This window comes from Lytechinus pictus, unplaced genomic scaffold (genome assembly GCF_037042905.1).
Source record: "Lytechinus pictus isolate F3 Inbred unplaced genomic scaffold, Lp3.0 scaffold_20, whole genome shotgun sequence".
NCBI lineage: Eukaryota > Metazoa > Echinodermata > Echinoidea > Temnopleuroida > Toxopneustidae > Lytechinus > Lytechinus pictus.
The window spans coordinates 15,518,380-15,590,468 of record NW_026974141.1 but is presented as its reverse complement, the minus strand read 5'-3'; the positions used below and the strand labels follow the sequence as shown (position 1 = coordinate 15,590,468).

Below are 72,089 nucleotides of genomic sequence, written 5' to 3'. Positions count from 1 at the left end.
ACACTTAATGACAAGGTTGGATACCCATTTCAGAGATGTCTTAACATTTATGTCCTTCCATACGGTCCCCGGTATATGATATTAGTAAAAATGTTCAGGCTTATATTTTTACTATATTTCCGAACTAGATTTCATTAATAATCCTGACCTAAACTGTTTAATTGATTGTACATAATACTATAACCCGCTTCAATCTCAGTGTCATAAATGATCCAAAACAAATTAGGGACCTGGCACAGTAGAGCTTCCGGGGCAAATTTATGAAACGAGTGAGTCTTTCCTATGCATGTTTAAATAAGTATTGTCAAAATTCCCCAGGTGACAACATGGATTATGAAATTATTGTAGTTGCAATGCCTCATAGGTGTCACCGGAATGGGGAGGGGGGGGGGGGCTTTATTATATAAAGTCACTGTTTAAACATTGTTAAACACTTTATTCGCAATGGAGTGCATTAGCGTTTTAAAACGAAAATTTAATGAATACGTGTGTAAACTGTCTGATCAATCAACATTGCGAATTAAGTGTTTAACAATGTTTAAACAGCGACGGTAATAGTCGCCCCCCGCCTTCCAGTGACACCTAAATATGAAACATTGCTACCACAATAATTTCATTATTGATTTATATTGACAAGACTTACAGTATTTAAACATGTATAGCAAAGAGCAAGATACGATTTTCTGGAAATTGCGGAAATTAGTTGATTGGACGAGGGCAGTGGTTGATCAAAAGGTATCCAACTTGATTGCTTCTTCAATGAAACCGTCTGTTCAAGGAAAAGGGATATTGACACATCGCGGGTGAAGTAATTTGATTGATCCGTTGATAGGTGTATTGATTTAAAACACATCTCGAGATAATTAGCAAGATAATGGTTACCATGGCCACCATGAACTGATTGGGAGCTCAAAATATTACTGAGGAGAGCTTGTAAGAAATAAGTAAAAGAGCATCGATATCAATAACATAAACAAGGATAGGTAACACTTATTATCCTGATGATGGTAGTCATAATGATAATGTTTATAATTTGAATAATAATAAATTGGAACAATGATAAAAAAAATGATTAAAATGATGGTTACAATGATGATACATGCAGCATAATATTAATATTAATATCACCAATAATAATTATAATAGTACTAATACTATGTATAATGATAAAAATAAATACGATGATAATAGTAATGATAATAATAATAATGATGATAATAATCATAATAATAATATAATAATAATAATAATAATAATTATAATAATGGTAAAGAAAATACAACCAAAATTATAAAGATGATAAGGACTGATGCCTTCAACCTCATTTTCTCGTTTTAATTTATCCGTTCACCGGAAACATCAAAACCAAAGTAAAATGATGAACTGATTGTTAGCCACATCATCAACAATGAATTGAAAAAAATATATAACACTAGAATGTAATAATGAAATATACTATTCCAGCGGAAGCAAGACCATAATGCATTAACGAGTATACTCTGAAAATGAAATATATTTCTAAATACTTCCCTGGTGTTGTAAACTAAAGTCGTAAAGGTAAAAGGAGAAAAATGTTTTTATCAATGATTGTAGAAGAGCATGCAAACAATATATTAGTGTATATGCGGGGTACAAATCACGTCAATCTTGCTTCTGTTAAACACACATAGATATTCAGATATTCAAAATTAATTGTCATGCTCAAAATAAAAACAAAGAAATTACATTAGCATAAAAATCATATTCCGGTACATGAATACATGTTCTTAACATTTCATTTCATTTCTTTTAATCATTTCTTGTGTGGGTGCGTCGTGGTCTAGTGGTTCTGACTCTCGCCTTTGAAACAGAGGGTCTTGGGTTCGAATCGTAGCCATGGCGTAGTTTCCTTCAGCAAGAAATTTATCCTCACTGTGCTCACTCGACCCAGGTGAGGTGAATGGGTACCCGGCAGGAGTAATTCCTTGCATGCACTGAGCGCCGGTGATGGTAGCTCGAGCTAAAGCCGGGGTAATAATAGCATCGCTTTGTATCTTATGGCAAAAAGCGCCTTACAAATCCAGCTATTATTATCATATTATTATTACTCTTGTTACGTCGTTTATTTATACACCGTGCTTATACAAACAAACAAATATCCTCCCGTCTGTACAAGGGGCCGTTGCTGCTAGAAAAAAACACTTTGTTTTCAAGGTTGTGAGTTTTGAGATCTATTCCGAGGGACCTAAGGATACCTGTCTTACTTCAGGCTCTTACATAATAACGGCAAGGTGGCTCTCTGCTCAGAGTTCACAGTTAAAGGGATGCTCCAAACTGAAGATAAGATATATTTATGTCAACAGATATAGTAAAATTCACAAAGCAAAATGCTAAAAGTTTTATCAAAATCGGATAACAAAGTTATTGAATTTTAAAGATCTGCATTATTCCGATGAAAGTTCTAGGTATGCCTTCATGAATATGCATTAGGTGGGCTGATGGTGTCATATCCCCACTCGCTCTTTTGTATTTTATTGTATGAAATTGGGTTTATTCAAACAATTTCTACCAAGAACTAAAACAATTGGATCGACAACTGATTAAGTGCGTAATTTCTTGCTGCAACTTATTTTATCATAATGGAGACACATCATTTACACATTTATAAAAAAAAAAAAAACAATTATGAGTTCATGTAATAACATAAGAAAAAGGAGTGTGGTGATATGACATCATCAGCCCATCTAATGAATAGTCCTGAAGATATGCCTTAAACTGTTTCACCAGAGTAATGCAAATATTAAACATTCAATAACTTTGTTATTTGTTATCAGATTTTGATGAAATTTTAAGCAATTGGCTATGAATATCTTCAGCCCGGAGTATCCCTTTAATAGGCCCTTGCATAATTATTCGCGGTCAAGACACTTCTACCCTTGCTCTGTCTTCAAGGTAACAGGGTACCTATTCTAATACTCCCCAGTTTATTTTTTCCGGACCTTCAACATAATTGTTTTCGAATGATAATTATAATAGCTTAAGAAGCGATTATCACTTAATTTATGGAAAGTCTGTTATACCCTTTTTACACAGGATTTTCTTAACCCCGGACTATCGCTAACCCCGTACTATCCTTAACCCCGTACTATCTTTTTTTCCTTTTCACACATGCCAAATCGTTATTGCTATCCCCGGATAAGGAATGCTTGCTTTTCACACACGAAACTCGCTAACCCCGGACTAGTGGTAGCTCACGAATATTCACGAGCGCACTGAGGGTTCATTCCTTTTTACACACGCTAAAATTTCCTTAACCCCGTACTATAGGTGGGGCTAAATTGCCATTTAGCCCCACCTATAGTACGGGGTTAAGCTTAGCCCACTTTCGTTTTACACTAGCGATCTTAACCCCGTACTATCGCTCTTAGCACCGCAATTGCTGGGATAACCCTGCTTTTTTGCAGGGCCAAATAATCCCGTACTATAGGTGGGGTTAGCCCACTTTGCAAAAATGCTGTGTAAAAAGAAAGTGGGCTAAGCTTAACCCCGTACTATAGGTGGGGCTAAATGGCAATTTAACCCCACCTATAGTACGGGGTTAAGGAAATTTTAGCGTGTGTAAAAAGGGTATATGAGTTCTCACCATGGCTTCGGCTCAGGTGTTACGAACATTCTTTTCAGGGAATAACTTCTGAATGAAATAATGTCATAAAGGCCCTGCCAGGTTCCTTTGCTGTAGGTCTAAATGAAATACGGGGCATACCTTTGATGTATATCAAGTCATCAAACGTACTATTTGCTAAAACCTATTACCCATAAACTTGTACATAGAATTTTGGAAGGGGTGGAAATACATGAAAATATTGAAATATGATATTTAAAACTTTAAAAAGTTCTTGACTATTACTAATCTGACCACCGGGGACCAGACTTACGAAAGGTTAACTCCTCCTCAATCTCGTGATCTCCAGGGTTTCAAGTACGTGAGGCAGGAGATCAGAACAGGATGAAGTTTGTTTGTCACCATGACAACATCGGTTCACTCTATTAAAGTCAGATTTAGAAAGTAAACCTTGTAAGGAAAGACCCCCTTTGAAAGATTTTAGGGCATTAATAGCAAACGGAATAACGTCAGTCCTGTCGGGTGATCTAGGAGGGGTAAGGCATCCGTCGGAAACCAAGGGAGTGAGGAAGGGGCAAGTAAATGGGAATGAAAAAAAGGATAGATGAAAATGAAGGGACGTTTCATGAAATTTTCCCCTCTCGCGCTATTAACAATATCAAGTAAGACATGATTTCAATTGCCTACATGACCAGTGGATGGACTAGCTTTTCCCGACGGCTTCGATTGTGAAATTTGAAGAAAAATACCATACATTTTATTTCGCTTTGAATTTCCTTTCCGTATCACAATCAACGTCTTTTGTATGTGAAATATTACAATGTGTGTAGGGCTAAAAAAACATGAACCCCTTTCGTATCAATCTAGGGATTTGTTAGGAAAATCTATTTGAAGTTAAAACACCTGGTTTGTGTTATATGAATTTGCTTGGTCACGCTTCTTTTTCGACAAGAGATTAAGGTGGAATCTTTAATCTGTCAGAATATGCAGTGGAATAAAGGTCCAAACCAGGAACTGATATATTGATAATCCTTTAAAGAAACCAAAATATTGATTAAAACATGCAATACAAACAAAAATGATTTATTTCTGTATTATTTTGCCTTTTAAAAATTAATAGTACATCTTTTGAACGCGAATCCATGAAAAAAAAAGTTCAGATCATTTGAAAACGCAAATATGTGTGAATCCGTGTCAAAGATAACATGATATTGTTTATTTATTTTGATAAATGCGGTGCTTTATTCTATATTCAACCTTCACGAATCACATAAAAGTGGGCTCTATGCGTAAGTTGCATTTTCTATCTTAAAAATAGTTAACATAAACAAACGCAGCTACATATAATGAAAATATGCTACACATAAGCAAAATAATAGTTTTGGTTACAGGATAGTCTGCATCCGTTCTGCATCCATGCAATGATGTAACAGCTACCTTGCTATCAACTGTGTGAGTGGGTTGAAGAACCTCATTTGGGCCTAATATTAAACGAATTTCATGCCTATGTTCGTTAGTGGCAAGCCTAATAATATACAACATTTATTACTATTTCCACATTTTTTAAAATATCTTTTACATACAGGCTGGTAATCCCGTACGAGGACCCAATATGTGCACCGTAGCCTTCCAGAACAGATGGGCAACAAGGAATTGTAACATGAGGAGACAGTTTATCTGTGAGATGGGCGGCGAAGCTCCCCCTCCCGCCTTTTTAGTCAACCAGGAAACACCATAAATTTACCGCGGGACAAATTACGCGTTGACATCATCTTCTTCATCATTACACACCGGGCCCGTTTTCCTCGTATCTGATGGACTCTTTAAACCTTCACAAGACTTGAATGGGAGCCAGTAAAAAAAAAAATGTCTGTACTTTATAAGAACGGTCAAAAATTATATACTGTATTGGGTTGATAAACCGGCCATTCCTTAACGCAAACATGATATAAGTGATTCTGTGCCAATCTCTTCACTGAAAAAAATAGTTTTTTACCTTTACGTACCTTTTCAATCAATATTTTTTTTTTGTTATGTCTTGTTTCCGTCCTTTTTTATTACTCCCGACCTTTCGTTCGAGAACGCGAATGCTTATTTACAACGGTAGCTGATTTTGGAAGAGACTTTTGGGCCCGTCGTCATGGTAGTAAAACTCTGTCCTGCAATGCAAATTGTGTGACATGATATTTTTTTTCGTTTCGCATCTGGAACGGAAACATTCAATCTGCGTTCCGTGTGTAAAATTCTGGTTGCTACTATGGTAACAGCGATATATCCGATTTAGGACGACTTTCCAGAGCCACATTCGATTCTGCCCAGAGCTCGAGAGGCCGCCCAGGGTGCCCACTTCCATTGAAGAGTGGATACCAGGCGCGATCACGCGTAAAAAGGGAAAGAGTGGGCAAGTACGTTACGTATAGGCCTATGTAACGTTATAAGGGTGTCAAAAACGATGTTTAAAATACTGAAAAGGGGGATATATTTCCAATACTTGTAGGGTTTTACAAGCTAAATACTTGTTAAGAGATGCATTTTCATAATCTGGAAAAGACTTGCTTCCCTTGTTTAGGGTGATTTTCGAAACCCCATGGTCGCACCTGGTATCCACTTATCAATGGAAGTGGTCCCCCGGGAATTTGAATCTAATCCCCATTTCTGGGGAAAGTAAAACGTAATGCCCATTACATTGTGTGCTAGAGGCATATCGTTTGTGTAGGAGTAAGCAAAATGAAAAAAAACCGTATGTTTAGGCCTATTGCCTATGCCGTGTTCATATCCATATCAACGCATGCGAAATGGTTTCGGCTGGAGAGGTGATCTGACCCCTAGAATCAATTGCCAGTGATCCACCAATAATCCACATTAAATGCAATACCGATTCGATGGACTGTAATGATCTATATCTAAGCCTTAATTCAGTAACTTTTCCCTCACTCAATATGTACTCGATTTGTTTGAAAAAAACACTTTCTTATCCATGTCATAATCTATTGAAGGTCCTGCATTTCGAATATCTCCAGCCATCAGTCGTAATGTACATGCATGTATGGTGCGGGTGTCGCGGAAAAGAATTTTGCACACGAAAAGCAGATCTGTAGGGCCTGTAACCCCCTGTAACACAAAGCTTAGCATTGATTGTAGAGCAGTTTTCTACGTTTGATTCTATTGACTATAATGTACAATCAAGCTTAAAAATCAAGTGTATGATTAAGCGTTAACTTTTGTGTTAGGGGACCCTAATATTAGCGTCCGTGAGGATTGCGAAAGGTCCCAAATTGAAGGAAACCACGCCTCAAGTAATTGTAGACTTGATTTTGGTAGCATCTCGCCGCTATTGTTAAATACAGTTTTCTTTGACATTTCTGGGAAATATGTAAAGTATTTACGATCAAAGCGATTACAATATGTTCCTTTTAAATCTATATTTGATTGAGACATTGTCTAAGAACGTTCATTAGAAACGAATGATAAAATACTGATACATTTTAAGTAATTCACACTTCATCAAATGAAAAAAAAAAAATTTTCGTTTGAAGCTGGGTTTTCGGAATTATTATTTTGTTGGGTTCCTTATTTCAGAAAATACATATTTCACGATAGACTGTTTATAGAAAGACTGTATATTTGGTCGTTTTGATATATGTTTTGATCTGTTTTATATTAATAAAATGATTTCGATTTTACTTTCATTTGTGGTGAACCGTGTCGTTTAGCATGTTTAGTGTTATTTTATCCTCAATTTTATTTCCATCTCGCCTATTTTTGGGGAAAATGAATAATCGATATGATCGAGCCTCAAAGTGAGTCAAAATCAGTGGTTTATGATGCGTGTTGAGGGATATTTCCCGACAAAGTATATTAGCTTCCTGTGTTATGACGTAGTCACACCAATGAATCTTACTCCAGACCGATCAGAACTATTACGTTATTTTGAATAGCATATCATTGATTTTTGTCTGGACTAATTTCGTTCGTGTGACTGTGTCAATACGGTTTCATGACTTTGGATCTCAAAAGGGCATGACTACGTTTTTTTTAATAGAAAAAATGATTAATCATACTTCATAGTGCGTAATAATTTTGTATATCCACTGACATATGGATGAAGGATGTTTTCATCTGCCATTTTTACTCATGCTATTTTCATCTCTGTCATTTCTATTTGGTACTTTGCAAAATGATAGCAAGGTCGTGCTAGTTCTCTTTCATTACCTTTGTTTTATTTTCCAACGTCTTTCTCTATTAATCATGCATGTATTCTGTGATTTATTTGCTATTATTTTAATTCTCTTATCTTCCCTTTTCTGCCTTTCTCGAATATCTTTTCAAAAACTTTCTCTTATCATTATCGAATATAAGAGACGTTACTTCATAACGTCTTTGGAAATATCACTGTGATAGATGCGCTCGGTAGGTTCGAAAATAATATATTTTACATCGTCTGGTCGACATCGCTGCTTTACATGATATGGATCTGGGGATGTCATATAATTGAATTATAAGCTTTATCAAATAGGCCTAATTTGACTAAGTCTAGGATCTGTAACGTTCGAGATGATGGCGTCTAACATTATCGCCGTTGAATAGAAAAGTCCACAATTATTTAATGTTCGTAAGAAACATTTATATGATTCAAATTCCATTAATTTGATATTGAAAGAATTCGTTGAAACAAGTTTGAATGTATAGCAAAAAAAGACTTGGCTTTAATGTACAGTGATCTTGAAAACCATTGACATTATACTTTTGTCTAATTATAGATGATATGTCTACCATTGGTAATATTAAAAAAATTAACCGGTGTCATTTAGTGCCGTTTTTCATTTTTGGACATCTGAAAAGTTTATGATTCTAGAAGATCCAAAATGGTTACCTTCCAATTTTATCCGAGGAATATCATTTTTGAACACGTCCAAGATGGGAAAAAGGATGGTTTAAGAAGAAAAGGAATTGAAAAAACCATTCTTATTTCTAATTTTAAATGGTGAGGTGATGTTTGAAGGTTCGCATGGTAGTATAGACAATGGCGGAAGTGGTTTACAGTACCCCATGTCATAGAAAGACTGGGTAGAGGTAGATGTGAAATGGAGAGTCGAGAGATTGGAGGTTAGAAAGCTGAGTATCTTTTCATAATGAGTGCAGATATTAAAACTACAAGACACAACATTTAAAAGGTAAAACCAAAACGCAATTTAAGATGGCTCCATTTGACTTTATTTTTAGTACGGAATTTCATAGATCAGTTATATCGAGATAAACAGACAAAATAAGGAGTACTATGAAAGAAACCTTTATTTCCCACAAGTTGATACCGTATTTATGAGATTTGAGATGATGATTCTGGAGCAATAACGATAATTTGGAGTGTTTAAACAAAATTGTAAGCTGTAAAAAGCAATTCGTAATGTATAATGAAAAAATAAGGTGATTTATAAGCACCTTACAATATTTAACGAATATACACTTAAAGGTATTGTTTAATTTTGTGAGCAGCCGATTAAAACAATTATCAAACCAAGATGAAACATGTGTACAAGTGCATGTATTATAACTATTAAACCCTGAAAACAATCATTATTGAGAATGAAAAGCTAAAACTACAAGGCAAACCCCGATTTTGTAAATAGGCGTCTTATAGACGCCTAAATAGTACACATAAGTGTATGGGATGAAATTAAGATGGTGTTTTCTGTCACTTTATATTTCAATTTTTGAAGCACTAAATAATTATTTTTGAACGCAATTTTTTCTGGGCTTCATTTTTGTAACATATCACAGACACAGGTGTCAAGTGTGACCTTCTAGCTCAGATTAAAAAAAAGTCAAACCAATATTAACCAATCACTTTAATATTTTTTAACGTTTCAGCAAAAAAAATCAGAAAGCACTAAAACTTTGTGTTTTCAAAATATAAAGCCCCAAATGTGGTAGTCTGCAGGCACAGACCCTGATTGAAACTTTGATCAACAAGTGTGTCTCCAAGCAAAGACTAGCACATACACAACTTGCTGTTATAATTCAGGCGAGAGCTAGAGGGCCTTCAGTACACAAGGCATGAGTAGGCTGCAATTCAGACCCTTAACTCGACTAAAGGGTTTGCACAGCAGACTTCACATGTGGGACCATGATGTACACAGTATAACATTTCGATCGGAATCTTCTGAACACAAGTGGTGTATAATCAAAACTGGCCTCAGTTTATTTATTCTCTTAGGCCTGTATTTTAAAGTCAGGTTTAACTTTAATAGACCATGGTCTAACTCTGTGCTAAAGTTATGGGGAGCCATAAGTGTCAAAATTTTATTAAGTTGTATGTTTCTGATATTTACTGTGCTCTATCCTGATTCTTCAATGGTGTAGACATTCATCTATGTATACTTCTTAGACCATTATGAATGATTTGAGAGCCAAATGAGCTGAAATATGATATATTTTACTGTTAGTGATTTATGTAACAATTGGCTATCCATACTTAAACCACAACTTTAAACCTTAGTTTAAGTTAAACCCGACTTCAGAATACGGGCCTTAGACTCTGAGGCCCGTATTCTGAAGTCAGGTTTAAGTTAAACTCAGGTTTAAAGTTGTGGTTTAAGTATGGACAGCCAAAAGTATCATTTTTTTTAATTAAGTTGTACGTTTCTTATGTTTGCTGTGCTCTTTCCTGATTCATCGATGGTGAAGACAATAATCTATAAATACTTCCTAGACAATTATGAATGATTTGAGAGCCAAATGAGCTGAAATATTATATCCCTAAATATACTGTTAGTGATTTATGTAACAATTGGCTGTCCATACTTAAACCACAACTTTAAACCTGAGTTTATTAAAGTTAAACCCGACTTCAGAATACGGGCCTGAGGCACCAAAATAGTTAATATGTAAGACTGTGCAGGTTTTCATGGTGGACTAACACACATGTACGACTAGTATCTCAACGTCTTACATTCTCCGTTTTCATTTAATCAGAATGAATTAACGTGTTGTTTTTCCTGAACAGAAGCTGATGAAAGAGTCCGTCTATGCCAACGTCAATATTTGAGGCAACCCTTTGTAACTCTCCCCTTCCTACCATTGACATACAGAGTGGGTCAGAAAAAATGTCCCATCAGTTTGAAATTGTTTTGCCTGAAATATTGCCTGGATATGAAATCACTGGTTATTATTAATATGTCCTGATAGAGTTATCCTCCCTGCATATTTTTCATCCTGACCTTTGCATGCATGACTGACTACGAGATAATCTCCTAAAGGTCGTACAATCTCAATTGCGTCAAGTTGCTATGGGTGAAGAATCAAACAAAGTATGAAAAAGTCATTTCACCCACAAACTCCCACTCACTCACTCATAACTCCTCCCATTTCTCGCACACACACATAATAATGATAAATAAAACATTTGTAGGGCGCTTAATATAGACGTTTCTAAGCGCTCAGTTTTCTGCCTTTCAATTAAATTCCCGGGGGAAATAAAAACTGAAAATACATGAAAACTTCATAAACACATCATAAAGCAGAGTTACATTTACTAGTTTCCCTAATGTCTCATTGGTTATGTCTTTCGTTGATAAATAATGGCCAACTATCTCATTGTTTAACTTCAACATTGCATGCCTGGTTTGGAAACAGTTATGTTGAGCCCTTCACAAGTGTATAGAGATGAGGATAGATGTGTGCATGGTTGGTGATGGGTGTGGGAGAGGTGAGGTGACTTGTATGTGAGAGAGGGTGTGGGTGGGTGTGTGTGAGGGTTTGGAGGAGGTTGTGTGTCTGTGTTTGGAAGAATGGGTAGGTGTCTATCTGCCTACACACGAGTTATAACTTTTTTTCACACTTTGTGTGATTCTTCTCCCAGCAATATGGCGCAATTGAGATTTTACGACCTTCTGGAGACTACCTTGTAGTCAGTCATGCATGCAAAGATCCGTATGAAAATGGTACAAAATGAGCGAGGGACATATCTGCAATAAACCAATGATTTCTTTCGACAAGGTAACTTCAATCTGATGGGCCCTTTTTGTCTGACTCACTCGGTGATTCGCGCACACAAAAGTGTTAAAGTCAAGATAAATTCCAGTTGTGGGAACGATCTCAAAATGACTTTTTACAGAATTTAATATAATGATCACCAAAGTGTATGTTTGTATGAATAAAAAATATGTGCCAAAGGATTCTGGATGAAATTGCGTAATTGCTGAGAAATATGCAAAATAAGCGCGGATTCGGTCACTTCCGTCGGGTCTTTATTCCAGCAATAATAATACACTGTCCCACGTGTGCCTATCTGTGTTGGCGATCTTCAGTGTGATCCTTTTTTAGCTAGATATTATGATTTCACAAAGTTCAGTTTATGTAACTGTACCAGATCTAGATCCACGATGATATATCAATACTCAACCTTGGTTTTACAGACTTTCTCACGAAATCAGTGTTTTACTGCAACTACGTTCATTTAGCTTTAAGGTTTAGGCACCAACACCAGAAAGGACAAGCTGTACACCAGTGTGTGACACTATCGCCATGTTTAAAAAGTGACTCGGCTCGGGGGTTCGCCACGCGAGCCGTGCTCAACACGGCAATGCGATCGCGTTTATACTGAAACAAAAAGGCGAGTTCTACACGGCTCGCGGGTTGAAACCTACGATTTGGACGGATAAAAAAAGCCGTGTATGACACGGCTCGCGGATCCCACTGATCGCGTTTACACATAATAAAATTGCCGTGTTGAGCACGGCTCGCTTGTCGAACCCCCGAGCCGAGTCACTGTGTAAACACGGTGTATGTTTTACACTACGGTCACACTGTGTTGATATATACAGTCATTACAATGTGGTGAATTGGGACACATTTCCACTCTGTGGTACGCATTAAACGACAACTAACACGGAATCACGTAGGCCTATATTCTGTCAGAGCAAATTTATGAGAAAAGATACATCCAATCATAAATGCATAAAAACCTTAAGTAATGGCGTCCTCCCTCCTATCTCTTAAAATAGAAGTACTTGGCAACTGATAAGGGTGAGGTTAAAAAGTTTTAATCAGGAAAGGAAGGATATGACATACAAAGTGACCTTTTTGCTATATGTAGTCCCACCTTGTTAAACTTTATGTATGCCCTTAAAATCTACACCTTAGTGTAGTTATTTAAAATAGGATAGTTATTTAAAATATTACTAGATGTTCTGGAGACTTGGTTTTTAGTTCTATTTGAACCAGGGAAAGTTGAGCAAAAGTTGAGTTGGAAAAGTGTTCAGCATCTATCGTATGTAAAAAGTCAAATCTATTAATTTTACGTTGGGAGAATATTTTGGCATAATGTAGATATATCATACACTGCATAACTTTATCGACTGCACGAATTACGAATTCGTATTCATCTTTCTACGCAAATGTAAAAGTTTAACAATTGATAATTAAATCAGAGAGGTATGGTTACTTTCATTAAGACGGATGCATGTATTATAATGGATGCCGGCGATCACTCCAAATATAGTCTGTTTCTCTCTCGTTTCGGAAAGGCGGAAAATTGCCAAAGTGCCTAAAAATACATAAAACTAACTTTTGCCAAGGAGGCGAGCCAATTTAATCTAAGAATAGACTGTGATGTAAGCTGCCCATTTAAAAAGGGAAATTCATCGTCAAAATTCAGGACATTTTCCTGGCAGTAAAATAATCAAGGAGAGTGCCAAAGTGAAGATAATAAGCCAATTTGTTTAGTTTAAAATTGACAGTGCAATCTTTTGAAGGAAATTAAATTATTTCAAAATGAATGCACACATCAATTTAAACCATCAAATTCAAACAAAATGAAGTATGTCGATTTGCCTTGACTTTTGAGACCTCTTTCTATTACATTTTTTATTTTCTTTTGGATAAATCGTCATTCTAAACCGTGAATGAGTTGGTTAACTTTTCTCATTCTTCCTTTGACGTGCCACTTGCAGCCACGAGCAATCTTCGCTTAAACTTCACCATAACCCCTTAACCACCTTAAACGTTTGACGTATTTCGTATAATTTGACAGGTTGGGCCGAAAATTCACTAAATGTCAACTGCAAATGAGTAACTGGAGTTGTTTGGCTTGGTTTGAGGGACATGGGGTTATCTTCAGTAACGGACGGAGACGGGGCAGGAAGTTCCGGAGACTCGTCGGGGAAGGATGAGGTTTATTTAGGGTATATCACGTGGGGGAAGTAAGAGGTCATAAAAGATGACAATTTTGTGACCCTCTAATCATTCGAATGGCATTACTGTACCCCCTTTGCTTTGACCTAATTGTTACAATAGTTATTAAGAATACCCATTCCATTCAATATGAATAATTTCAAAATATTTTTGAAGACTAGTGCAATACATGAAAATTTCAATAATTCAGGCCTGCAATAATTACACTGAAATTAATAACAACTGAAATAACCTAGATAAACGTCTTTTTTTTTTTAATCTGTGAAAAAAAATCGAGTCAGGTATTATTCATTTGTCACAGTTAAAAGTTCTTAAACGGAAATATTTTTACTTTACTTGATTAACAATTGGCTTCTTTATCTGTTTAAAAGTGTAGGCTATTCACAAAAAATGACATGTTCCAAATGTTTCACTCGATGAAGGATGACTTTCATATGTTTGTAAAGTCAATATCACTCTTTTGAAAGTGAAATTTGTATGAAACTTTTGTGTGTGTAATATACATTCATTATTAAAAATATACGGGGAAAAAATCGTGTCACCCATTTGCCGCAGTTGAAACTTTTTACAACGGAAATTGTTTTACTTACTTTAGTGATAATTTACCTTTCATCTCTTCAAAAGTGTAATTTGATATTTGATTGAAAATATTAATTTAATTTCATTTCAAACTATTTCTCCCTTTCATCATTCTTAGATGCCAATGCATATACATAACGTATTTGTTGAGGTCCAATTCACAAGCTCTGCTTTACTTTACACCCCGGATATGAATTCCTCGTAAACATACTTATACTAATTCATTTCAGAGTGAGCTTAATGTTTTTTGTTTTTTAGTTTAGAATTTTTGGAATTGGCAGTCGAACAAAAATTATAATAATGCAATGTCTACATTCCTCTGCATGCGTTGAATTGGTAAGTCATTAGCACTTTCAACGCCCTTGCGTCACTGTTAAAGATAGATTTCGATGAAAACCGACGAAAGATTCCTAATGATCTCTCGGGTCCCAATGCGAATCTATTGTCTTTCAATATGAACCTACTCACGAGTATTACTCATCGGCGTGATGCACAGTATGGTGTCTCTACTGTGCCAAACCGCGGGTAAATGATTGATCTTGACCATGCTCATAAATAGGGAAAAAAATATCAAACCCAAAGACAGGTATTCCAAAGACTACAAAATACATTTCATACTTCTAGATAAATGAGACTAGATTTATTTTTGTTTCCTAATATAAAAAATGTTTTTTAAAACAAAGATTTGTGTTGAATTATTTTTTAAATTCCTTTTATAAATTGTCCCAGAATTAACATTGCTGAAAAACATGTATGATGAATACACCGAGTCAGATCAAAATAATGAAGTTTACTCGAGACTTGATTTATCCTTCATTCTTGACGTTTCGGCATGGGACATTTACGGCCTTTGCCAGCATCATTAGCTTTAATTTATCGATTCTATTATTGATTGACAATGTGATATATGACATTTAAGGCAATGATCCAACAATATTTTTAAAAAATGCATTTTTCATGCAATGCATTACTTTCTTTTTGTTATTTGTTAAAAAAGAAATAAGGAACATAGAAGAAACACTTGAATCACAATATATTTCATTTCAAATCAATTTAGAATAGTAAAACAGTAAACAACATTAGTAACTTAGCCCCTTAATTTGGCTGTTTCCATCTGACGAATAAAAAATACATACTGGGTTTTTTCTGTGATTAGTTTTAAGTCCCTCTTTTTTTAGCATGACTTATTTCTTTTTATTCTCTTCTCACAATTCCCTTTTCGCCATTTTTACCTTGTCATTTTCCCCTGCTTCGTGAGTCATGTTATAATCTGTTGAACTTGTATTGAAAACATTGCCAAGATCTAGGGTTCGATATGTTACCTTGTTATCGAGGGGGGAACCTAGAGAGTCAAGGCGGGGCAGATATGACCTCCATTCGTCAAGTATTGCTCAGCAGCAAAAAAAGGGAGACCTGTCTTGGGAAAGTTTCGTTCCATTCATTATCAAGACTCCATACACTCTAATACCCCTTTTAAACTGGCCTCTTCTTTTTTCCCCGGCGAACTTCTCCGGCACGAATTCCTCACTTCCCCGGCGAAGAAAAAATGTACCCTTTCGCACTGACATCACTTCCCGCCGAAAGTCGACGGGTGATTTGCTCGGATGGAAGTAAATGCAGACCCGTGTCAATGAAAGCGCGCGCTTTTTTAATTTGAATTTTATTCGTACTCTTTCCTTATCAATTGCAGATAACCAATTGATTTTATCAGTGAAGGTTTAGAGATGACGGCTGGTAAACACTTCTCAGCTGATCAGCTCACTCGGCATGTGCATGCAGAATTAGAACGAACGAAAAGAAAATTGCAAACAATGCTTCTTACCGATTATAAAAAGGTGTAAAAATTTAAATTACTACATCTTTTAGAAATGTTAGAAGCAAAAAAAAAAAAAAGGATTTTGACATTTTAAGCGCATTTTCAGCATGTGAAAGAACGCTTTTATAATACATATCGTTAGTGAGGGAGATTTATTTGATGACAGAATTCATCCTATTTACTGAAGATTAAAACAAGAATAAGACAATGATTTAGTTCAAAAATTATTTTAAAAATAAGGTGCATTATTATTTTATTGTTGCTATATTTTTATTCTTCTATTATTTGAATCTAGTGTTGTCATAATCTTTGAGTTTATCTCTAGTTTGCTAGTAATCCCCGAGTTTATTGTGTCGGTTCGTGGTTTAGTTAGCATGCCTACCAAATTATGCGCGTACTTCAACTTTATGCGCGTATCTGGACCTTCCTAAAAGCAATACTGCAAAGTGTTGCTGCCATCTACATTCGTTGGGCATTTGTATTTATTACGTGTGATGAAAATTTTGCCCATTATAAAGTAATTGCTGCTTATTTTTTAACCTTACTGGACAATACGCTTCCCGCATTTGGTAAAAATACTGCTCCCAATTGGTTGGACACATAATTACCCTCGTGCTGGTTAAAATTTGACCCAATACTTTTTTTTACAACGTACATATATTTTCGGGAAATGATGATAAATATCCTCACCTTGCAAGAAACGAATTCGGAAAATCGTCTTTCGAGAGGGTCATTCCAAAAATTTCATTAAATTTTGCGAATATGCTAAAACAAACCAGAACGTTTCTCTAAAAATCTTTTTCCGAAGCTCAGAAAAGTTGTATCTTTTTGTCTTCTAATCTGACCAAACGACCCGGCCCCATATCACAAACGTATTGGCCTCATTGACGGAAATATTGGCGTCACTTCCCAATCTCCGTTCAAGTAATGAGTCCCTGTACACTGCTTATCAGGTACCAGCATATGGCGACTTTGACCAAACTTCAAGCGCTGAATCTCCTAAAGCAAGCCTATAATTTAATTTCGAAGGTCTGTTGTATGAGGATGGAAGACGCTAATGAGAATTATCAATTTGACAAGTATCGTGAAGTTTTCGAAGAAGACAACAAAGGCATACACGCACCCACGCACACACATACACCCTCACCCAAATAAGATAAAACAAATACACGCACATACCATTCCACTTTACCTGAAGAGGGGTAGGTTGTCCTCCCTCTGACAAAAATTTAATGACCCTTTTTATTGTTGCAATATATTTCTGAGGGATAGTGCTTAGCAATAATTGGGGGGTTTTAATGAAATGTTTGGCCCTCCTGACGAGATTCTCCATGTACACCCATTGCTCCATCGAGTTCCCATACACCCATCTTCACACACATACACAGACACATGCACATATACCCAAGACGTGAAGGTATAGTATATATTTCAAAATGATATGGATTACCCTTTGCTCCTTTTTTGTGTTGTGATTTATATCAAATCTTATCTTAATTGGCATTTATCCATTTTCCAAAAGGCAAATATGCATATTTCAAAGTTTATGCATTGAATTCATTATTTATTTTGGAAATAGAAATTAAATACAGTAATATTGTAGACCTCTTAGGGAATAAAATCCTTTGAAAGAGCTGGCAGAATGGATTTGATTTGTTCTTGCAAAATAGCAGCAGAAAAATCCAACTTTATTCTAAATTCAATGTAGGGGGTGTATTTTGAAATCACATGAACATGAGTTATCATGCAACTTAGTCTCCAAAGAGATCTCATCAACTCCTGATTAACAATTTCCTTGTCTCTCTTTTCGAATTGTTTGTTAATTTTGGACTAGGAATACTAAGAAACATAGAGATCTTGGGAGAGAAGCAATGGAATTTCAATGAAATTATGTGTAAACTAAAAATAAATGAAATACAAAAAATCAAATGGCAAATCGAGTGGGTGTGTGTGTAGGCGTGTGAGTGCGTATGTGAATGAGTGTGGGTGGATAGATGCGAGGGAGGGAGGGAGGGTGTGTGTGTGTGTATGTGAGTGAGAGAGAGATAAAGAGAGAGTGGAAGAGATGGGAGGTAGAGAGATTGGAGGGTGAGATGGGGCAAACAAGTTTGAAAACCGATTCGATGGTTTATTACGATTATGGTGGGGGATAATACGTCGCGTTATAATAATCCTTCTAAAAGAGATATGAAAATATCTACAACAAGTATTCCCAGCATAAATTATAGGAAATTAACCTTAGTTATTTTTCAGATGAACATTTAGATTAGAATGTTCAGCAGTTAGACCCACGCAAATCTAACCGGGCTGTGACGCACAAACACCCGTGCCTTCTCGGTTTTTGGCAGACCAGTCTTGTAAACCCCCTCGGGGCAAATTTCATCTTCACGTGAAATATATTCATGGGTATCACGACGTCCATTTCAGAGTGGCTCAGGCGATAAGTCGGGCAACTTTTTTGGATACCACATTTGGTCATTGGGTACGACTTCCCTTAGAAAAAAATGCAACATCATTTTGTGACAGCATTTACAATAGCCAGGAGCACAATGAGTCTGCAAAACTGCATTAGATGAATGTGCATGTCCTAAAGCGCGGATGACTTGTAAAAGGTGTTTTAAATGATGTTATTTTTTTTCAATTTTACATGATCATTATTTTTTGTTCTCACCTCAAACAAAATTATAATAACTGCGTTTTCCTTTTGGTATAAACCAGTTTTAACTAAGTTTGCTATGTTTGGATGCATGCTTGATTGATTGGTAACAACAAAAATAATTCATGACATATGCATCCAATTTGTGACTGATCCCTTCGGCAAACATTCACTTTTAAATAACTTAGAATCCATACTTCAGCTAAGTTAGCTGCAGCCTCAATTGCTGATCATTAAGCATGCCTAAGGGTAAATAGGGCCTATCCTTCCTAACTTTAGGCCTATCCCATCCTAGTATTCGGTTGATTTGAATAAAAACAAAATCAAATTAACCGTAAAATCGCCGATCAACCCAACCCCCTCGACATTTTCCGCGACCATTCCGCTGTGCGGTACTCGCGGATTTTTTTTTTTACTTCGACATCTTACGTATCTATTGAGACCAAATTATAGATGTCCAAGTATACGAATGAAAAATTACGCAACATTACGTAAATGCATGGCAGACCCCAAAATTGCCACAAAACGTGATTTTTTATATGATTATATATATATATGATTATTCTTACTATAATCATCTGAATTTATTGAATTATGCATAATTTTGCTTCTAAAATTTTCTGCTATAAATTTGGTGAAATATAAAAAAAAAGAAAAGGTCGAAAAACAAAGAATACGTAAGAAGTTTTAAAAAAAAATAAATACTTAACAAATTCATTTTCAAACAAGATGTTTTTTTCATTCGTAATTGTTAGCAATGCTATAAAGAATATCAATACCGAAAATAAGCATTATAGAAGCTTTGTTTTTAGTGAATTAGAGAAAAATGTATGATTTACGCATGAATTATCATCGTTGATTCACTAATACTAAAAAATGTTATTTTGGAAAAATAACCATATAGCCTTGTAAAATACCTCCCACATTTTCATCATGCCAATTTTCACGGCAGCCGAGACCTCTTCTTGTTCTTCTTGCTTCTTTTTCTTCTTATTATTGTTAGTATTATTTTTTTGCTACTGTTATTGTTATCATCACAATCATTATCAAACTACTATTCTTCTTGATTAAAACATAACATTTAACTTTGCAGGATGTATCAAACATCTTGTCAGAGTCCCAAATTACTGATACATAATGCTGATTAGGTGGGAAGGAGTCTGTCATAAATTCTGCCACGTTTCATAGGAGGGACTAAACAGTCAGCTATCGAATATGATAACGATAATTTCGTTCGTAAACCTGAGAATCGATATCCTTCAAGTCTAAACGATCACAGATATGAATGGAACGATCTATCGTAACATAGTTAGTGTGTGGAAGCAAGTATCATGCTGTGTAGTAAGAATATGAGTGTGTAGGTAAAAAATTAAGCAAGGAAGTAAATAAATGAGTAAACAATCAGTTAAATTGGTAGGAATGTTATTAATCAATGAAGTAGATGAAGTAAGTACATTTAAGTAGGCCTAATTACATATAAGCCTAAGGAAAAGAAAGGAAGGAAGGGTGTGAGCCCGAGTTTGGGTTTAACTGACATATCAAACAAATTAGAAGATTGGTTGATATTTTCAAAAGTTATTAGTGATCGTGTATTTGATTTGGAGTTGAAAGTTAAAAATCATCATGATATCATCATGACGTCATGAGTTTTATCATCCTCATCCCGACATGCTGGCTCAGTGGTAGAGTGTCTGTTTCATGAACGGGAGGTCGTGAGTTTGATCCTTGGCCGAGTCGTTTTTAAGACTTTAAAAATAGGATCTTCTGTCTTTCTTTTTGGGTAAATATGTATTATTATTATTATAATGATTATCATTATTATCATCATTATCATTATTATTCTTCTTATCATTATTATTATCATTGTCTGTATTATTATTATTGTTATCATTCACTACTGTAGGGGTTTTATTATTGGAATGCGCATAAGAATAATCGGCATCATTATTTTCACCATCTCCACCACAACGTTCATCATCATCATCCTCACCATCATCATCATCATCCTCATCATCACCATCACCACCATCATCATCATCATGATCACCACCACCACCACCACCATCATCATCATCATCATCATCATCACCACCATCATCATCATCATCAAAATCATCAAAACCAATGGGATGTACTTGTATTTGATAATCCTCTTCATATGAATCATTCTTACTCATTACCATGAACACCATCACCACCATCATCATTATCATTGTTATCATCATAATAAGCATCACAGTCTACCCCAAGACATTTTGATAGGGGGATGGTAAGGCAATATAAAAATTTTCCCCTTCCCCGATCTTCATTGATGATCATAGTTGTTAATCACAGGGCTACGATTACCTTGACCATCAATTGTTGATCATCTTCAACATCATCATCATCATCATTATCATCATCATCATCAACGTCATTACCATTGTGATTTAATAATTTACGTCACTCACTCAATTAATCAATTAGACAAACAATTCATCAATCAACCAGACAATCAATCATTTTATCATTCAACCAATCAACAAAACATATAACCAAACGATCATTCAATTAATCAATCAATCAGTCAATCAATCAATTATTCACTCACTCATTCACTCGCTCACATCATTCACTCGCTCACTTAATCAATCAATCAATTAATCAATCAATCAATCAGCCAAACAAAAAAAACACTGCATCAAGCATTCACTCACTCACGCAATCAGTCACTCACTCTCTTCTTCTCTCATTCACTCAATCATCCACTCACTCACTCACTCACTCAATCAATCAATCAATCAATCAAACAATCAATCAATCATTCAATCAATCAATCAACCAACCAACCAACCAAACAAACATAAAAACAATACTTCAAGCATTCACTCACTCACACAATCAGTCACCCACTCTCTTCCTCTCTCACCCCTCATCCACCCACCCACTCACTCAATCAATCAATCAAGCAATCACTTTATTAATCAATCAATAACTCAAACAGTTGATCAACCAATTGAATGCATATTATCAAAGATATAAACAATACGTTACTACCAACTCAGTCCTCAATAGGCAACAAATTGGAAAACTCATTCAATTATGTACAATGAAATAAATTCGTTTAATGTAATTTTACACTTGCTGCAAAATATTATATTGTACATCTTTTTAGTTCAAATGTAACATAGAAACATCAACATCACAAAACTACACTCTGTCATTGCGTCAATTTAACTGGCTATAGTTGAAATGAAAACTAAAATAAGAAATGAAATCATTGTAAAAGTATTGCTTGTTAAAAAAAGGAACAAATATTTCTTTTCTTACTGAGAATTGCACGAACTATCATCTGCAATTGAATTAAATATCAGTGGATAGCAAATTCTGAGAATAATGATCTGAGAATTGCTGGCAAGGCTAGGTAGGTGAAAATTCCTTTGTTAATAAGTTCTCACAGTTTCATTTCCTCCCTGTTTTTCTGAATGTCCTTGGGTCAAAGTTAACACGTCCGCCATTTTGAATTCTTAGGTGACGAGAATCAGGGCACATTATTAAAAAAAAAGATAAAGAGTTTGTCAGAGTCTTATGCGCCTCCAACGTTGTCCCTCATGAGTAGACCGCTTTCGAGCTGAATGTATCCGTTGCGAACCTGAGCTGGTGTTTCTACAAGCATACCCATTCCAGGATTTGAAGGTACTGCACCGGTAAGTGGTGGACTGACTGGCATAGAACACATGGAATACATAGGCTCGTCGCATCGTCGGACAAACCACGCACCCATTCCGTTCATGGCTGCACAGTATGAGTGCTGTTGATCCAGGAGTTGATTGTTAGGTTCCCCTCGTGCCCAGTTAACGAACGGTAGAGGCTGCTGTGTTGTGCTCCAACCGGAAGGCCACTTCCACCCTTCATACCTCTCAAGAAGCTGGTTCCATTTATTGTGAAGACCTGTCCAGAACGGGATGTCAATGCGCATATTTGTGGTTGAAAGGCTCTTAAGGTGGTTGATGACTGCGTTTGATGTTTGGATATCGGGAATTGTCATTACACCAGCGAGAATAGGGGTTCCACAAGGGGCATTCTGCTCACACATCAACTCGGCATCATTCCATTTCAGCGCTCTCGGCATCATCTTAAAACATTGCTGTCCAATGAGGAACCAGCCTCCTTTACATTGTGAGCCAATAGCTTGTCCTTGCCCTGGGCCCATACCTGGCCCCATTCCTGGGCCCATTCCTGGTCCCATTCCTGGTCCCATTCCTGGACCCTGTCCTGGCTGTCCTGGCCTCATTCCTGGCCCTTGTCCTGGCTGCCCTGGCCTCATTCCTGGCCCTTGTCCTGGCTGTCCCGGCCTCATTCCTGGCCCTTGTCCTGGCTGTCCTGGCCTCATTCCTGGCCCTTGTCCTGGCTGTCCTGGCCTCATTCCTGGCCCTTGTCCTGGCTGTCCTGGTCTCATTCCCGGTCCCTGTCCTGGCTGTCCTGGCCTCATTCCTGGACCTTGACCTGGTTGATTTGGTTGATTTGGTCTCATTCCTGGCCCCTGCCCTGGTTGGTTTGGCTGATTAGGTCTCATTCCTGGTCCCTGTCCTGGTTGATTTGGTCTCATTCCTGGGCCCTGCCCAGGCTGCCTTGCTCCGGGGCCTTGTTGCTGCTGGGCGATACATATCGCCGGCAGGACAAGTAATAATGCCAACAACTTCATGGCTAAAAGGTGCGCTGTCGTCTTCCTCTCAGGCAAATATCAGAATATATTGCCCTGCCCAATGTTCAAACCAAGTGAGAGTGAAATTACAGAATGTCCTACTGTAGTGAGCAACCCAGCGTCGAATGCATATTGGCTTGCGTTGAAGGGGTCGGGGGGATGTTTGCACACGGTCCGCAAGCATAGCAGGCCGCGCCCCTTTTTCAAATGGGGGTGGAGCCCATGTGAATGAAGGAAATGCGCAAAGCATGGGTAATTTGGAACTGAAGTACGCACAAGGAAATCCCGAAAGGGGGGCAAGTTAGCTTCAAGAGTTAATACGGCGTCAAGTATGTACATCCACATGATAACTATTTTCATCAAGACCTGTTTTATGTTAATCCCTCATTTGCTATTCACCCCCCCCCCTTCATCTTAAAAACAATATCCAAGGTATATTTGTAACATTTCATAAAAAACTAAGATTCTCATATAGTACAAGATGGTATGACAATGTATTTTCAGCCCCTTCACAATCAAGGGTCATATTTAGGACATCACTGTTTAACCTCTTCTCAACAATAATCATTTCGACACCATTCCTTGATATAGTGAAACTTATCCCATTGTTCATGTCGTAAAAAAAAAATACTCGTGAATGAAACTCAATGTTTAATCATTTGTTGCTCGATATTATTGGTATGTACAACGAATTCGTCAAATTATATTAAAGGGAGATAGGGAGGGGGTGATTTTCAAAGGTTTTGATGTTACTCCCTGATTGGAAATATTTGCCAAACCTGTTAATGTAAAAAACAAATACTGTTACATTCTCGTCTTTACGAAAATTGTTAACGGCCAAAACTAAGCAAAAGTTTTTTTTTTTTCTCAGTGTCTAAAACCCCACCTCTAATGATCTATTCTCAAATGTTGCGACAAAAACTAAAACGTGTGGAAAGTGCAATGTGATGGTGTATTAATGAATATCATCATATTTGAAATCTAGTTTTAGGCAACTTTCTCGACATGCCAAACTTTCAGTTATTAGATCTTAAAGTCATCAGTAACTACACGAGAATTGTTCTGAATCGGTCGTTGACAGAGTATCTGTTTAATATAGATATTATCATTGAAAAGTTAACCTGTAACTCATTTTAAGCTCATCTATCCTTCCATAAAATGTACTGTTATGGTGTTTAATATTCAAAGGTAACTCCCTCGAAATCCTTTATTGTGATATACTGTTTGGATGATCATTGTTACCATGGTAGTAAATATTGAGTAGCAACAAGATGATCTGTATAGTAATTTGTGTTTTTTGCAGAGAAGCCCGATTCGATAGGCCTAGATTACACCATACAATAGCATTAGTACTGTTGGGATGAAAATTGAAATGATTATTAATTGTTTTCGTACGTATGATTATGAAGAAAAGCTCAGACATTCATTCCCGAACTGTCCAATACTTCTGATATGTAAAAGTAAGAACATATGGATGGAATTTCAGACTAAATGACTCACACCCCTGAACAAGAATGTACAGTATTTGAATACTGGAAATTAAACGTGTGAGATGTCAATTTGATCTTTTTATTTATAAATTTGACATAGACATGCATACATTGGATGATACTGTAAAACACATCTGCAGTTTCTTTAAAGACAAAAAACACGATAATATCCTCTTTTTTGTATCATACTTAAATTTTTTGGTAAGTATATTATACTTACAAATGAACAAATACATTAATAGAATGCAGATGATTATTGCAGGAGTGGATATTGCGGATCAGCTATAGTCCATTTGCCTATATGCTTATTCCTTTATTTGAAACAATCAAGGACTGAGCAATGGATCACTAAAAAGAAAAAGGAACTCTAAACTTCACATAAGACAAAAATATCTAGGCGGGCGAATTGATTATGTTTAAGTGTTACTGTAAAAAACAGTTTACCATTTGCATTTCAATTTTAAACAGGAGAAGGCCGGCAATTCTATAAATTCCTGTAGCCAAGAATGCATATTGATATTTCTTAAAAACTAATTATTGATAAGAGGAATATTCCAATTACAGGATTTACGAAAAACACTTAGCCTACCTCACATTTATTAATTCTGTTTGCCGCGGGATTCTAACAAAAGAGACGAGCACTCGTTATCAATTTCTACATTTCTTGTTCTCTAGAATTCTAGATTAAGCAGATTTCCCAAGGAAAAGTGTACCCGATATTTAGATAGCGGGAAAGAAAAACATGTATGATAACGCAAAAAAATGAGAACGCAAAAAATGTCTACATTTGACACCAGCCTGTGAGCCAAATTACCTATGGAACAATCCTTTTACCCAATATTTTACTGAATAACCATGCATGTCCTTTATTTATTTACATTTATTTCATTTATTTGATAGACTTAACCGATTTTTTGACAGTCATACAGCCATACAGGTAAGGAACTCTCTTCTTGGTAATGCAATGAAGATGAACATGTTTCATGGATAACTAATGAGTAATACGTTGTTGTTCTAAACAAGTAATTGACTTAATTTAGGGGAAGGAAGTTTTAAATCAGACAGGTAGCTATAGAATACTGCGTGACCCCATTAAAGGGAGGGAACGATCGGATCCCTTAGTTTGATGAACACTTTCCATTTTTATATTTGATATTTAACAAGAAACCTGCAAAGACCATTAATTGTTCGGGTTTGTGGTACTTGCCTAATGTTGGCCTAGTTTTCACATGTTTATATTTTGTTACTACAAACTATTATAAAACTGAAGTCCAACATTAATACGGGATTCGGTGTAATATCTAAAAACGACGAATCTTAGAAGAACCATTAACGTGGTCAGTAATGTGTATGGCATTTGTAGTATCGTTCAAGCTTTTGTATTAAGGGTAAAACAGGCCTCAGTTATTGCATTTTCGGTTCAATTTTCGATTATTCTTATTCTCCTTTTCCGAATCGATCTAAACTAGAACGCCTTTTGAATAACTGCATTGGATATTTTTATTACAGACATGGACTCCCATATACAGGGGCCGCAGAACGGTTTTGAAAGTGGAAGGGGATGGGATTGGATTGACCATTCAAAAATTACAATCAGATAGTATTGTCTACATTTTCGTCCTACATGGGTCAAGCGATCTTAATAGTTTACATTTATTTAAAGAAACAGACGTGAAATGAGAAGGAATGCGAATTACGACATGAAATAAAGGGGAAGTGCAATGCCTTAACTATAGCAGAGTCACAGACGTTTCTTCGGGGGCAATAAGGGAGGCTCCCTCTAATGACTAAATTGATATCCCGCGAATGTCTAATGTATTACGATCCGTATTGCATTCTCCTTACGAAAAGGTATTAACAGTTCCAGGAAAAATATCATTAACACCATTGCTCTATGATGGGGGGGGGGGGGGTGGGCATGACAGGTGTATTGTTGGTGTCGTTATCGGATATATGTCACTTTGACAACGAGAAGGCATTTCATATGTGTAATAACTTTCATAAAGATACAAGCGCCGAAACTTATGATTCATTATTATCACCATGATCATAACCACCACATTCATCATTCACCAAAATAAATTGTGGGGTTTATACGATAGCTGTAGTCGATCAGCTGGCCCTTTGTATTGTTTTATGATTTCTTCTCATTTGTTTGGAAATGTCTGTATTAACTTACAATGTAATTCATTTGTTTTAAGTTGGTAAAATATGCATTTATGTTGGAGGGACTCGAAGGACATGATTATACCAGTTACCTATGTGGTTACCATATGAAAAAAAGACTTATATATTAATAAATGAATAAACATAAATAAATGAATGAATAAATTAATAGATAAATGATTGACAGAATAATTTAATAAATATATAAATAAGTAAAATGAATAAATAGAAATAAGAGTTTAAATCAGACCCTGTATTATATCATATCAACCTGTCAGAACGTTCTGAAGTGTATGGTAACAAAGATGATATATGCGTATAGATGGGAAAGGTGTGTGTGTGTGTGTGCGTGTGTGTGTGCGTAAGAAATTGAAAAAAAAAAAAAAGAAGGGGTAGGGTGGGTGAGTGTGTGTGTACCGTGATATTTGAATGTGAACAGAAAGGATGTTGGTGTGACTGTTGATTGATTTTGTACTCTTTCTTTTCTAGTTCCCTTTCTCTTGGGTCAATCTAATTTGCAGATTTCTTTTTTTTTTCTGTACCCAATGCCAAAATCAAATGTTCATGAACATATTTGTATATATGTTTGTTTATGTATGTGTTGTGTGTGTGTGTGTTGGCTGTGTCAGTGTACGCGCTTTTTTGTGGAAGCTAAATTTAAAATGGATTAGGACAATGATTACATAATTTTTTTTCTTCAAATAATTCAATATTAATTACATGAATTATTAGGTTACATAGAGGGTCGGGCTGAGCTCATTTTTTTAAGTATAAACATATATTGTTCTTAAGTTTTAATTCCATCATAATTTTTTTCTTTTTGGGGGGTAAATTTTTTTTGTATTTTCTTATTAATGTAAAAATGAAGATTTGTCAATTGTTTTTGTTGTATTTATCTTGAATTTATTTGAATGAAATCCTTAATAAAAACAGGCTTTAAAAAGGGGTTATGGAATTAAAGATGTATTGCGCCACCTGCTGACAGGTATATGTCAGTCATAACAGTTTAACAGCTGCTTGATCTATATATAATAAGAAGAAAATTCCCTTGGGCTGGGTTATTGATAAGAACATATGCATCATGGGTAAGCATTTTCTTCATTCTAGACATGCTAGAGGGGGTAAATCTTACAGTTGACTCAACTGGAATTAAAGGGGAATGACACCTTTGTAACAAGTGGATTGTGTGGAAACAGAAAAATCAAAGAATAAGATCAAAGAAAGTTTCAGAAAAATCGGAAGAACAACGAGAAAGTTATGAGCATTCGAGTATTGCGATCACTAATAACTTTCCCTTTGATGGACTATGAAATACCCTCAAATGTATCTTTTTACTATTTCGTATGGTGATACGAAAATTACTCTTCATCCATTATGCATTCTTTGAAAAACTGTATTACATGTACATGCCCTCCTATAGAACGAATACATGAGCTACTGATAGATGTGATAAAAGGGGCAGCATTAAAAGTGAAATATATAGCAAAATATTGGGACAGCTGTTCACATGTGACATCACACATCTTTGTTGCATTGTCAATTGGAAGATCTATAACAATAATGATCTAATCTTCAAATGCTTATAATGTTCTTATCATTAATACAATTATTCTCAAACTTTCGTTGATCTGTTTCTTTCATTTTTCTGTTTTTGCACAATCTATCTTGTTCAAAAGGTTTCATTTTCCTTTAACGAGCCAACGATTAGACACACAAAATCATTTCTTTTTTGACAGAAAATGGTATGTAAATTCAGAAAGGTACCCTCCATGGTAGAAGCGAATTTAATATATAAAACGCTTATTTTTTTAAAACTTATTCGTGAGTAAGGACTCCAAATCTATTTTTTTTATTTCTGGAAGAATTTCTTGCAAAGCTATGGAGAGTTGCAGGACAAAGCAAGTTTGAAAAGTCAACCCCAATAAGAAGTTGATTTGAACAAAAGGAGACAATTTCAACTACAATGTAAAATTTAATCGAAATCGGATGTAAAATAAGAAAGTTATGCCATTTTAACGTTTAGCTTAATTTTAGAAATCAATTACATTTATGCACATCCTCGTCGGTATGCAAATGGAGACTGATGACATCACCTACTTACTATTTCTTATGTATTCCATTATATGAAATATTTTAATTTTTTCCTCATTGTCATTTGAAAAACAGAATAACTCCTACCTAAACATGTGGAATCACCATTGTTTCAACATTTTGTAAATCAGTCAAGTTGCTTATTATTGTCATATTTTTGTTAAAAGCGCAAAGCGATTCCGCTCTTCAGGCTTAAAAGTGAGTGAAGGACATCATCGACCTCTCATCTGCATATCACTAAATTATGTATATAACTGTTTTGTGAAAAATGAGCGAAAGTTTAAAATGTCTCATTTTACATTCGATTTTGATAATATTTTCAGCGTTATGCTTGTTTGATTTTTCTCGATCAATTTTATCAACATTCTTCTGGAGTAGACTTGACCTTTAAGAAATCTTGAAACGTCTACCCTCAGGCCTTTAATGTTTGGACATTGTGAGCTGATTAAAAGATCAATTATTTTCGTCGTTTTTGTGGTTTCATTTATTTGCTACTTAAATCTAGAAACTGTGCGGCACCTGATATTTAACTCTCCAAACGGTTCTGAGGGCATGACCTATGAGTAAGAAACAAGTTGACTGTCCCAATATTTTTGTTTCAAGTATTGAGGAGTAGAGGGGATAAAAAAAAAAAAGACAAAGAAGGTAAAAAAAAGTAGTAAAGAAGAGTATGAAACTAAATGTCATAGTCACGTAACTTTCTCTGTCCTTTTCATCATATTGAGAAAGAACGACATAACTTTAAGGTTATCTTTCACCCTTCAAAAATATTTTGACATCGCTCTGATACCATGGATACAGACATGAAGTCCACAAAAGATCCCTCACGAGTTCTAGAAAATATTGAATTTTGAAATCACAATAAATTATCCTACTCTAAATGCAAAGGAGCTAATCTGGTTCCTAATCACACTCCTCTGAGAGCTAGATGAGAAACCAGTCCTAACGGAGTGATATTTCGGTCTTTCAAGAGTGAATCTGCACCTCTTTTGGAGTGAAAGTGTGAAAAAATGCACACTTTCACTTTAAAAAAGAAAAAAAATCACTCTTGGAAGACCAAAATCTCACTCAATTCGGACTGGTCCCTGATCTTACTCCGAGTGGAATGTGATTAGCAATGATTAGGAACCAGATTAGCTCTCTTGCATTTTTTTAAAAAAGGAACTTTTTGTTAAAACGTATGTTGTTTAAATGATGCGGTTATTTATGCATTTTAGGGAATGGATGATCTCCGAAACATAATAAATATACAGGTTATGGGCAAAAAATGATGTTGCGATAATAAAAATCAGAATATATTCTCCCCCCCCCCCTAAATTATTTTTATGTATATATTATTGTTTTGTTGTTTAGATTTCTGTTGATACAGGGTCCCTTGGTCGAGCAGTTTTTATAACTGAAAAGGGCTACCCTGTAAAAACAAAACGACAAATAAATAAGCAAATCATGCCATACATGTACACCACCAGATATATCTTCGGTGGATTTACTAAGAACTGTAATGATGTGATGTGCCTATGACCCCGTCTGACAGTTTGTTTCTTTGTATTTTGCTACTCAGATTTTTGGGAAGGAAAATGTCGACCTATTTATCATTTTTATTCATTCTTAGAATAAAAAAAAATCCTTTCCCATACTACCTACAGTAAACAATTATTCCCCCTATGAACTCCACCCCCCCCCCTATTATGAAAACCTGAATCAGCCCCACATTTTTATTTACGACGGCATTGTAAGTATTACTGATTATTCCATATCCCTTTTTTTCATTCGGAATAGTTTAATGATGATTTCTTATACACATTATTGAAAATGTAATTTATTCATTATCTACAGTATATAGATTCATGAAAGTCGAGACCACAATTGAGAAAAAAAATAGGTCGTTGTGTAAGTCCTGAATAATTTGCTATTTTTGGACAACTATTTTCCTGCATAATTCCCTCACCGCTGCCCCCTTCCCTCCTCTTTTCATAACTTTCATCAAATTTGGATTTAATTTAAACCAGTGTGTATGCGTCATTTCCTCTTGCACGTGTTCATTTCAGCATGGTTTCATTTTAATTCCATGCCCTAATATGTGTCCTAATAGCTTTAGGAGTTTCTGATTGAGGTTCCTGTTTAATTCGGTACTCACAACTGATAATAAAAACTAAATGAATAAAATTCATTTTCACGTGATTGGATAAAAGCCTACTTCTTTACGAAAATATCTAGTAAGCGTTTATCGTGGAGAAAAATATGTCCATATTCTAAGCATTCATGTGTGACGAATTCTGGTTGTAATATTTATCAATAAAAAACAAATCATCAGACGAATAGAGTATAGATTAAAAATAATCGTCATAACTTACTACTACTACTACTTCTCACTACTGTTACTGCTACTACTACAACTACTACTACTTATATTACTACTACTAGTACTACTACTACTACTACTACCACTACTACAACTACTACTACCACTACTACTACTTCTACTACCACTACCATTACTATTACTTCTTCTCCCCCTCCAACTACTAATAATTCTACTAGTTTCACTGCTTTTACCCCCTACTTCCATTACAACTCGCTCTTCCATTACCAGAATAGTTTCACTAAACCAAACGACTTCAAGTCGACGCCGTTTTCATGAAACGTCTCAAAAAGATTTCAGCGAACAAAACAGACATTTAGATAAACGCTTATAAACGCAATTTTGGAGGATAGTAAGTATATGACTGAATTTGATATTATTTTGAGACTATACACGATACACATAATCAAGTAAGACAGTTAGTGTTTCATTTTCCTGTTAATTTGTTAAAATTATTTAGGCTAGTTGAAATATCAGAAAAAACGGTGACGAAGCTATATGTCCTAACGGAAGGAACGGTCGCATAGAGTGTTCTCAGTGTGTTAACAGTGATTTCACAGTGTGTTTACCCTGTGTGTGAAGTGATTCACATTGTTCAAATGCTGGTAGCCAGCACAGTGAGTGAAATACCACACTGTGAATACCTCTTACCTCTGAGTGTCCACATAGCCGACAATGTGTTCATATATATGGGAAGATTTAATTCACACTGTTAAATGGTCAAATCCAATATAATATCGCAATGTGAACGGGATTTCAGATTGTGTTCACACAGTGAGACAGTATGAGATCATCCTCAATTTTCAACAACATCTTAGGTGTTAAAATAACAATGGCTCAAATAAGATCTGGGACCCTTTACGCGATGATACCTTGACATGGGCATGACCAAATGACACTAATATCAGCAGGTCAACTCAGACAGTGGGAACGTTCCATAGACAACTTCACTGGCGACATGGACTTCCAAGGATGCAGGCCATCGTTGCCACGCTACAAGTTGACATTCAATCCTATAGTTTTAGATATACCCCGGGAACTATTTTTGTGGGGGTACAAGCCCGGGTGACTTCCTGCTTCTTTTAATTCAATTTCCCTCTGTCTCAGGAAAGTCAAACCCTGACTCATGCCATCTTGGAGGACTTATAAAGGATATCATGAGAGTCTTCGACGGTGAGGTTTTAAAAATAGAGTTCATAGAGGCGATGTAGGGCTTGATGTCGCAATGATTAGCTTCAGTCCCACGTAGTGAAAATAGGGTGTGTCATGAGCACGAGCTCAATGTATCCCTCATCGCGCCAAAGCAGCACTGATGAACCTTCAAGATTTATTCTACTCTGCCCTTTAAGATTTTTTCACAGGTTTTTTTTTTTTTTTTTACCTTATTGCGTTAACAACTTTCATAATTACATAGTTTTTAGGTAACTTACTTCACTTTAAAAGATTTGAATTGTGTATGGTACCAAGCACTTGATTATGATGAGTGTTATTAGTGATTATAGATACAAATTGATAATAATAGCAACACTAATAATGATGACGAAGATAATAAATTATAATAATAATCAATAATAATAGCAATATACAATAATGATAGAGACGTTATAATCTGAACATGCAATTCTAACGAAATGATATCGACAAAACTTTTAAAGATAGCTTTATAATACGTATTTCCCCAGCTACTTTGCCACCAACTAAATATTTTCGACCTAGTTAAAGGAGAATGAAACCCTTGAAACCAGCTGAATCCATATCAAAGAGAAAAATCAAAGAAACATATTGTTGAAAGTTTGAGGAAGATTGAATGAATAATAAGAAAGTTATGAGCATTTGAATATTGAGATCACTAATGCCATGTAGATCCTCCCTTTGGCAATGCGACCAAGATCTGTGATGTCACACACGTACAACTCCCTCATTACTTTAGTACTTATTTCACTTATATTCTCACTTTTATAGAGTCTATCACAAGGTGAGGTGTTCTCTTTATGAGAGGACAAGTACAGAGGTTTTACAACATTATATCATTGATGAATCGTTTGTCATATGATTATAGAATGAGCAAAAAGAGATGTTTTGGGGTATATTTTCAGTGTCCAAAAGGGGAGAGTTGTTCATCTGTGACATCATAGATCTTGGTCGCATTGCCAATGGGAGGATCTCCATAGCATTAGTGATCTCGACATTCAAATGCTCATAACTCTTCTATTGCTATTCCTATTTTACTCAAACTTTTGTTGATCTTATTCTTTGATTTTTCTGCTTTCACAGAAGCTAACTTGCTCCAAGAGTTTCATTTTCCTTTAAGGATTCCATCTGCATTTTTCAAATTAGTTTAATTGTTTAAGTTTTGTCGGGTATTGGTTAGATAATTATGATCTGATCTCTAGAGGCCCGGAGAGTGTCTATGAAAAACATGAATAATTATGGAAGAGGAGTGTCGAGGCATACATCCCTACTAATCTTTAGATTATGACACTGCTATCATCTCCCACACCCTAAACAGTCCTCTAAACCTCTTATCACCTAGAAGGTCGGACAATTATTCCGAGAAAGAAAGAGAGAGAGAGAGCGAGATTCGTTGAACCCCAAAATATCACCCAGCCCCCCACCCCCTCCCCCCATCCATGTGCTGCATCTAAAGGGAGAACAAATTGTACATTCCTTTTGACATGTTTGAATGTTTAGAGTTTTACAAATTTTACCAAAAACGTTATTGCTTGCAATCGAAATAATATTCAATATAAATGTACACGAATACACCCGCGCACTCACTAGCAAACACCGAACTACACCAACACCCACCCCTGTACATAGCCAAACACAAAAGAAGTATGTCGAAAACAATATGAGAAATATAATACAAAGGATATATGTTACATATCACATCGTGCAAATAACAATGAATCGACTAGACACGACACATTACTCAGGGGTAAAAACGTAATCGATTCGACTCTTCAGGCTTAAGAGATCATTGATAAAATCTGCGTCTTCCCCAAACAAATAATTGGATGTTCAAATTCAGTAGTCATGGTATGAAATAGTGGACTGTTGTTATCTTCCATGATGTTTTTTTTTTTATTGAAATGCTATCTTTGCGGCAAGTCACGGATGTGCCATGGGTTCGGACTGGCTCAAAATAAAAACCTAAATATTAAATCTTCTCGGATGATATATTATCTGGCTATTTCCCATTTTCATGATTTTTGAGCCGTAGGATAATTTTACGATAAAAATCTGATTCCCAACGCGTGACACACACGTAGGCTTATCTCTATAAACTTTAAAAAGAAGAGTAAAAGAATTTACCCAATATTGGGGAGGAAGGGAACAGCATGTTTGCTGTGTAATTTATGAGTATAAAGGGTAAATTTCAGCGCCACATTGCGTAAAGTTTGCCAAGTATTTAGTATCATTTTACCCAGCAAACATACATGTTCCCATTTTACCCAATATTAGATAAACTATTTTGTATAGTCCTAACATTGTGCTTACTTTACTTTTAAAAGTTGAATTAAAGATATCATTCCAAGGGTACTCTACTCAGTCCTAAAAGAATAATGTTCTATAATTATATAATATCTCCAATAAATGCAGGTATATACTCGAAACGGAATAAAAAGAATGCGTAAACTCTTTTAATAACATAAAGGGATTTGCTTGAATACTTATTATATTAACATTCATCTGTAATTCTTAAACGTGCAGTGATATATACATGATCTTAATAAATCCATAATTTCTGAAAACCATTTTGCAATGGGAGAATACATTGCACGTTTTAGTATTCCAGATGATCATTTATAATGAGTATTGAAACATTCCTTAATGATCTGTTTGTTGTGGCCATGCAGCAGATTTATATACCTTCTGTTGAGCAAGTTATAAGATATAGTCTACTGAAACTGATACCATGGAATTTATTGATAACAAATGAAATAAAGTTAAATGAACGCAGTGTTTTATTCCATGTATCGAGTCTTTGAAATTTTATACGTGACGAGGAAATTACTTGAAACATAACTTAATAAAGATGATCGATACAGACAATTTTGAATTTGATTAATGCAGCATTGAAGCAAAGCAATGAGAAAAAGCAAATCTTATGGATGCATATAGGCAACCGATATGCGTTTTAATGGAAAAGTACAACGTACCCATAACTCAAGTATTTACATGTATAATGTATTAGCCTTCCAGTAAAAAGTAGACATATTTTAATGAGAATTGAAAATAAAGGGAGAAATGTTAAATACTAAGCCCCGATAAATAGACCCAAAAATTAGTTGTTGATGCAATGCCAGGAATAAAATATGAAAAAATAATGTATACATAGTTATTTATAGTAGACAAATAAGAACATAAAGTACCATTGCCAGACGTGATCACATGACGTGTAAATATATAAAAAGAAACGGAATTTCTGTTTACCCTTCTGCCTATACCCCAAGTAGTTCAACCAGCCCTTTCCACATCCTTTTGTTTATTTCGAAATAACAACGGGACACTAGTTGTCATAACGAATGAAGAGCTGACATATCTAACGGGAGTGTATCCTTCTTATTAAGTAAATGACCTCGGTAATTTCAATTAAGTTATATCACGCAAAAGGGTACAAAAGTACGGAACAAAACACAATTAGATCGGGTGGTCCTTTTCAGGACCAACACTTGCCCAAGAAAGATACATGGTGTACAGTGAAACCTACTACACTACAATGACATTTTTCATATAATAGTTTACATCGTTAATAAACATGATGAATATATAGATTAAAAACAATTACCGATCTGAAGAGTGCTTTAATATTCGCAGACTAACGTTGATGGCAGCATACCCGTATTGTCAGCGGAGGCTAGCTTTCGAAATATTTTACAGTTACCTGACGCAAGTTAAGGGATTTTACTCTCATGTGTGTTGACGTCAAGGAAACATTTTTTGGAGTGAACCTATAGGGAGAACAATACTTTAAAGAAAGTGAAATTTTCCTCGAATTCAAGTTGTTAAACTTAAAGGGTGAAATTCACTCCCTCAACAACGAGTACACTGTAAAAAATATTTGGTAAATTTTTTATCACCACGAGCATGACGAGGGTATTATATGTCCAACCAATTTGGGGCAGTATTTTATTCAATGCGGGAAACATATTATCCAGTAAGGTTTAAAAAATAAGCAACTATTACTTTAGAATGGGCACAATTTTCATCACACTGGATAAATAAAAATGCCCAATGTTGGTTGGATACATAATTACCCTCATCACTGCTCATGGAACACTTTTACCCAATATTTTTAGAGTGTAAAATTCACTCTTAATTCAGTGAATAATATTCACTCTCTCCGGTGAGTGAATTATTCCCTTGAATTTGTTTAAGAGTGTATTTCAATGGAAACCCAACGTTCATGATTTCTGTCAAGCAAAGTGAAGTTAGTCAGAATAAAAATGATAGAAATTTATGTCCACAATTTATTTGCACTTGAATAAAACATTGAGGTTTTATTATGACCAGAGATCACGGAACGTCATTATCCTGTAAATTATAAATATGAAGCGAATTTCAGTTTTTTGATTGATCAAATTATGGATTTCACTTGCCGAATTTTCAAAAGTACGAAATAGTTAGTTTATGTCGTTAAGAATGACAACTGTGTATATATCTTTTCACTCCATTAACGAAAGTCAAGAATTCCCCTCAAAAATTGACGTGAATTTAGTATAGTATTGCATTATGGTTTTGTCATTAATGTTGTTATCTTTACTATTTTCAATGTTATCATCATCTCATACGTTTTTTATATCATCAATTAAACTGTGGCAATTTCGTAATATGTCTCTCCTACCCCCCCCCCCCCGATCCATTAAAAATTCATTGCTTTGCTGACCTGATGAGATATAAATAAAGAGCAAACTTTATCTGAAGTGGATATGGATGTAGTATAGCGCCCTCCTGTGCTAAAGGGTACGTTCATGAAAGAACAACAATTTCCCCTACGGCGAGTCGAAAAAAGCTTTTTTATTCAAACCACCTATAGGTAGATGGTACAAAAAAATTAAACGGTTGTTTCCGACTCGCCGTACGCCGCCGCTGAGCAAATGTGACTGAGGTATCAAGATAAATGTAAATAATAGTACATTAATGCAGTTGCTCTAAACACTGATCTCATGAGAAAGCATGTGAAATCAAGGCCCAGGGGGGCACTTCCATTGACGTAAGAGTTCCTTTTACGCGTTGTTTTTTTTTTTTTTTTTTTTTTTTTGGGGGGGGGGGTGTCCCGCATGGTAATGCGTGACATAAATAGACTAAAATATTTTATAAAGGATATACTTTCTGTCGATTTGAGCGAGGTGTGTAGGGTGGTACTACACCCAATGAAAGTAAAGGTAAATCTGACTTCCGTGACATGACAATTAAGATATAATTGTACTTGTTTAGGGGGTCAATTCAGGGAATACTTGTTAAGGGTATAGAGTTTCACACGCCAATACTTGTTAAGGGGTGCATTTTCAGAACATGGAATACTTGTTTAGGGTGCTTTTCCAAACCCCATGGTCACGCATGGTACCCACTCGTCAATGGAAGTAGCCCCCCCCCCCCCCCCCCCGGAATCAAGGCTGATATTGGCAATATATCATCGTACATCTAAATCTGGTACAGTAACATAAACTGAACTTTGTGAAATCCTGAAATCTAAGCTGATAAATGATCACATTGAAGATTGCCAACACAGATAAGCACATGTGGGACAATGTGTAGTGATTATTGCTTGAAAAAAAAAAGAATTGGTGGAATGTCATGTTGATTTCCCACCAATCACACAATTTCTTGTAGCATCTTTAGCATTTAGGCACATATTTCGTTATTCATAGTAGTAACTTTGGTGGATATTCTATTGGGTTCTGTACAAACCCATTTTGAAATCGTTACAACTGGCATTTATCGAATAAAAAAAAATTACCAACAATAGACATGATAGATATTGCTGAAGGTTTGGAAGGAAAATTCACCAAACCATATAAGAGATTGATGCATTTCTAATCTGTTTGTCGTCAATGGTAATCATACAGATGCTTGGTTTGTCGTGTAATCAACATTCCGTAAATTCACAATTATAGTTGGTTTACGATGACTGATTTATATATCATAGAAACGTGTATGGCAAAGTAATATCCAGTAGGCCTAACAAACAACAATTCTTAGGTGCAATCAATATACTCAATAATTCGCAGTCACTTTGAAAAAGCTTCCTCAACAAGTATATGTCATGAGCAGAATTAGTTACTTGTTATTTGTGTTTAAACTTTCTTTTGATAAATTGTTCAACACTGCAGTCAATCAAAATGATAGAATAAGATAAGATTTTTTTTTTATTGTTTCTGTATTTATTTAGACAAGTAAAACATACAGAGTAAAACATGGCAAAGGATTAAAAAAAAATGGTTTAAAAACCTGTACAAGTTGGTATCCCAATAAAATATAATAATAAAGCAGCACCAAGATAAAAAACGAAAGTTTAACAATAAAAAATAAACAATGTAAATTACTGTATACTATGATATAGATTATGCTTTTAGATTTATGTAACAACTAAAAATAATAAAAAACGTGATTTGAGAGCAAAATGATAGAACAGACATAATGTGTTTTTTTTATGAGTTTTATTTGCAATTCACATTTTAACAAAAATATCTCAGAAACAGATACATGATTCTTTTACATTCATATAGATAATATACAACAGATCTAATTCAAAACAACAAATATAGATCTATACCCTTTACTCTTTCATAGTAATTATATTCCACTTTTTTCTGTGAAACTCCGAACGATTATGTTTAAAAGAAATGTAGCGTTTTGTTTTTTCTAACTGTGTTGGAGTGCATACAAACGATTTAAAAAGAGGAATTGTTTTACTATATTTACATGAAAAAATGAAATATTTGCTGTATAGTATATTATGGTATTTACCAAATAAAAATGTTCTCTTTCCAATGTTCCAAAACAAATTTCTAAATTAGATAACTTATAAGAACGGATATTTTTTAAAGTCAACCAAGTACACAAATCGTTCCAAAAGTTCGAAACAAATTGGCATTCAAAAAATAGATGCATCAATGTTTGATTTTGTTCATTACAAAAATCACATATGTCTTGAAAAAAAAATCCGATTTTATATAAATAATGATGTGTCGATACTCTTCTGTGTATAAATTTATATTGGAAATTCCTTTGTTTGTTATCTATTGACGATTTGTATGTCAGGGTAAAACGAGAATTCCAAATTTCATTATTGTAACGTTGATCTGTCTCTGACACGTCCAAAGTATAATTATTTATAAAATGAGAATAACATAGTTTAGAAACTTTTTTGTGTTTAAGGAAATTACGTAATCGATCGTCGTGTGGTTCAAAAGGTGTATTATGTTTTATGTATTTGTTTCTAATAAATCTTTTCCATTAATTTGGTATGGCATATAATAATGAATTATACATCGTGATGGATGTGTAACCGTAGTTTTCAACTATAACTTCAAAAGATTTAAAAAGTCCATCTTCTGTTAGAAAATCGTAAATAGTGTTAAAAGAAGATTCGGACCATCTTTGAATATAAAGAGGTTTTCCATTGACTAAAATATGTGAATTGAACCACAGAGGTTGCGACAGTATTTCCTTAAACTTAACAGGATTATAGTATCTGTAATATGACCATGAACTCAATACATCATTCCAAAAAGTTTTGGTACATGAATTGAATAATATATGACTTTTGCTAATATTCCAAATCGTAAATTTGCTCTCACCAATAAAACGAACAGATTCTTTAAAAAAAAACACTTCCATTTCCCATTGTTATCATCATCTAATAAACCCAATTATGCGGCTAATAGCAGCATAATTTGGTCGTAAAATCGGAGGAGGACCAGAGTTATCCGCATTATTTTGATGCTGCAATTATCCGCATAATAGCGGCATCGGGATCAGATTTTTACTTTATGAACGCATTTCCAAATATTGCGGATAATTGCCTGGTGCGGTCACAAGGTCACCCTTTTCCTACACAACCGCATCTGAGGGGGCGTGTGCAGTTGTCATGACGATTATCCGCCTTTTTCAGGACGGGCGCTCGTAAAAATAGTGCGGATTATTTTTGGAGTTTGTGAACGCAATTTTTATTGATTTATCCGCATTACTCTTAGGCGGCTAATTGGAGGATGGGTTTATGAAAGGGGTATAAAAAATCTTCTGACCCATGATACTTTAAGTGCTTGATTAAAACATGACAAATGTAACATTTTTAGACCAACATCTTTGTAGTCATTGTATAAAAGAGAACGCTTAATTTTATCACGTTTTTACACTAAATTATTAAATTAAATTAAATAATAGCCGTTGCATTTCGATTAAGAAGGTCGGTGGTGGGTCTGAAATAATGCTTTAAAGATATATTACTTTTGGAATGACCAATGTTTTTATTACTACTATCTTTCCATACAATGTAAGATATCAACCATTCCAAATGTTTAACAGAGATTTGATCTCATCCAGTTTTGGTATAAAGTTTAAATCAAGAAAAGTATGTTTATCGCTCAATGGGATTTTTATGCCTAAATAAGAAAAATAATCTACGGGCCATTGAAAAGGAATGTCTTGACATAAATACATCGTACAATTCCCAAGTTGAATAACATTTCACTTTTCAACATTGACTTTCAATCCAGACATAATGTTTCATGTATGTTAAAGGGAAGAACCTTTTACCAGCAATTATTTTGTGAGGATGCTGAATTCACATAATAAACAAACAAAAAGCTCACCATCCGCTTATGGAATGTATTTTGAAATAATTTTACAAATCTTTGATTCTCACTGTAATTGGTTTACACTTTACCTCGTTAAACTATCGAGTTAAAGCAATTCTCTATAATGGGTAGAATTGTATTATAATGGGTAGAATTGTATGTGGGATGTTTGTCTGTTTGTACAGTCGTGTGTATGTGCGCGAGAGTGAGGATGAGAGTAGTGATGTGGGGGTGTCTACGCGTGTGCGGTTGTATGTATACGTGCGTTTATAAAGATGTCATTATTTTCCTATAAATAATTTTCTGCTCTTAACAATCTTGTTTTTTTCTAAATTTTGATGGCAAGGTCTATGAATGACTAAAATTCATCTTTGAGCTGTATAATTTATATATATCTTAGATATATAATTTTCCACAACTCATCGACACTCTGTTCACCCATGCACCTACATGTACATGTATATCACCCAATTATAAATATGTATGATACTTTTTTTATTTTGATGGAGTAATACTTTATATAAATGGTTTAGACTGCCAATCCTTTCTTTTGCATTATTTAGGTTCACCGAGGTTAACTAATTAATCTCTTTAATAACTGTTTTCACTCTGTTCCAATGTATAACATAATGGTAATGACTCTCATACATGGTCGCTGGTACGCATGCATGCATAAGCCAGAGGGTCCTATTTTTAAACAAGTCTTTGGTATGAACAGACCGGGAATCGAACCCACGACCTCTCTTCATAAATTAGCATGAGTGACCCGGTCACCTCACCATTATCACTTATCATTTTGGCAGAATAGCCCTACACTGTAAAAAAATGAAGTGCTAATTTAGCACTTACAGTGATTGAATAGTGACTGCATTACGAGTGATGATTTTCTAGTACAAATTTAAACTAGAAAATCAGCACTCGTAGTGCAGTCACTATACAAGCTGTAATTGCTGTAATACTGTAATTGCTAAATGAGCACTTCATTTTTTACAGTGTATCCATAAGAGGGTAGAATAGTTTTGTATATAACTGTACGTAAAATAATCACGTGATTTCTGAAATATTGCGAGGAAACAAATTGAACGACACAACATAAAGAGTACTGTTAGGTATCTTATAATTCTCATGAATTTCATACCCAAGCTTTATATTACTGTGTGATCTTCTTTAGTAAATACGTGTAGATATCAGGCCTATACTAGCCAAATTACTTAGTAAAACAAGCTCCTTTCAAAGAGCCGGATACTCAGTAGTAGAGAAAACCCAATATAGACTTCAATATAAAAGATGAATGAGATTATGAAACAAAAAAGAGACTTTTTTTTAGGTGACAGTAAAGTTATTTGAAAAATATGTGAAATTGTTTGAAAACTACATGATATGGCATTGGCCTTTTACTTTAAGAGAAGTTGGAGCTTATATCCCATCCTCTGGTTAAAAAACAACAACAACATAATACTTAATCAAATTGACTAACATTTAGGAAAGATTACAAAGAAAATGAAATTCATTAATCTTTGGGACTTCACTGGCCGACTTTACGACAAGACCTTTCCCCAATAAGAATTCCTCAATGCGATCTTTTCCCCAGACTGTCCCTAGTCCGTAGGTGTCTTGAGGCAAATAAGCCTGTGGCAGGCAGTAGAATGTGCTGATTGTGGAAACCATCGCTGCTGCAGCGTTCCCAACATTTTCAGCGACTTTCGATTTGAAGTTTAACTCAATAACAGAGAGAAGCCCGTCTCGCTTCATCACCCGTTTGGCATCATCGATCACCAAATCGGGTCTCGGAATGTCGTGAAGCACGTTGAAGAAAAAGATGTAATCAAAGGTCGCCTCCCAATCGCTTGGCATTGCGGAAGCGTCGACGCAATGGTACGACACGTTCTTCAGTCCTAGGTGAGACGCTTCTTCGTTGGCCGTATCTACGTTGGTCTGTCCGATGTCAATACCTACGAATTGGCTCTTGGGGAACTTCTGAGCTAGCAGTCGGGTTGCTATTCCAGCACCGCATCCTACATCCATCATTCGAATTCCACTTTCTGCAATCACGAACGAGGGGAGATCATTTGTAAGATATCCAGGTTTGTCTAAATGATGTATTCTATCATATGCATTGAAAAAATCCTTAGTCTATCAAATATTATAAGTGTTTTCGTTAATGAATCCAAAGAAGATTTACATTGTCATTAACTTTACGAAGACATTCTTGGCTGGAAGCAGTAGCGTAATTAACAAAACTTTGGGGTTGCCAGACATGTGGTATGGAACAACATTTTAGAAATGTTGTTCCATACGCCAAGCGAAGCCTTTTTAATTAAAAAATATAACTTTGTTATAGATTTTGACATACGATTCAGACAGTGATATAATATTCCACCCATCCTTTTGCTTTTCTCTCCTTTTTCATCACCCTTTTTTTCTTTGTGGGAAGGGGGTGGGGACCATGTGCTCTAAGCCCCCATCTGTACACCAGTGCCTGGATACTGGATGAAAGTGATATTATAAATTGAAAAACAAATCAATTTTTGGCAAGATTTATTTTCAAAGTGGCTACACAGCATAAACTTCGGTGTTAATTTGACACCGGTCCAATACTTAAGAGATTTTGAAACTTCACCATCTTGGTTTCTGGCTGAAATAAAATAGGTGACAATGAAGAAAACGCGAAGGGAGAAATCGTACAGCGAGGCTACCGCTTCAGATGCCCCGAGTAGCCCGCGCCAAGGCAATGAGGCCAAGCCTAGCCCTGCTAATACAGCTGACTTAATAGTCGGGTAGATATGATCGAAATTATTGCATGACCGTCAAGTTGGGTATATACGCAATTTTTTTTACTGATAGTTGTAGGGTAGGGTGTCTACTTTAAGAATCCGACGAGTGCCACTTGGGCACCCTTGGGCATATTTTAAATTGACGTCATAGGCCACGCCCACTTTTTTACATACCTCTTTTATATATTACTTTCATATTTTACGAAAAAAACATATCATGTTTGGTATCAAATTAAAGCTAATGAAAAATCAAATGCGTTTAATTCACATTCTTGTCAGTTAATGGTCATTTAAGGTCATTAAAGGTCAAATTGCATTACAAATGTAAGTAATACATATAAGGCGAAAGATATCATGTTTCAAATACAAATAAGTTAGGAATTATGGGCATTTTGTGCTGAAAGTTAGGTTGAGGGTGCACATATTAAGAATCCGATGGGTGCGACCTTGGCATCTTGAGGAATTTTATTTATGTGACGTCATAAACCACACAAACTTTCTTACATTCCTCTGAATTACTGCTTTTCTTTTGAGCGAAATAAACATATATGTGATATCAAATTAGTACAAATGCAAAATCAAATCCACATATCTGAATCACAAGGCATTTAGAACGCATTCAGGGCAATTAAAGGTCATTTAAGGTCATGAAAGGTCAAATTAGGTAACACATTTAAGCATTGCAACATATAATGCGGACTCATGAATGAAATACAAACAAATTGGGTATCATATCTATCTTGGGCTTTAGGTTATGTTGAGGATGTGTATATTTAGAATCTGACAGGGGCTACTTTGGTTCCCTTGGGGCAACGTCATTTTCTGACGTCATAAACCACACCATCCTTTTCACATAGGACAACCTCTTAATTATGACTTATCTGTGATCTAGTGTATGGAATAAACGTATCATGTTTGGTATCAAATTTATGGAAAATGGATTGTACTTTTATACAAAAATAAAACTCACTGTGTCATTAACAAGTACGGCTAGGCCTAATGTCCTGTTCCACGTTCTATCAGTTAACTTCTGAAGATGTCATGGGAGTAGAAGCATATATAATTTTTATCTGACGATACTGATATTTCTGTTTTACCAGACTGTTCTCCTGTTTGGGTTTACAAGTCTTCTGCATACTAATGAAAAGGTAATCGATATGTATGGTATTGAAACTAGGAGAAAAAGGCTGGCTGTGCACAGACAATTCCTTTCATTAGGTTTGGATACCATGTTGTGTTAATTTGGCAAGGGAAATACTTTCACTCTGAACTTATTGCTTACTCTACAGAGTCTGATGTAGAAAAAGTGGACAGGAATCAGAATCAATTCAAGCTGTACAGTAGTATTCAAACTTTATCTCTTTCTTAACTAATAATAAATGTAAAGATTAAGAGCCTACCCCAGCTGATAAGTCAGAAAAATGTGCTCTTCTCCATGATCTTAATCAGGAGAAAATCTTATCCGAAAGACTCCCCTGCAACTAACCTTTCATGTATGGATGGGAAATATAAGTTAGGAGGGCATTCCTGTACCGGTTCTTAGCACAGTGGATACTCCCATCATGGAATTGTAAGAACTTGTTCCATGTGGATTGATATATCGGGGCCACCATACATATTCTACGGCTAGCGTATGTCACTTTGGTGTATCGTATTGTGCCATTCTAAACACAAGAATAACTTAACATGCAATCGAGATTGAAGAGGGGCAAATCAGTCTGGAAGAGGATTAAGCAAGTTCAGAGTGGAAGTCTTTCCCTTGCCAGATTGACACAATATGGTATCCCAACCTAATATATTGTCTGTGCACAGCCAGCTTTTTTCTCCTAGTTTCAATACCATAACCATAATATCGTTCACTTTTTCATCAGTATGCAAGAGACTTGTAAACCCTAAAAGGAGAACAGTCTGGTAGTCTTAGAACACAAATGTCAATGTTGTCAGAGAAAATGATGTATGCTCTACTCCCATGATATATTCAGAAGATAACTGATACGTGGAACAGGACATAAGTCCTACCCATACTTGTTCATGACACAGAGGATGCTCCTCTTGCAGATGCAAGCCAGTGTCACCCTGTTCTATGAGGCTTAATGCAGTTGCTGTCCAGCCGTCGAATCATGTATTTCATAATTCATACTGCAAGTGTGAAACGAACATGACGAAGAATACAGCTATGGCAGAGACATGCAGTCGAGATTGTTGAGGAATTTACACTTTTTTTAAGTACTTATATACTCCCGCCTTCATTCGACCTTTCATGAGCTAAAATTACCTAAAGGTGACCTTGGCATGTGATTTATTTTTGTATAAATGTACACTCCATTTGCTTTGATTTGATACCAAACATGATATGTTTATACCGTACACTAGAAAAGAGATAATAATTGCAAATCATAATTAAGAGGTTGACCTACATGAAAAGGATGGTGTGGTCTATGACGTCAGAAAATGACGTTGCCCCAAGGGTACCAGGGTAGCCCCTGTCAGATTCTAAATATACACATCCTCAACATAATTATCAGCCAAAAATATATTTAATGCTCAATTTGTTTGTATTCCAAACATGAGATAGTCCGCATTATATGTTGCATTGCTTACATTTGTGACCTACATGTATCTTGACCTTTCATGACCTTAAATGACCTTTAATCGGTCTGAACGCAATATAAATGCCTTGTGGTTCATATTTGTGGATTTGATTTTGCATTTGCTATAATTTGATATCAAACATGATACGTTTATTCCGCTCAATAGAAAATTAACAATTAAGAGGAATGTATGAAAGTTTGTGTGGTTTATGACGTCACATAAATAAAATTCCTCAAGATGCCATGGTCGCACCCATCGGATTCTAAATATGCGCACCCTCAACTTAAAAACATGATATTTCTCGCCATATATGTATTACTTACATTTGTAATGCAATTTGTATACCGTGATTTTCGAATTACAGATGTCCAAGTATTCCTTTTGCCTCTTGATGATTTAGTCTCCTTCAATTGTTTGATATTTATGTACAAATCACAATCCTCGAAAAAAATGTTCATTTTTAAAAGATGCATTTGTTGTTAACTCGAATGTCCATTTGTACAATACACGGCAGAAAAATCTTATCCACCAATCACTTACAAGAACAAATACTGCTTTGAATTCTCTTGTGATAGTTTGTATCAAAGAATGGAATAAGTTACCACAAAGTTTTAAATCCAGTCCAACACTGCCCATATTTAAAAATTCATGTCGAAAATATTTATTTGAAAGATTAAAATATCTTAAATTGAATCTTGATAAACCATACGTGTGCGTGTGTGTGTGTATTTTTGTATGTATTTTATTTACTCTCTAGATTATCATTTTATATATTTTTCATCTCATTTTTGCTGTAATGTTCTGTATAAGGGGCTTGCTTCTATGTGGTCCCAAACCTATCATATATTCTCATTTTTTTTGTTAAACTGAGTAATATGTCTCTTGTTTTTTATTGGTTTAAATAAACTTGAACTTGAAGAACACGAGTGAAATTACATATTAATCATTTTCATTCTAAAGTAGTCAGTAGTGGAGTGAAGATCGGTTTGGTTTTTTTTTCTTTTGCAGGGTACATATATGAGCATTAATTGGAGCGTAGTCCACATTTGAAAATAGTTTATTCCTTTTCAATCAAATAATGAGTGTAGTACTTGCTTCATATTTACACATTTTAAAGCTAAATGAACGTAGTTGCAGTAAAACACTGATTTCGTGAGAAAGTCTGTAAAACCAAGGTAAAGTATTGATATATCATCGTGGATCTAGATCTGGTACAGTTACATAAACTGAACTTTGTGAAATCATAATATCTAGCTAAAAAACGATCACACTGAAGATCGCCAACACAGATAGGCACACGTGGGACAGTGTATTATTATTGCTGGAATAAAGACCCGACGGAAGTGACCGAATCCGCGCTTATTTTGCTTATTTCTCAGCAATTACACAATTTCTTCCAGAATCCTTTGGCACATATTTTTTATTCATACAAACAGACACTTTGGTGATCATTATATTAAATTCTGTAAAAAGTAATTTTGAGATCGTTCCCACAACTGGAACTTATCTTTAAGTATTCAAATGTTGAATAATGTTATCTTACCGAGTTTTGCCTCGATCTCCGGGTGTGACGGAATGAATTCTTGGATGAAACAATGATTGTACCAAGCTGAGCCATATTGTTTGTCAAATTCATGGAACGGTTCGATAGTTGACAGCTCATGTCCTGCATAGTATGAAAAATGTGGCAGGGCATGAATTGTATATTAAAACACTGCTTAGCCCACAGTGTGTTCACACTATGAAAATCAGTGTGAAATAACTGTGTTTAATTTAATATTTTAACAGTGTGAACTATATTTTCACTCGAGTCCACTTTGAGAAGACTGTGAACACCCACACTCTACAGTGTAAAAACACTGGTGTTAATTTAACACCAGCCCGGGATCCCGAAAACACCAGGAAAATGTTTAACGAACACTAAATAAGAATCAAACCGATATTTTTTTTTGTTTTACACTGATTGGTGTTGCTTAAATGCCTATCTGGTGTTAGCCTAACGCCAGTCTGGTGTTGTTTCAACATTTCGTTGATATAAAATTAACACCGGATTTTTTGCAATGTAGATATGACCAGAGTGTGGAATTATGTCCATATGGTTAAATTAGGGTATTATAATTGTGTGAATACACTTCACATAGACCACAATATGTGAATACTCTGTGAAGAGTGAGGCATTACCATTACATTGGTAAATTCGAGCCTTTCAGCAGACCAATTTAGAATGCGCAGTGTGACAATGCGTTCTTTCGGTCGCTTTGAGAGATGCTCTTTAATATTCCATAGATATTCAACGGAGATAATATTTTTTGAAGTAAGGCCTACAATTGCATATTTCAATTTTAGAGACAGAAATAGACTCTAATTGTCTTTGTTTATACTTTCAACTTCGTTGGGTATTTTACCTCTTAATTAACAGATTTAGAACCAAATAACCTGACATTTTCCTGGTATTCTTCCTTTTTTTCCATTCATAATCTAAAGCGACCACTGTCTGTCCCAATAGAAGCCTTGTTCTCCCCAAAACACGTCGACTCAGCCATGCGCTTACGAAACGACTCATTACGCCCCCTGCACCCTATAGCAAGTCTTACCTCTGGGTCCATCTTTCTTTAGAATCTCCAACATATCACTGAATACACTACTGAACATTGGGATTCCAATAGAGAGACTTGCTGATTGGCCGAGGAGGGTCCCAGGCTGAAGGCTCTCCAGGCGAGAACTTGGAACATGGTATTTCTCTGAGGATTCGTCGACGTCAACGATATGGGCGGTAACCATCGTAGCCAACCATTCACGGACATATCTGCAATGAATAGACACAGATACTACACTCTAAAAATGTAAAAGAACTAATTCAGACCATAATCACTATCATCTTGTAGTGAATCTTTGAACCAATTCCTTAGTGAAGTGAGCTGTACATCCATAAAGAGTGCATTATTGTGTGGCGCAACAGGCGGGGCAGTTTGCTACCCCCCCCCCACAGGGCCCTGTGAATGAATTTTCTGAGTGGGGGTGCTGATTAAAATTTGAAAAGCAAAAAAAAAAGTTTTTCGCAAAAAAATGGATATCAAAGTGGTCCTGAGAAATTTGAAGAAAAAAAACCGACAAAGTTTTCACTACAAAATGAAGGTCATTTTGTTTACATTTGTCCTTCTTTACATATCATCCCGTAATACTGATAAATGGGTGAGAAAGGGGAAATGAATTAAAAGAGGCACTGGTATATAAATGGAAGGGTTTGCGGCACGGCCCCAAATGTTTTATGATCAAGTACAAAAAGAAAAGGGGAAATGAAAGAAATGGACCGGAAAATTTATGACGTTATATTTTTCAGAATATGTCCACAAAAAAAACTATCACCAACTAATGAAAAGATGAAAAGTTTTTCTCGCTCGCTTCGCTCTCCGAGACTTTAAAAGATTGCCACACACGCCATGCTGTGCCATCACGCTACTCCGATCCCGCATATAGCTTCGTGCAAACGCCCACTTGCAATCATGAAAAATCGTTTTCACATCATATGACCGGGAAATTTTTTTCTCTTGCCCGCACCCCTCCCCCTCCCTGGCCACCGACCCCTGTTAGGCCCCCGGTGCACAATTTCTTCTCCTGAAATGAACTGTGCATCGTGTTTTCACTCCAAAAATTCAACTCTCAAAAGAAGCAAATCTCACTCAAAAAGGAACATATTAGTGGAGCGGTTATGTGACAAAAAATGGCCAAGATGCTCGGATCTGGCAGAAAGTGTAAAATTTGGCATACAGGGGTATTTTTGAGCGCTGATTTCAAAAATTGCCGGCCCCAAGCGATTTGACCATCGGGTCGGCCGCCATTTTGAAATCCAAGATGGCCGCCATGAACTATCATTAAATGTCAATTTTTTTAGTTTTACATGGCATGTGACACTGAAATTTGGCATATAGGGGTATTTTAAGGCACTTATTTCAAATATTGCCGGCCCCCAGCAATTTGACAATTTGGTCGGCGGCTAAATGGCCGCCATCTTGAAATCCAAGATGGCCGCCATGATATATTATTGCAATCATTTTCTCGAGTTTTATATGAACTGCGGTATTGAAATTTGGCATATAGGCATAATTTGGGGTGCTGATTTCAAATATTGCCGGCCCCAAGTGATTTGACCATCGGGTCGGCCGCCATTTTGAAATCCAAGATGGCCGCCATGAGAAATCAGTAATGTCACTTTCTTGAGTTTTACATGACGTGTGACACTGAAATTTGGTATGTTGTGGTATTTTTAGGCACAGATTCCAAATATTGCAGGCCCCCAGCAATTTGACCATTTGGTCGGCGGCTAAATGGCCGCCATTTTGAAATCCAAGATGGCCGCCATGAAAAATCATTAAGTGTCATTTTCTTGAATTTTACATGATATGTGAGACTGAAATTTGGCATATAGGCTTAATTTGGGGTGCTGATTTCGAATACTGCCGGCCTAAAGCGATTTAGCCATCGGGTCAGCCGCCATTTGAAATCTAAGATGGCCGCCATGAAAAATCATTGAACTCATTTTCTTGAATTTTACATAATATGTGCCACTGAAATTTGTAGTATATCGGTATCTGGGTGAGTTCATTTAAAAAATTGCTGGTTTCAAGCAATCTGACAATAAGCCAGTTCACGGTTAGCTCATGATCAACTTTTCTCAAATTACCTTCGTGATTTTTCATTAGGATAAGCACTATCATTTTCAAATGTAGATGTTGCGTAAGCTTTACCGGTAGAGTATTCAAATTCTAAGAACAAAAGGCATTGTATAGACCAGGTGACTAGAATAGTACATCAGGGATAAAGTTTGGAAATCTGTTTTATTGTCTGCCTTTGGCACATTTGGCTATTGTTTAGGCTACTGTCAAATACCAGTGATTATGAAAGCTTATTTATTACTCTTCAGCTTGGATGTGATAAATATTTTGAAAGGAATACATGAATAATCATCAAATCACAAATGCCTATGTCAGTGAATTTGAAGCCACCTTCATGGTTGTCTCCAATGACCTTTTTCTGCTCGTGCGCAGTTTACAACCGTGAACAGGCTTATTGGTCGGCGGAAAAATGGCCATCATCTTGAATTCGAAGCTGGCTGCCATAGAAATATTGCAATTATTTCGTTGAGTTTTATATGATCTGCGGTATTGCACTTTGACATATAGAAGTAGTGTGGGGAGCTTATTTCAAATATTGCTGGCCCTCAGCGGTCTGATCCCCTGATTCGGGGTTATACGGGCCAAAGATATTCATTCGAGCCAACCCATTTAATTCTCAATTTTTAATTTTGATATTGCTGATTGACAAAAATGAATGAATGTGATTGATATTCTAACACTGATTCTAGGGAGGGTAACTTTACTGAACTTCCTTTTTTTCAAATTGGGAAGAAATATCACCACTTTGGAATTATTTTTATACTGGCGGGAGAAGTATTGCCATTTTACATTCTCAAGTGATGAATTTGATCCTGTCAGGTGTAGTCTTCATAAATGCCGATTTATTTTTAAAATGAGCTGGTCGAGGTACCCTTTTCTGGTCAGATATGGAATGTCAGACATATATCCTATCCACTCGACAGGTAGTAAACATTCAATTCTCGAATTTCATCCTTATTTTTTTTAGAGCGCCTCTTTAACACACGAGTCTATGGGAAATGTTTTAGGCCCGAGATACCTCAGCTGCAAAATCGCAGCCATCTTGAAATCCAAGATGGCTGCCATAAAAAAATCATTAAAAAAATCAAGTATCATAATTATATCGTAGGTATTATTTTGAAATTTAGCATCTTGGGGTATTGAAATTTCCCCCCAGTAATCTGTCCAATAGATATGCTGCAAAATGGCCACCAGCTTGAAATCTAGAGAGGATCGACTGTCATGAAAATTAATTAAAATCATTTTCTTGAGTTCTAGATAATTTGAGGCACTGCATTTTAGACATACAGGCAGGTTTTGGCCTGCTGGTGTTAGAATATTGCTGCCCCAGTGATTGATCCACCGGGTCAGCTGAAAATGACCGCCACTTTGAAATATAAGATGGCTACTACAAAATATCTTTCAAAAATGTTTTCCTGAATTCTGCATTACCTGTGACACTGTAAATAGGTATTATGAAGCAAAAACATGTATTGTATGTTAATTTCAAATATGGATAGATAATGAACATACAACACATAACACACTTTATCTGCAATTTTAAATTCCCATATGACCCATCATGAGACAAAGGACATGATTACCTAGCTTAGTTCTAAATATTGATTATTGCGGGGGAAAATAATTACAATATGATAGCACGAATCAAAATTCATGTATGGTATAACTGATGGCAATCCATTTATTATTGCTATCAATCATTTATATGCTAGACGGTTGACAGTGAATCTTACAGATCTCCAGGAATTACTTTGGAACGATTCAATTGATAACCATCGTGTGTTCGACAATCTGACAATGGGAGCATGTTCGCCTCACAATCGGGAGATCAAGCTTCGACAGCATCAGACCAAAAGATGTTAAAAGAGGCGGAGCTGCTTCTACCCTGTTTGGCGGTCAACGAATTAAAGGGGAAGTTCACCCTGACAAAACGTTTATTGAAACAATAACAGAATAAACAATGAAAAAAATATTGAAGGTTTGAGGAAATTCCATCAAATATTTATAAAGCTATTGGAATTTCATTTGGTGTATTTGTGACGTCAGATGCAAGCAGTTCCCCCATGTTTCTTATAGTACAAAAATCAATGAAATGTAGCCTCCTAAAAAAAATGAAAATGTTTTTTATTGAACCCTCAGTATATCAACAAACAAATGATTTCACACCCGCTCCAGAAAGAAAAAAAATTACCCATGATGAACCATTTATGCATTTTATATCACACAACGTAATGGGGCAGCTGCTTGTACAGTATATGACGTCACAAATCAAAAACTTAAAATTCTAATATCTTTGATGGATTTACCAATATCTTTTTTATATCATATTTTCTTGTGTTTTTACAACAAACTTTTCTCCGGGGTGAACTTCCCTTTTTAAGGGATAGAGCAAAGTCCAATGTGGCGCTGCTAAGTTGCTGCCGGGCTCACGATCCACAGGGTATGGGCAAAATAAATTTTCGGAGCATTTATGTTACTGAATTCTATTTTGAACAATAAAATATTTATTATTATCATCCATCATTTAATATGAATTTCATCATCATCATCATCATCATACCACTATATAACCATCAGTACTTCAAGTCTGGATCAGTTTTCTTCATGTCGATTTGTAATAAAATATCACAATTATTGGAGCAATATTCTGAAACCAGCAGGCCAGAAACCTGCCTGTATGTCTAAAATGCAATGCCTCAAATTATTTAAAACCAAGAAAATCATTTTAATGAATTTTCATGACAGTCGATCCTCTCTAGAGTTCAAGATGGTGGCCATTTTGCAGCATATCTATTGGACAGGTTACTGGGGGTAATTTCAATATCCCTAGATGCCAAATTTTAAAATAATACATTACGTGATACTAGATAAAGTGATTTTTTTTCAATGATCTTTTTTAATGGCAGCCATCTTGGATTTCAAGATGGCTGACATTTTGCTTCTGACTCAGGGGATCAGATCGCTGAGGGCCAGCAATATTTGAAATAAGCACCCCGCACTACGTCAATATGTCAAAGTGCAATACTGCAGATCATATAAAACTCAAAGAAATAATTTACAGCCTCTCAACAGAAAATGATTGTTCCAGATGGTTATTATTCAACCAAAGCCACTTCAAATGTGTAACTGCAGAAGAAGCTAGCTGGTTTGTGTATTCATGGTGCTTCATACTTACGTAACATCTATATCAGCAATTATGCAACGGACAAAGATGTGGTTGTGTTGGATTTGTTTTCAGTGCCAATACAATGGGTTTTACTCAAACTTGGTAACCATATTGGAATTCAAAATAGCATCTATTTATTATGTTTTTTTCATTGATCAAGGATGCAAAGATCAAGTTTTTCCTCCAAATTCAAAGTGTTAAAGGCCATACGTAAGACTTGAGCAAATTATTTTTCATGGCGGCCATCTTGTATTTCAAAATGGCAACCAAACAGGGGTCTGACAATAATCAGTGCCTAAATATATGCCTATATGACAACTTTCAGGGCCAGAGTTCATATAAAACTCAAGACATTCATCATTGCTTTTATTTCATGGCGGTCATTTTGCCGAAACCGGTGGTTACATTGCTGGTGGCCGGCAAAAATCAGTGCCACGTACTTCTGTATGCCAAAGTTTGGTGTCGTATATAATGTAAAATCCAAGAAAATTATTTTCAAATGGTTTTTTATGGCAGCCATCTTGCCGCTGAACTGATGGTCAGATCACTTGTGGCTGGCAATATTTGAAATCAGCACCCAAAAATAGGTACTCTATTTGCCAAAGTTCAGAGCACATTTAAAATAAAATAAAATGATTTTTAGTGATTTTCATGGCGGCTATCTTAGATTTCAAGATGGCGGCTGACCTGGTGGTAAGAGTAAGACTATTTGAAAAAGGGGCCCTAAACTACACCTACACTGTATATGCTAAATGTCAATACCATAGCTCATACAAAACTAGAGAAATTATTGCAACGATATTTCATGGCGGCCATCTTGGATTTCAAAATGGCGGCCATTTAGCCGCCGACCAAATGGTCAAATTGCTGGGGGCCTGCAATATTTGAAATCTGTGCCTAAAAATACCCCAACATACCAAATTTCAGTGTCACACGTCATGTAAAACTCAAGAAAGTGACATTACTGATTTCTCATGGCGGCCATCTTGGATTTCAAAATGGCGGCCGACCCGATGGTCAAATCACTTGGGGCCGGCAATATTTGAAATCAGCACCCCAAATTATGCCTATATGCCAAATTTCAATACCGCAGTTCCTATAAAACTCGAGAAAATGATTGCAATAATATATCATGGCGGCCATCTTGGATTTCAAGATGGCGGCCATTTAGCCGCCGACTAAATGGTCAAATTGCTGGGGGCCGGCAATATTTGAAATAAGTGCCTCAAAATACCCCTATATGCCAAATTTCAGTGTCACATGTCATGTAAAACTCAAGAAATTGACATTTAATGATTTTTCATGGCGGCCATCTTGGATTTCAAAATGGCGGCCGACCCGATGGTCAAATCGCTTGGGGCCGGCAATTTTTGAAATCAGCGCCCAAAAATACCCCTGTATGCCAAATTTCACACTTTCTGCCAGATTCGAGCATCTTTTTCACATATCTACTGGACTATATGTAATAACTAAGCCCGTACGTGTTTCTTAAATATTTCAATTGGAAGACCTTCTTCGAAAAGTGTTTTTACTTACCGATACACACTGTAGTGGTAAAAGATTGGTCCATGCATGCGCATGGATGAAGTAATAAGTTCAGGGAGATCAAAAGGGCAGGTCAATGTCATATAGTATATGTTTGTTATGGTCATACATTTCAAGTAGCTATAAGCAACCCGCTCGCTCTCCGTGCACTGTTCCAACCCTCTTCATGCTCTTGCGGTGTTGTAAATAATTGTATATGCCCCTACATGTATGATTTATCTACACGTAGATGTATTATGTCTACCAAAATCTACATGTTCTAATTTAAATCATGGTAATGGAAGATAACAACAATAGATTTATACCACCTTTCATGCCAACAATATCAAAATACAAAAACAAAAATATATTTTATTTCAATGCAAATGTATGATGTAGTAAAAAGGAGCTTAACCACAATTTTCAATTTCCAAATACTAATTTTATATATTTTGTTGGAGTTGAGGGTAATGTTATACAATCAAGGTATTCCCAGGCTCCCAGCTGTCTCATTTGACTGATAAAAGGTTATGTCCCTTATTTGTGTCGCGTTGTAAACAAGTGAAATGATATTTGTTCAATTACTGAGGCACGATGATCCACTTTTTTATCAATGTATTTAATCTTTCAACTATGCTTCATTTTTGAAGGGCACGTTTTAGTAAAAACGGATTTGACAACATTGCACCATGATCTATTTGAAAAATAAGTTGATGTGGGAGAACGGAAAATTGTAAGCTTACCAGTGTTCGTATAGACAAAAACGTCTTAAGTAATGTATAATTATTCGTAAAATTGCCGAATTCTGATAAGCCGTTATTGGACAGAATAAGCACAGCATTTTTGGTTAATTGTCACAAAACCAAATTATTTGTAGCTTTGAGGTTTACAGCTTTTATACAATATACATTTTAATACTCAATTTTAAATGATTGCTTGTAATTAATATAAATGCGTGGGTCGGATCAAAATTGGAAAAAAAATGATTTTTTTTTTTGCCCTAAAATGACAGATAAGTTAACGGTGTAATTCAGATTTTTGTTTCTCTTGCGGTTCGCTCTAACAGTGCCCGACAGCTTGTCATCGTGGATTGTAAATTAAAGCACACATATTTCTTTTCAAGATGCACAAAACCCCTTTACCCCCCCCCCCTCCCATTGCAAAACAACCATTGACGTAAGTTAATTATTCCAAATACAAATGTTATTCAATACACTTTGATATTGGAAATGTGGACATAGTCCTTCTGCTTAAAACACGAGCGTTATTTTAGCATTTTTAGAGTAGGTCTAGAAGTATAAGCATACCTTTCCTTCATTCCTGCTAGATCGGCTAGTTCTTGAGATGTCAGAGGGCTACCATGATGAGATACAAGAACATCGAAGAGACCACTCTTGACTCCTAATGCGATGGAGAGACCGGTGAATCCCCCACTCACTATACTAAAAATTCGTGAGGAAAACTCCTCGGGAGTCTCGTTACCGTATTGCTCCGCCATGTTTGATATCTCAACCTGTTCTGAATGGCTTCTACTGTCCGTTGCGTTTAAAGTATTAGTACTATAGGGTATTTCAAAAGTAAACTAGCAAACCATTTGCACTTGGCCACAGTGGCTTTGTTAGAAAATTCGCATGTGAGGGCAACAACCGCGTAGCCAGGATTTCATTTTGGAGGGGGCGGTAAATGCACGCGAAGCGTGCCAACGCTTACAGAGCGCGCGAAGCGCGCTCCCTAGGGGGTGGGTGCAGGAAGGGGGAGTTTCCCCCTCCCGCGCGAAGCGCGAAGCTTTTGGTGATTCATAAATTAAAATGAAAAGGAGTCGTCTCTCTTGTCTCTAGTATCTATATCAGCTCCAATTCAGTTGACTATATTGTGATTTTGAACCTGGTTTTCATGAACCTTGTTTTCAAAAAAGATTGTGAACGCACAAAAAAGGAATACAATGGAGGAAATTAAAATGATAATAACCCCGCGCGAAGTGCGGAAGCTAAAGCGTTTTATCAATTTTTTTGCCATGAAAAGGGTCCCGAGAAAAGGATATTCTCAAACATATATTGAATACTTCCCTTGGAAAGATCAGATTTGATTACAAACAATTTAGCGACAGTGCATATCTTTAACTCGCAAAACAGAGGAGAAGAAGTGTATATGCCAGGAGGAAGATATTCCTCCCCGCGCAGAGCAACGAAACTCTGAAATTTCAAAGGGCGGATGTTTCATCAAAATAATGCAGATATCTCCAATACCCCATCGGCTCTAATTCAATTAATTTTCTAAAATTATTGAACTTCATTAAAAGGAAAATAGTGCGCAAAAAGTTGAAACTTCTGTGATTTATTGAAATTATATAAAAAGGATGCCTAATTTCTTTGACTTATCCTAAAGCGCTTCATTTTGAATTATAAAGAAACTTAAGAGTCATTCAAAATTTCAAACTGAGGGCGAAAAACAGGACAGGAGATGAATGTACAGGGAAATGACATGAAGTTGAATAGAATTTGATAAAAAATATTGTACTTTTTTATTTAATACCCTTATACGATACGAATTTTATACCTTCCTCTTTTTGGATTAGGAACCTGTTTGCCCCAAAAATTATGGTTGTTTAGTAATGAGCTGAAAAGCGGGAGAAGTTGACTTTATGGAGGTGACGGCAGAAATTGATATAAAGATTTTACCCGCCCGGAGCCGACCCGACCAGAAGTTGCGTGATCAATTAAAAAAAAAGATAACTTCATATACTTCGGCCTAACCTTACTCTAATTCCATGCCCTAATGTATACATTTGAACTTTAACTGGAAATAAACACATATAGCTGAGGTAGAAAAACAGGGTTAGAGAAAGGGTGGGGGAAACAATGGAGATCTTCAATATTTTCATTTAACCGCACGCAGCGCGGAAGCAAAATTCCTAATCATAAATTTAGAGCAAGAGTGAAGGAGTTTCTCTTTTGAGAAAAAAAAAAGAATAAAAAAAAAAAAAAAACAAAGCTACCTTTCTTCCCTTTCCTCCCTTCCCTTTTCCTTTTCTCCTCTCTTTTTTCCCTTCTTTTTTTTTCTTTTTGGGGACGTTTTTTTTTTTGGGGGGTGACCGCCCCCACCGCCCCCCCCCCCTGGCTACGCACCTGGAGGGCAAACTGTGGCGACATGAGTAAAACATTTTGAGGGGACCAGATGTAGCGTACCGGGCAAACTTTGCGATATAGCGAGGTGACCGAGCAAAACATATTACAAAAATCAAATTTTGATACAATATTCAGAAAAAAATATATATTTCACCATTCTCTCTTTCCTTTCATCTTTCTCCTTTTCTAGGTGGTGAAAAAATATTATGATAAAGCGCCCCCAAGCCCCCCCCCCCCCCCCCATCTGTCCGCCACTGAGGTCAAACATGAAAATAGATTTGTATTCTAGCAAATTATTTCATTTTTATTTTCTTTATAACAATTTTCATTTAAATTATCTCGTATATTTTGTCATGCTCCCAGGCTACCCCGTCGTTATCAGATTTTGCCCAAGCATCTTCTCCAACATGAACCATAATGTCTTCAGTCACTCCCGAAAAGATCCACTCCCACTGGAAATAGAATGGATGATGAAGTAGTACATATGAGGAGTTGTCCCAGGAGAAAATATCATGTTAAAAATAATAAAGGTGACACTACTGATAGAACATATACTTGATCGCGGTTCATGTTTCTTCGTGGTCTTCTACAATGGGGCTTTTAGTATACATATCATGCTTATTGGCATGGGCGGAAATCCCAGGGGGACAGGGGGACGTGTCCCCCCTACTCAAAATAGTAGGGGGGACACAATATCAAATGTCCCCCCTACTATTTTTTGTCTTTTATGATGGTAAGAAATACATCATTCTAAATCGAAATAAAACATGTATTTTGGGACGAGTTGGGACGAGATGACCGTACTTTTGGGATGATAACCTTTTTTTTTGCTTGTCAAATTTCCCGCCCCTTGTCCCCCATAGGCGGATCCAGGGGGCCGAGGCTCCCCCCCCCCCGCCCCTATTGGCGGAGCAAAAAAAGAAAAAAAGGGAAAGAAAGAAGGATTAAAAGAGGAGGGAAAGGAGAGAACAAGAAGAGCACGACGAGTGCATAAAATAAGATGAGGGAAAACTTGGAAAATAAAAAGAATCTTTCGTGCCACTATATAAAATTTTCGCTCGCGCTTCGCGCTCGCATTGCCTGTTAGGTGATTTTCATATCTTGTTCAATATGGAGCTCAAATATCAAGTTTGGAAGTCAATATACAAAACATATTTCGCCTCGGAAATCGAACTTTTATTATTTTGTGTGATTTACAAATTGATTTTTAAAAAGTGCTCTGTAAAAATGTCAGTTTTATGGTCTGAATAATTTTATCAACATTTGCTGCTTGCGCTGCGCGCTCGCAAATTTTAATTTATCAGGTACCTATTATTTTCGTGTATTACATAAAGTTTTCAAAATATCCCTTTTCAGGTCTGATTGTCAAGACGTATCAGCTAGCGCTGCACGCTGGCATTTTGATTGGCGAGTTATGTATGTTTCAATATTGATTATACAACAAACTGCTTAAAATCCCCTTTTCATGACAGTTTATTAAAAAATTTAGCTCGCATTAATGGTTAAAAATATATTAACTGATGCATCCTATTCATAATTACAAATTTTGTAATTATGAATAGGATGCAACAGTTAAATGTCCAGTTTTTATGCCATAATATCATCAGATTTCGCGCCCTCATTAGGCATTAATAAATATGATATTAATTCAATAATTAAATTGTCCCTTTTATTTCATCTCGCTCTTAGCAAGAGGAATAGGAAGATAGTCATCATTTTCATGACATGTCGTAAGGATGTCTCGGTCCTATGTCAAAACTCAAAGTAATAATAAATGAAAATTTTTGCTTTTTTAAGTGCGATCCATATCCACCTTACAATTTTCTTACAAAGTGCTTGAAATATAAAGCTGTAATTTCATTTTTTTTCAGATCGGATTATCAAAGTTTCATGATTTTCATGATTAAAGATGTATTTAGAATGCCTAGATTCTAGGTCTAAATATGAAACACGCGCGCGCATGTTTATTCAAATACTCAACTTGTTCTCTATTCAAATCATTATCCAGTTTCAGATAACAATATCAAAATTTTTGTGCTCGCATTATTACTGTAGGAAGACTCCCTATTACTCATCCTATTCATGATTTACAAAACATTGATTTTGATTGATTTATTTTATTTAAACACGGTAAAAAGCCCTCGATCAGCCTATGGCTGTTTACAAAACATGAACAGAGTGGCCCATTTTTAGGTCTAAATCTCGATTTTTTTTTCTGCTCGCGCTTCGTGCTCGCATCAATTGTTGAATTATATAGCTATCCTGTTCACGATTACAAAAATTGATTAAAATTTTCCATTCTTTCTTTAGAAATTTTAAAAAATTTTCAGCTCGCGCTTCGCGCTCGCATTTTTTGATTGTTTAAATATGTAACGCCTTCATGGCTAAGTGCAAGCGCGACTGGAAAATTTCGAGATTTAGTCCTATAATATTTACTGAACGAGACACTCTATTCATGTTTTGTAAATCATTTTTTTTTTCTGCTCGCGCTTCGCGCTCGCATCAATTGTTGAATTATATAGCTATCCTGTTCAAGATTACAAAAATTGATTAAAATTTTCCATTCTTTCTTTAGAAATTTTTAAAAATTTTCAGCTCGCGCTTCGCGCTCGCATTTTTTGATTGTTTAAATATGTAACGCCTTCATGGCTAAGTGCAAGCAGTCCTTTTTAGTATATATAAAAATTTTCTGCTCGCGCTTTGCGCTCGCATGATTTACAAAACATGAATAGAGTGTCTCGTTCAGTAAATATTATAGGACTAAATCTCGAAATTTTCCAGTCGCGCTTCGCGCTCGCATCAATTGTCTACTTATATACATATTCTGCTTTCAGAGTTACAAAAAGTGCTTAGAATTTCCATTCTTTAGGTGAAAATGTCAACAACAAAAATCAGCTCGCGCTTCGCGCTCGCATTATTTGATTGTTAAATCAATGCTAACTGCACGCAGTCTTTAACAGGTATCTTTTCCATCAGTTCATTTCTACTCGCGCTTTGCGTTCGTAGTAATTATTCAGTTGCATACACATTTTTTTCAGGATAACAAACATTGCCCAGAATGTTCAAATTTTGGGAAAAATACATAGAATTTCCAAAAAATTTGCTCGCGCTTCCCGCTCGCATCATATAAATAAGGATTATGATATTATATATGAATTTATAAGAATAAAGCTAAGAAGTAACTAATGAGGACTACCCCTTCAAAGAAACAAACACAAATCATCTTCGAGCTGTCGATCGGGGAAAATATGGCTGAAACAAATTTCCGCCCCCCCCCCCCTATTGGCGAAGGCTGGATCCGCCCCTGTGTCCCCCCTACCTTTTTTGGAGAGATTTCCGCCCCTGCTTATTGGAGATGTGTTTTGGTAACATAGCCCTCACTATAAAGTCCCCCCCTCCCGGCTTTTATTTTTCTTCAAAATATCATTGCCAGTGGTTTATGGGACAATGATATTTCGGATAGTCGGGTACCAAGAACAAGTTCAACGGTTCTCCTAGGCCTTACCGGATATGGCCGAGTGATAGCCGGGTGTGGTGGGGTGATAGCCGGATATGACCGAGAGATAGCCGGATATGACCGAGTGATAGTTGGATATGACCGAGTGATGTTCATTGACATCCACCTATCCACATTCTTGCATTGATATATCTAGAGGTCATTCTCAGAAGATATTCGTTCCCTTTGCCAGAACACATGTTTACCAGAAGAACCTCTTCCCAGATGCAAGGTGACTTTGGAACTCCCCCTCTCCAAAGCACCGTTAACTGTAACTCTCTTCACAACTTCAAACCTGAGGTGTGTTGGCTCAGATAGTCATGATAGTAGAGCGTCCGTCTCACATCCGGGAGGTCGGGTGTTCTAACACTGGCCGCGTCAGACAAAAACACGTAAAAAGAATAGTGTAGTAGGTTTCACGGTACACCATGTATCTTTCTTGGGCAAGTGTTGGTCCTGAAAAGGACCACCTTATCTCAGAACGCCACACCAAATAGTCTTCTTTCATTTAGTCTAATGCCATGCCACCCATCAACATTTCGTCTAACAACCATTTGGTCCAATACCCATTTGGTCCAATCATCAATTCAAATATCCTGTCCAAGGACGGATTATAAAAGAAAGTCTTTTGAATATGTTGCTGCCGTCGTATTTAATTCTCTCCCTTGTGATATACAATGATGCACATCCCTCCATGCATTAAAAAAACACTGTAAATCATTACAATTCTGGCTGTCATAAATGTAATTACAATGAATAACTTGATGTAAATGTAATGATTTCATGATAACTGTTAAATTCTACTATACAGTGCGTCCCACAAAAAACGAAACCGAGATTTATCGATGATTTATCATAACTTAATCACAAATACAATAGACAAATGACCTACCATTGTAAAGCTTAGAGTCTCCTCTTTCATCTGAAATTACTTAGATTATTTTTCATTCACGCATGGGTGAGCAAAAACAATTTGAAGAGGGGATACCAACAAGTCATTTGGCGGGCTGTATCTGGGTATCAAAAAGAAAACCACATTTTTAAAAAGTTCAATATCTGCTCTTTAATTTGAGACCTCAATTACAGAAAATGGTCTAGAAATAACAAAGTTCTGGTTATTTGAAATAAGGCTTGAATTTCAATAATTTCATAAAATTAAGAGGTTCTACAGGCTAGCGTTCAAACTCACTTGACACTCCGTTTTGTTGACGATCAGCCATGCATTACATCTTTTGTTAACCATACGATAGCTTCTGTGGGAAACCGGTGAAAACACGTTTATTTAATGAAATTATGGAAATACAAGCATTGTTTCGAGGGAACATAACTTTTTTACTTCTTGACCATTTTTTGTGATTAAGGTATCAAATAAAAGAGCAGATCTTTTCTTCAAATTGTTTTTGCTCACTCATGCGTGAATGGGGAATAATTTAAGTAACATCAGATGAAAGAGGAGATTCTAAGCTTTACATTGGTAGGTCACTTGTCTATTGTATCTGTGATTAAGTTATGATAAATCATCGCTAAATCTCGGTTTCGTTTATTATGGGACGCACTGTATATGTATGTAATGTATTGTTTTTACTTAATTATATATGTTACATACATTGAATTACTATGATGTTGAGTTATTTGTTAAACCGCAGGGCGCCTTTGGAAAGCAGTTTTGCATAACTGAACAGGCCTACCCTGCAGTATAAAATAAAAAAACAAACAAATAAATGAGTAATTAAATAAATAAATCAAACCAAATTTGACAGTTCGATGATACTCGGGTTCATTTTTTATAAGACACCAGATACAAAAATTTCGGAAACTATAAAATAGGACTAGATATTTCTATGACCAAGAAATTTGGTGGGTATGATTAGCAATATGAAAGATTTAATGGCCCAAATTCGGTTATCATTTCTTCATCATTTCTATTTTTTTAGCTCGAAACTTTTCAGTCGCCCTCTTTATATCGATATGTTTTTATTTGGCACGCCACAGGACACATGTGATTGTAGAGGGAGCACCTTTTCTGTTACTATGTACCTTAGTTTTCACCTGGCCAAATAAAATTAATCCTTATCCGATCAGAATAGTAGGAATTTAATCCAACTGTGTACTTAAGAACACCTTGAATTGAAACCTTTTGACACGAGTGTTCAAATGTATCCTTGTTTGTAAACATGGGTCACCTGAGGAATCTTTCAAGCGATGTGAGCTTTTGGAAAAAGGTTGGAGCCAGGGGCGGTGCCGGGATGTTTTCATTGGGGGGGGGGCGCAAGACAACCTAAATGTGACGATATGATTATATTTGTTAATTGGATTATAGGGGTAACATTGACCACCTAAATGCAGGGTATTTTTTCCTTAAATGAATTATTGGGATATGACATAGCTACACGGCCCTGATCTCTCTTACCCTTCTTCATGTTTTTCATTAAGTCAAAAGAGGTGGCTAGAACAAGGATAGATAAATGGAGAGAGAGGGGGTGAAATGGGACGAGGGGGATTTGGTTAGAATCTGAGTGAGAAAGAGACAGTTCTAAGATTAAGCTAACAAACCCACCTCATTTGGGTGGAAGTGTGCGTTTTAAAAATATTTTTAGGGGCAACCCTAGAAAGAAAGTCCTAAAAAGAGACTCGTAAAATGGCAAAGGTTTTGATGGTAGAGGTGGTGGTAGTGGTGGTGGTGGGGGTGGAAACAAAAGACGGCATAATAAATACAGACGGATTGCTCACACTTTACCGATCAATAATATCGATACAAAGGCGCTAACCGATAAAACCACTCTGTCAGTCAAATCCCCTTCATTCAAGGTTACTCCATTTCCCCCATGTAACTATCTTTAACATAAAACATACATATAACGGCCCGTAGTCTCATTACCCACCGCCAAACTACAAAATTCAATATTTCAACGCACGTGTGGGTACCATCCACAATCATGGTTAACAAAACAACACCGTGCAAACGACTGTTGAAAGAGAAAACGATATTAGGCATTCAAATGCTACACATGCGAAAAGTAGGATGGGCGAAAGTCTTTTATTTAAAGTGGTGTTTGCAGAATAATTTTCTACTGCAGATAACGAAGATGCCCAGGCACACAGGCAAATATAAATTGTTTTACCTGAGCTAATACTCGTCTTTTCATTAGTCTCAGAGCAAATAGTACGGACTTAAGGATGTTCCCGGGGCTGTTGAGGAGAAGAAACAAGTTTGTATTGTTCTTCATCTTCACGAACCGTAACGAGGTAACGAGACCCGTGAGGTCTGGCATGTTTGGGTCTCTTTTGTCAACAGAACAGTCTTGATTGTACGGGGATCGGACGGAGGTCCCAGTGGATCGCACCTTGCTACTTTAGGCCTAGGACCAGAAGATGGACTTGTAACATGTCTTCATTATAGAGTCGTAGATCAGATTGACGAATAAACTTCATGACGAATGGAGTTCACGCACCAACTAATATTGCCATGACATGCATGAGGAAGTCAACAACATTTCGAACTGATGTCATCTTTTAAATGTTTCTTTGGAAATTATTTTTTAAACATTTAGCTTGAAGCGATTACGTCTAGTACCACTAGGAAATGCTTTATCGTAGGCCTATTTCTGTTTGGTTTCCACTTTCCAGGACCTGATCAGGCAAATTTATCAGTTGGCTTACTGAGCACATTATCTTTCTTGTCTCATCGATGGAACAATTCTATCCAACCTGATATAAAAGTCTACTTGACTTAACGTATACGGTATAAGAAGAGACGTTTCATCAGCAGAATTATGAGTGACAAATTGACAATCAATGCGGAATCAAAGAAAGATGAAAATGGTACGTCATGCACCGGAATTATTGTGGGCAACTAAGGAGTAAATTCTGGTAAGTTGTTGAAGAAAATGACCATGCAGCGAAATATTAACCATACCCTTCTTTTAGACAGTAACTTTGACATTGCAAGAAATCACAAATATATCATAATCACTTCATAGCTTTAAAAAACACATGATGAAGAACATTTTATAAGTTAGTTTTGACATTTTTTGGGGGGAAGAAATTAGTCTGTTCAACTGAAATCAGAAATAGATACTTTGCAGTCACACAATTGTTATCGGTCCGTTGTAAATATTGACCATAAAAATACGGGTATGTCTGCTGTAGGTCTTTCGTCGTCTTTGAAATAGATAAAGAACAGATTAAGATCTGGAAAGGTTTCCTGCTCCAAGCTTGACAGAGAGAATTAAGTTGGATTTGTTGTGCGACAAAACCAGCAGGACCATTGGGTCGAATCTTTGTTGAGCACATAACAAAAGATGGTGAGCCGATGTCGATCTTTGCCCACATGCATAGATCAAGTAAGTTTATCGCCAATCCACTGAGAATAAGTATTCTGTCCTGATTTGATTCCGTTAAGATATATATATATCTTTCTTCTGATATAAAGTGCATCATTTTTTTTTTAATGTATCATTTGCGTTGCGTATGCATATCAGCGTGGCAAAATTAACTTGAGTTGTTGGTAATGACACATTTGGGCACGCTCTTAAATAATACATTTTAAGACTTATGCATTCATCTTTATATTTGTCATTACAAAAGCAACCCATAGTCAGCCATTCACAATACGTGTGTTATCAGAATATAAATTCGTATGGATTTCTCCTAAATATTATCAACTGACCAAATCATAGTAAAAATAGTAGCAGCAGCAGTTAGTAGTTTTAGTAGTGGAGGTAGGAGAAGTAATAGTCGAAGTAGTTTTAGTAATAGTTATGAAGCAGTAGAAGAAGAAGCAGGAAAAAAAGAAGTAGAAAAAAAGGAGAAAAAGAATGAGAAGAAGAAGAAAAAGAAAAAGAAGAAGAAAGAGAAGAAGGAGAAGAAGAAGAAGGAGATGGAGAAGAAGAAGAAGAAGAAGAAGGAGAAGAAGTAGGAGGAGAGTGAGGAGAAAGTGTAGGATAATAATGATTAGAAGTATTAAAAAAGGAGATGAAAGGAGAACCAGATACGTCATGATTGGCAACAGTATATATTTTGTTAATAAAATCACAGATCTATACAGTGAAGGGTATTTGTCTCACTGCGGTCGAAATCTGACCATGATCAAGACGCCTAATTAAATTCCTTTTTAACAATTCAAAATCTGCCGTAGAGGCAAAGCAAACCACAATACTGAGGCAAGGTTAGAGTAGGTAGATGGATGGGTGCGCGTGGGGGGTAGTAAAGTCCCCCCCCCCCCTCACACACACACATTGGAAACAAATTTAACAAAGTACATGACTTGCAGTAAAGATTTATTTTAATAGCTTGGAAGATAAAACAATTAATCGATTCAGAATAGATTTATTTTCTGTGATATAGCTCCACGATGGGATTAACTCTTAGTTGACATGGCAATCTTCCTACATAGGACAATTTTAACTTTGTATTTATGTTTGTCATTTTAATAATATTTTTCGTTTATTAACTTGTAAAAATCAAATCAAAGTCAAAGCTTTTAGAATATTAATCTTGTAGAGGGTTGTGGAATCTTACAAATGGATCTTCTGATAAATACAACTTTCTGAGCATACTGGCCATTTTGTAATGACCACACTGTAAACATGCAGCTTTACAATTTAGGCATGTTGTTTAAACCTGTCTCACTAGCAACTTTTGTTTATCGCTTTTTACAATTTTAAAAAGTATCAAACACTTTCAAAATGTTAAACAGCAGTTCTTTCACCACAATCATGCAAGTATACCAATTTGATTCGGTACATCAATTTCCTCTGACTTCGTCACTGCTGATATAACTGTTTCTAAAGTAAACCCTTCTTAAAATGGTGTAATTTCAACAGACCACAGACAATATGGCAAGCCATGAAAGTATAAATGGATCGACTGGATATAACAGGTTGAATTCATCAAAAACTAGATATGAAATCGATAGCATATATCGATTTACAAGGAAGCATCAAAGAACTAGATAAAGATTGATCCCTGGAAAGGGGGTATATAATAAGTGTCTCCGCACCCGATGTATTTTATTACACCCTTTACCGTAACGAAGCCATCCTTTTGTATTATTCATTGTATAGATTTTAAAGGTATAATAGGTGTCGGCTATGTGTTTAAGAACGTTATGTTATGGGGGTCTAGTAAAATCGACCTGTCTCGGCAGAATGATTTAGTTTGGGCGTTCCTTCTCATTACAATGTGTGTTTTATAGGTTGCTTTAGGTCTATGCCTTGCAAAAGCTCTGACATTACACACGTGATAAAATTTCCCCTTAACTTTGGAACATTTGGGCCTAAAGTAACTCTGTACATTCGTCGTTGATTGTTAGTTTCTTGATTGTATTATGTTAATGGGAATGCCTGATAACTAGTACTAGTATACAATATTAATCATTTATTATACCATGATTATTTTTTTTCTTCTGTCGTTGACGTTCATGGTAAGATTTGTTTCATAACGTTTGCCAGTAGGATGATTTCGCTTTACGTTGAATCGTTTAAGTTTCAACCACCGGCTGTTTCTTTGATTTAGTCTCAGGTTGTTCCACAAATCTTATCGCTTTATATGCTAAAGATCATATTCGAATATCGATGATTTTATCGTTTTACAAACCTTATCCTTGTTTATCTTTTTTCTGCTTCTCCCACAGTCCTGAAACTCGACGACAACACCTTTGAGCCCAAAGAATCACTTTGAGCCCAAAGGATGTGTGGGTTAGGGATAGAGCGCCATCTGTTGACAATGTGACGTATAGTCTGAGATCTGATTGTAAGCAGCCACCTTCAAAGAGTTAAAGGACTACGTGCATCACTTCAGAACAATACTGTATAGGCATTCTGATTGAAAAGTGGAATTTATTCTCATCTCAAATGGAAAGATATAAATCAGCATGTCGAACAACACTAAACTCATGTTTATTCCAATTCCCTCTCCTAGACGACCAACAATGCCATCGACGACAGGTTCTATTCGATCGCTTGGGACATCAAGGGGAGGAAGTATGAGCAAGAGTGGGGATTTTACGTCTCTGAGAACCGATGATAAGAGGAAAGATGGCAATATTCCTGTTCGGCCGGCGTTGTGTCTCAAAGATATCACGAAATTCGATTTGATGAGTCCAGTTGCAGTACAGCAACTGACCGGAAATTTCCAATCTTCCTTTCCCACGATCACTGGGAAAGAGACGAGGAACATCAAAATGTTGAACTTACAATTGCCAAAGAATCCTTACGCAACTTTGCCTCGACTAGCACTGACTAAAAGGGATGATTGTAGAGACGTGGTACAGACGTCGAGTTTCACGCATGGACTGACGAGATCGCATTCCGAACTGTCGCACTACAGAACGCGCGATTCGCACCGCGCGTTACTGCAAGACAGACCGCACACCGAGAGCAGGCTTACGCGCAGGGCAAAACATGGTGGACCAGTGTTTTTCTCGAGCAGAGCGAGTACCATACCGGAGGAAAGCAGAGCACCTGTTGATTCCGAAGTGTCGTCAACCTCCGGGGGCATTAAGGAAACCGAGAAAATAAACAATCGTTTGGGAGAATACCCTTTACAAACCGTTGAATCGGGTACTTTTAAAGATCTGGCCCCACTCCGTAGAGCGAAGATGCGGTCTCGGACCAAACCGACTGCATTCGGTTCTAAAAGAATGCGGTCGGGCCATGCGAACACGGCTGAAAAGGTGGCGAATCTGGCAATGAGTGCATACACAGAGGTACACGCTAACAATGGTGAAATAAATGGTCAGGTTTGGGGAGGAGAGAGTCCGGCGAGGAATACACCCGATGGATCAAGACTAGTTCGTTTTAACACACAAAATGACGTCTTTGAATATACTCCTGGTCAATGTTTAAGGTGAATGATGGACAATTCCGTCCAAAATGTTTAGTAAGGTTTCTTCTCCAAAATATTGGGGTTTTTTTAAATAATAAATAATATAGGATTCGTATAGCGCATATGTCCACCTTGTTAGGTGCTCATGGCGCTCCTATAGAAGTTCCCATTTCAGAAGTTTTACCCAGATGACATATCTTTGGGAATTGTTTACCCAACAGTGATGTGTCTTTTGTTCTCACCGAACACAAAGTGTTTTTCGTAGAGATGTAGTTGTAATTCTTCATTATTGTCTTCAACTGTGTTCTCTTCATCAACCCGGTCAGTCATTATTCACACAGAAGCCTAACATGCACATGTGCACCGAGATTGTGAGATAATTCAGAGCCAGAAATAAGCGGCATAATAAAAACTTGAGTACACATTATGATAGGTGTCGGGTTGATTAGGCGGGACGAGAAGTTAGAAACCTAAAGGTGTTGAGAACATACACAATAATAAGATTCCGTATCTCATGTTGTCGATTACAGAATGCAAGATACGGTATCTCAGATGCCGTATTTCATCAATTAGACTTGAATAAATAAAATAACAAAATTTCCCATCTCCCCGTGTCAACTTGGTGATGACTAAATGACAAGAATATAAGATGTGGTTTCTACTCCTACTCAAGTCGACATCATGGGAACGAGAATAAACAAAATGACTAGATGATGAACCTTCTCAAGTTGTCTTTATAAGTATTAGTACACGAGATGACGTAACTCCATAAAAAAATAGATGATAAAATGTCGTATCCCCTCAAGTCGATTTGATGATGAATTAAGTATGAGATGACAATGTATCTCGTCTTCTTAAGTCGATTTGATGAAAACAAGAAGACAAGATTCCAAGATGCTGTATCTCGCCAAGTCGATTGGAAGAAGACGAGAGGGTGGGATACCACATCTCCTTAAGATGACTTGATGTTGACGATTACGATAGGTCGAGTTGAAGACAAACCGTATGTCGACGAATCGATTCCATGACAAAAAGACGAAACGACTGGCAGGGGGACTGGATGAAGTGCTCCCTAATCAGAAATTTTAACTTAGTCATTAAAGTGCTAAATATTCAATTAGAAATTAAGGAGATAAATTATGCCAGCTTTTCGAACTGTTAAAAGCTGAGTATTTCTTTTGTTTGGGACGTTCTCATGTCTATGAAGTTATTAATTATATTCTCATCCAATTTGTTCTGAGTTTCAATATAGCTATTGTGTCCATGTGCATTCTGCAAATACTGTCATTCCATACTGCACCAGATCAAGCGAAAAGTCAAGGGAAATACAGAACTTGAATCTCTGGAAGCATTTTGTTTGCTTTATTCATGAATGATTCGTTTTATTTTGCTTTATAGTATCACCAAATTTGACTTATTTTTTAAAGTAATTTTTCGAGTAAATGACAAATGTGTACTTTTCTTTTACGA

The 72,089-nt window shown here is 36.1% G+C and overlaps 4 protein-coding genes across 4 annotated transcripts in view; 2 read left to right on the top strand and 2 right to left on the bottom strand.

The window, feature by feature from the left end:
- The window catches only part of LOC135157901 (snaclec 27-like), an 8,122-nt gene extending 832 nt beyond the window's left edge, over nt 1-7,290 (top strand). The window contains exon 2 of the mRNA XM_064115050.1: nt 5,187-7,290. Within this exon, the coding sequence (XP_063971120.1) occupies nt 5,187-5,339 (153 nt within the window). The 3' untranslated portion in view covers nt 5,340-7,290. The remainder of the gene's footprint in view (nt 1-5,186) is intronic.
- Nucleotides 7,291-21,917: 14,627 nt separating this feature from the next.
- LOC129283396 (27 kDa primary mesenchyme-specific spicule protein-like) lies at nt 21,918-23,667 on the bottom strand. The gene has a single exon (XM_054919227.2). The coding sequence runs from the start codon at nt 23,525-23,527 to the stop codon at nt 22,409-22,411; it is 1,119 nt and encodes a 372-aa protein (XP_054775202.1). The 5' UTR covers nt 23,528-23,667; the 3' UTR covers nt 21,918-22,408.
- A 15,363-nt stretch (nt 23,668-39,030) lies between these two features.
- LOC129282451 (S-adenosylmethionine-dependent methyltransferase Rv2258c-like) lies at nt 39,031-57,685 on the bottom strand. Its single transcript, XM_064115084.1, has 4 exons — nt 57,479-57,685; nt 49,403-49,614; nt 48,352-48,474; nt 39,031-43,484 (listed from the first exon to the last, which is right to left on the bottom strand). The coding sequence occupies exons 1-4, from the start codon at nt 57,667-57,669 to the stop codon at nt 42,922-42,924; spliced, it is 1,089 nt and encodes a 362-aa protein (XP_063971154.1). The 5' UTR covers nt 57,670-57,685; the 3' UTR covers nt 39,031-42,921.
- An 11,898-nt stretch (nt 57,686-69,583) lies between these two features.
- LOC135157887 (uncharacterized) overlaps nt 69,584-72,089 on the top strand; it is a 2,650-nt gene continuing 144 nt past the window's right edge. Inside the window, exon 1 of the mRNA XM_064115016.1 lies at nt 69,584-72,089. This exon is cut by the window's right edge and continues 144 nt beyond it. Within this exon, the coding sequence (XP_063971086.1) occupies nt 69,667-70,644 (978 nt within the window). The 5' untranslated portion in view covers nt 69,584-69,666 and the 3' untranslated portion in view covers nt 70,645-72,089.

Bases quoted from the DNA above. Each gene is read 5' to 3' on its own strand.
- LOC129283396 (XM_054919227.2), bottom strand. From the start codon at position 23,527: ATGAAGTTGTTGGCATTATTACTTGTCCTGCCGGCGATATGTATCGCC.
- LOC129282451 (XM_064115084.1), bottom strand. From the start codon at position 57,669: ATGGCGGAGCAATACGGTAACGAGACTCCCGAGGAGTTTTCCTCACGA. The intron at 49,615-57,478 runs GTATGCTTATAC...TATTCATTGCAG, and splicing joins CTAGCAGGAATGAAGGAAAG to ATATGTCCGTGAATGGTTGG. The intron at 43,485-48,351 runs GTAAGATAACAT...TCGTGATTGCAG, and splicing joins GGAGATCGAGGCAAAACTCG to AAAGTGGAATTCGAATGATG.